Source organism: Rhododendron vialii, chromosome 11a, assembly GCF_030253575.1.
Source record: "Rhododendron vialii isolate Sample 1 chromosome 11a, ASM3025357v1".
In the NCBI taxonomy this organism is placed as follows: Eukaryota; Viridiplantae; Streptophyta; class Magnoliopsida; order Ericales; family Ericaceae; genus Rhododendron; species Rhododendron vialii.
In genome coordinates, this window is record NC_080567.1 from 3,284,122 (window position 1) to 3,340,908 (window position 56,787).

Below are 56,787 nucleotides of genomic sequence, written 5' to 3' on the forward strand. Positions count from 1 at the left end.
TTCTGAGTAGCTTTTGAGCTGCTGCTGTACGTTTGAGCTAGTTGATGAAAGATTTCATACTTGTCCTACCGGTAGGTGAAAAGTTCCTACCGGTAGGGGGAGTGTTTCTCAGGAGATTTCTGACAGTAAAATGTAAATTTTGATCCAAGCTCAAATTCAACATTACAAGCACGATTCCAAGCACGAAATCACTCATAAAACATATAAAGAGAGGTAAAATTCCCTACCTCGAGTCGAGAAGCGAAATCCACGCAAGTTGAGCAAGCCCTAGCTCTCTAAACTTCGAAATCAACCGAATACTCCTCCTCTGAACAAGACCCATGAGATTCAAAGTTGGAATCGCGTATAAAAGCCAAAATAGAGGTGGGTTTGTATGGGTTTTGTACCAATTTGGTGGGCTTTTGGTAGAGAGGTCGGGAGAGAGAAATGAGGGCCGGAGAGAGATGAGAGAATTAGAGAGAGAGACAGCCGAGAGAGAATGAGAAGGGGAAAGTGTTTCCTGGGAATAATAGAGGTGGGAGAAATAATCCCATGCCCTCATACCACACACTCACACATGCACCTCTCATCTATTTACTCTTATGCTCTCACATTAATTCGTTTTACCCCCAAAATAAACAACTACGACATTCTCTCGCGTGAAATCCGTATTCTAATATTTTACAAAATCCCTAAATAATTAAAAAAATTAATACGAGTCTCTACAATCCTTGAGATGTACTTGAAAATGATAGATTGAGCTACACTAGCCCAGTAAAGAATTCTATACTCAAGCTATATGTAAATGCGATGAAACATGCAAAGGGAATGAATGATTTTCAATAAATGAACAAGAGATACAAAGGGGCACCATAATGAACTGATGAACAACGGCTATGGAATTCAATACGTCTTAGAGATATCCCTAACCATTCGTACCGCAACTAGGAGTAGCTTTATGCATAAATCAATCTAATCAACCCAATACCGTTTCTCAAATCATTTTAAGATTTCTCGAATGACTGCCACCTTTATTTTCCTCATTTCTTACCATTTACCATCAAGCCTCTTTTATAAAAAGAAAACATTTCCTTTTGGTTGCCAAAATAACTTTGAGAAAACTCTCGACCTTCACGGGTCAAGCTTCGTTGATTCGATTGAATACTGGAATCCCTTGATTTGTGCCCAAATACCGAAACCGTTGATTCGCTTAGGAATACCAGAGGATTTTTCATAAAAATCCTTTTTCCAAAACCAAATTCCTTTCTTTTCAAAACTTTGATAAAATCGATCTTTTATTCCTTTGTTCGATAGTTACCATCTCAAGCAATAAACAACTCAAACAACAACACGAACTTCTATAACCAATCATAACTTCCTTCATCATGCGAGACATTCAACCGTATAACCACACCTTGCGTTACAGTGAATTTTCTCCACCTAGGTTTCCGCATTACCATACCTTACGTTGCAGGCTCTCTAGAGTCTCTGCATTACCACACCTTGCGTTGCAGGACCCTCAATTCAAAATTATCAACTTACACATACGCGCACACATTACCAATCCACATACAAGAAGACAACGTTCCTAAGGTCACATTCTTTCATTCATCATCACACAAGGTATGACAAACTCATAAACACGTCCCCTTATACATAAATAAATACCTTAAGCTCACGTTATTCCTCTAAGTCTATCACGATATCCCACGTCATGCATTGAACCCACTAATGACTTTACAATGCACCACCCATTAGGTTCTATCCTAAAATTTCGTAGAACGAGCACCAAAGGAAGTTTGAAAGATCAACAAGATGAATGAGGAGGATACAAATTACTCTATTACCGTTTAGACTATTTGACAGGCCCTTATCAACCAACTATGCACCCTACGATATACTTTACGGCCTACGATATTCAATAATGATTCCATAGTACGTTTCTCAATTTACCAATCATTCGTCATGTTATAACGCTTAACAAGACTATATCGATCATTAAGATATGCCACAACATCTACTTCAATCAACTAAAAGCGTAAATAATATATGAGTATCCTAATCATTTAATTTTACACTTTTTCTAAGTTACGACGAGAGCTCAAAGAGATCGATCAGTCAATGAAACTTTCGAGGTACAAACAATTGAGTTTAGAAGCGATTCAAAGGTGTTTAGAGAGTGTTAAAAGTGATCGGGATTCAAATGAGCATGAGAAGAGCAAAACGTGTCACAACTGTCCAAAAAACAAGGGGGTATCAATACCCCAAAATGAGGTATCGATACCTGGACTGTTGCTGTCCAGAAAAGGCTGGGGCATCAATACCTCGGAATATTTCAGCGAATTTTCAGACTTCGAAAGGTAATGCCCCAACAACAACAATGAATCAGGGCACAATCTAAGCACACAATCAACTCATAAACATATAGAGAGAGTAAGAAATCCCAACCTCAAGCTTACAAGGCCGAAACCCAAGATCTACTAGCGAGCCCTAGCTTTAAAACTCGAAATCCTCCATGAATACTCCTCTCCAAGTGCTATCCAACAAATCACGAGCTTGAAATCACGTTTAGGAGGTGGAACAAAGGTTGATAACCATGGGTTTTGAGTTTTGGGGTGAAGTTTTGTGTGATGGAGCAAGAGAGAGAGAGAGAGAGAGAGAGAGAGAGAGAGAGAGAGGGCCGAAGGAGAGAGAGAGAGACAGCTGGAGAGAGAGAGATGAGGGAGATTTTTGATCTCCTACAACACACACCCCATTTATACTAGCACCCAACTCAATTACACTTACACTCCCTCAAACGACAATCCTATCATTTAAGCCCCAAATTAAATAAACTCACAATTTTCCCATTTATTTGGTATTCTAGCATTTATAAAACCTTTAAACCATTTTCGAATAATACGGGTCTCTACATATGCATTCAGTGAATTCTTCCTTTTCTTATGTAGCTCGATGGTGACTTGCAGAAAATGTAAGAACTGTTTACTCAATTGCATTGCTTAATTTGAATTTATATATTTGATTCATATTTGCTTTGTTTTATTTTTTCAGTACAAAGGTTACGTGTCTTCGAGAAAAAAAATGTAATTGTGTTGATTCATGATGAGCAAGAAGTTAATCGTAATTTTATGCATGGGGTATGCCTACTAATGCCATTATTACTTTACTCCCTATGTACTGTAAGGGGTCAACGAATTGATAAAATGGATGTGGTGCCATACAATACATAACTTTCGAGAAAATATAATTCTCAAATCAATGTGGAAGTTTGTCCTGGAATAAGATCTTTAAAGTATTGAGAGACGAATAAACGAGATCTAGAATTAAGGTAACTATTATTAGTCACCAAGTTGTACAAGGGATTCTTGCTCATTAATTATTTTTTAGGTTGTTATTTATGTTTCTAATTGTGCCTTTTGGATGAAGCAGATATGCGTTGGTACAAAAACTCTTGGGAGGCAGATGGTGTAAGACCCGTAATTTCATTTAATAAAGTTAAATTGTTTCGTAAATGATAATTGCGAATATTATTTGGATAATTGTTTGAAGGGTTCAATGTGTAAGAGTTTGAAAGATTTGGGTGAATGGGTAATATGCATTTGTGTGAATATATAAGGGAGGAGTGTGAGAAATACACTCACACCCCTCATTCTCCTCTCGGTTCTCTCTTTCTCTCTCTTACACTCTCACCAAATTTCACCCAAAACAACCCAAAAACCCACACAAACTAGCCTTCAATCCTTCATTCTTTCGCGTAGTAGAGCTCGCTTCTCGTTGGTTTGAGCTCGATGGAGGCGTATCCCATCCGGTTTCAAGATTTGGGCCTAGGGCTTGGAGGATTCTTTGGTTTTGTTCTTCAATCCTTGAGGTAGGGAGTTCTAACTTTCAATATATGTTTATGACTTGTTTCTATTGCTTGATTTGTGCCATTGATTGTGGTTATTGTTGTTGTTGTTGAGAAACCCAAGAAAATTTGCAGAAAATCTGCTCGAACAGCCTTCGTTATCGATACCTTAGCCTTTGTTATCGATACCTTTGTGTTCCAAAACCCAGAAAATCACTTGTTATCGATACCATTTGCCATTGTTATCGATACCATTGCGTCTGAAACCATTTTTGACCAAATGGTATCGATACCTTTGTGTTAAGTATCGATACCTGTTGCTTATCTCCAGCTTTTACTGTTTTGCTTCATTTTCACCGTTTTGGTTTCCATTCACTTCTAACCCATTCAAACACTTCCCGAATGATCCCTAACTTGATTACTTGTATTCGAAGACCTCGTCAAACATTTCCCATGACTCTAAAGCTCGTTTGGACATGATTTCACGAAAACCGCTTCATGTATCAAAGTTGGGTTTGAATGGTATAAACGTGATGGAAGAAGGATTTTGAAAAAAATAGGGACACATTGAGAACATTTCAGGACTCATCGACGGGTGAGTGCCTGACAGAGGACTTCGGGGTTCTTTAACAAGCCAGACAGGAGCTATATGCTCATAATGAACACTTCAGGACCCCCCCATTGGGTAAGGTGCCTGGCAGAGGACTTTGGGGTTCTTTAACAAGCCTGGCAAGAGCTTCGGCTCAGACACAAGACAATGCAAAATCAGATTTCACGATAAACAAGGGAAGGACACGATACGATTGGGCTTTATTGAGATTGAAACCTTATGGGAACTTTGAAATGCATTCGTTTGATATCATTCTCATACGTTGGCGTTGTTGCATATTGCCCCATCGTTTGATCATCTATACGTTTCATTTGCATACATTGCTATATTAGAGCTTTCTACTGGGCTATTGTAGCTCAAACCTTACATTATCTTTCAGGTACTAACCCCGGGCAGTAGCATCATGATTGGAGTGCATGGAAATGGATATTTTTTTGAAAGCTAACATTGAAGGGTTATTTAGCCATCTTTGTAAATCTATTTTTGGAAGATGTCTTTGTAACACTATTTGTAAATCTTTTGACTAAGGAATATTGTAAGTTCTTAACTCCCTTTTGACATTCGGTGATTATGACGATTTTGGCCTCGGAGCCAAAGAGGTAACCTCATGGAAACATTAACCTAATTTGGGGTATCGTACGGATAATTGTGAGGTTTTATTTATGAAAATCCTTTATCATTATGTTTAAAATCGAGGGTATGACAACTTGGTATCAGAGCATAGGTTTAGAACACCTAGAGACCGTGGGGAGGCATTCCATCTCATGGGTTCAAAAATGTCGCGCCTTCTAACATAACTTGTGCATGCTTGTGTGACTAACATTTATGTGACTACTTGGTATTGCATTTTTATAACTGTAGAGTGGCGTGGAGTTGTTAACCCGTGTTGGGAGGTGAGGCTTGACCTCATGGTAATAGTGTTGTGATTAATAGTCTTCTTTCTTATATCATGTAGTAAAATGCCTCCAAAGACGCGTGGTAGACGAAGTGGGGTCTGAAATCGGGGTGGTCGTGGCCATGGGGTGCCACCAGAGGATGAAGTTAGTCAGCATGGGGAGAACCCAGGTGGAAATTCGGGGGCTGGGGCCGGTCGAGGTGCGGGGATACCGCCCAATCAAACTCAGTTTGCTTGGGATCTCGTCGCAGCACTTACAGTTGCAAATCTTTTGAACCAAGCTCCTAGGGAGAACATCGAGGATTGCGCTATGGTAGCGATGAGGGAGTTTAGCCATAGGAACCCTCTGGTGTTTGAAGGGACTAGTAGCGACCCATTGGTAGCCGACCACTGGCTAGCTCAGATCCGTAAACTCTTTAAAGCTCTAAATATCACTGAGGATAACATCAGAGTAGGTATCGTGGTTGTTCAATTAGTTGGGGAAGCTGGTGAATGGTGGGAATCTGTCCTGGAAAGTAGGAAGGATGTAAGAAAGGCGGCAAGAACCGCGGCTCAAGTGAACGAACCAGACATTGAGACCTTGACATGGGCTGAGTTTGAAGCACTCTTTGAGGAGCAGTATTTTTCGGAAATGTCATGCGAGAATTTGAAGCTGGAACAAGGTAACATGACTGTCTCGGAATACGTGCAAAAATTTCAGTCTTTGTCTCGTTTCGCTCCAGAGTTGGTGGCGATGGAGGAGAGGAAGTGTCAACGGTTTGAGACGGGGTTGCATAACACCGTAAGAAGAATGGTGATGGTCCAACGCAAGATGAAATTTTTGGAAGTTGTGGAGTGTGCAAGGAGCATTGAGATTCCGAAGGAAGCTCAACGAAATACCAGGGCTTAGGAGCCAAGGCAACCAATGGGGAGTTTGAGTTCTTCCTCTGGCAGTTTTGGGAGCCAAGGGCGGAAAAGACAGAGGGAACCATCTCAGGAACCATCAAACCAACCTAGCTTTAAGGTGCCTTCTTCTTTGGGAACTTGGGGTGCTTCGTCTAGACCACCGGCCGTGTGCTACACGTGTAATCAACCTGGGCATATCCGTGCTTAGTGTCCGCAGCTTCTTAAGGCATGTTATAATTGTGGTAAGATAGATCACTTCGCTTGGAGTTGCCCTCAAGGGGCAGGAGCTCGTAGTGAGTCGGGCTCGGTGCAGCAACCAGGGGTAGGGCGTGGTGTTGGTCAGTAGTCTTTCAGGGGTACTCAGAGGCAACAGCAGCCTCATTTTCGCCAAACATCGTCAGTTCAGAGTTCTAGGGTTGACCGGGGGTGAGTTCGTCCGCACCTTCTTAAGGTTCCGGTCAAGGAGGAGGTTTTGTATAGGGTCAGGGTACCCAGGGGCATGTTTTCAACATCAACACCAATGCTTCGCCTTCTGTCTCCCAGGCTCCAGAAACATCGGTTGTAAGGGGTACTTTTCTTCTGTTCAACTCTTTTGCTAGAGTACTCTTTGATTCTGGAGCATCGCATTCTTTCATTGCTGCGTCATTTATGTGTGCATTGGAATTGGACACCGAAAATCTTGATTCGCCTTTGTTTGTTGAGACACCATTAGGGGGGAGGTCATCTCTAAGTCATATCTGTAAGGGGTGCGAGCTTGTTATTTGTGACCACCGCTTCGTCTTTGACTTTATTGTTCTGAATATGTTGGGGTTCGACCTCATTCTTGGAATGGATTGGTTGTCTACATTCCACGCTGCAATCGATTGTTTTAAGTGTCGTGTTCGCATATGTCCGCCTGAGGGTGTTTGTTTCGAATTCCATGGGGAGCGTCGAGAACCATTAGAACCGTATTTGTGTGGGTCTCGGGAAATGGAGTCGGTTTATGCTATGTTAGCAAGCTTGACGTTAGATGAGGATATGTCTATGCGTGGGGAGTTACCCATGGTTGTTCGCGAGTTTCCCGATGTATTTCCGAAAGAGTTACCCGGTTTGCCTCCCGAGAGAGAAATCGAGTTCACGGTAGACTTGCTTCCAAGCACCGCTCCTATTTCAATTCCTCCTTATCGCTTTGCACCCGCGGAACTTAGAGAGTTGAAAGTTCAGCTGCAGGAGTTAGAAATTTTGGGGTTTATTCGCCCTGGCACATCACCATGGGGAGCATCGGCTTTGTTTGCCCAAAAGAAGGATGGTTCACTTCGTTTGTGCATCGATTATCGTAAGCTCAATCGTGTGACCGTTAAGAATAAGTATCCCATGCCAAGAATCGATGACTTATTTGATCAACTCCGAGGTGCCACCTGCTTTTCCAAAATCGATTTGAGGTCCGGTTATTCCGTAGAGAGGATATTCCCAAAACCGCTTTCTGTACTCGCTATGGTCATTACGAAGTCGTTGTGATGCCATTCGATTTGACTAACGCTCTAGCTACTTTTATGGACCTAATGAACCGCATCTTTCGTGCCTACCTCGATCATTTTGTGGTTGTATTCGTTGACGACATTCTCGTTTATTCATCCACGGAAGAGGAACACCGAATTCATCTTACCATCGTTCTTGAACTCTAGAGGGAACATCGTTTATACGCCAGCTTAGTAAGTGCAAGTTTTGGTTACCCGAGGTTAAGTTTCTTGGTCATGTGGTTTCGAAAGGTGGGGTATCTGTTGATCCAGGGAAGATAGAGTCCATTATGAACTGGTAACGGCCGAAGAACGTGTTTGAAATCCGAAGCTTTTTGGGTTTGGCCGGATACTACCGTCGTTTTGTTCTTGACTTTTCTCGTCTAGCGGTGCCGATGACCAGACTAACGCGTAAGGGGACTCATTTCGTTTGGAGTGACTCATGTGAAACAGCTTTTGAAGAATTGAAGAAGCGATTGACTACCGCACCGATTTTGATCGTGCCTGAACGTGGAGTTGGCTACTCCATGTATTGCGATGCGTCAATAGAAGGATTGGGATGCGTATTGATGCAAACGGGGCAAGTGGTAGCATATGGTTCGAGGCAATTAAAGACTCATGAACGAAACTATCCAACCCATGACTTAGAACTCGTGGCCGTCATTTTTGCCTTGAAGAGTTGGCGTCATTATCTCTATGGTGAGAAATTTGAAGTTTTCTCTGACCATAAGAGTTTAAAGTATCTCTTTTCTCAAAAGGAGCTTAACTTGCGTCAACATCGTTGGATGGAACACTTAGGAGATTATGACTTTGAATTACACTATCATCCAGGTAAGGCGAATGTTGTGGCAGATGCATTGAGTAGAAAACCGACACATTTAGCGAGCCTAGCCATGCGTGAGTGGAAGATGGTGAACGATTTAGGTCATTATGCTTCGCACTTTGAGGAGGTTCAGGAAGGGGTCACGTTATGCAACTTGACTGTGCAATCAGCTTTATCGACTCGAGTAATTGAGGCTCAACAGTACGATGAAGAAGTGGAGGAACTTCGTACAAAATTCCTTAGCGGTGATGCTCAAGACAGGTGGATGATTCATGCCGACCAAAGTTTACGTTATCAAGGAAAGTTGTTCGTACCCATTTCGTGTCGGGAGGAAATCCTATGAGAATTCCATCATTCACCGTTAGCCGTCCATCCGGGAGGAATGAAAATGTACCATGACATGCGTAGGCAATTTTGGTGGTCAGGGATGAGGAGGGATGTTGTGATTTTTGTGTCCAAATGTCTTACGTGTCAACAAGTAAAGGCCGAACATCAACGACATGAGGGAGAACTACAACCGTTACCAGTGGCCGAGTGGAAATGGGAAAATGTAACGATGGATTTTGTTACGGGTTTGCCAAGATCGCCAAGGGGACATGATGCCATTTGGGTTATCGTGGACCGTTTTACCAAAACCGCCCACTTTTTATCTATCCATGTTACCGATTCCGTGGAGATGCTTAGTCATTTGTATATTCGAGAGATCATTCGACTCCATGGGATTCCCGTATCCATTGTGTCCGATTGAGATCCAAGATTTACTGCACGTTTTTGGCAAAGTTTACAGGTCGCTTTGGGCACGAATCTCTTGTTTAGCACCGCCTATCATCCGCAAACCGATGGTCAATCTGAACGAACGATTCAGATTCTGAAAGATATGCTTCGAGCTTGTGTCATGGATTTTCGGGGTAATTGGGAAAACCATTTACCATTAGTTGAATTCGCGTACAACAATAGCTATCAATCGAGTATCGAGATGGCTCCGTATGAAGCACTATATGGGAGATCGTGTCGCTCACCTGTATGTTGGACCGAATTGGGAGAAGCTACATTGGCGGGGCCGGACATGATCAAAGAGACTACCGAGAACATGAGAACGGTTCGCCAACGACTTTTAGAGGCTCAAAAGAGAACAACCGAACAGGTCAAGGTGATTCGCCAAAGGTTGCTAACTGCTCAAAGCCGACAAAAGAGCTATGTTGATCGTCGTCGTCGCCCATTATCATTCGAAGTGGGAGATCATGTGTTTCTCAAAGTATTGCCACGTCGAGGCTTATCACGTTTTGGAAAGAAGGGAAAGCTTTCACCACGTTATATCGGTCCATTTGACATTATCGAGAAAATTGGGGAGGTTGCATACCGTTTAGCTTTGCTGCCAAGATTATCGAATGTGCAAGATGTGTTTCACGTATCCATGTTGAGGAAGTATGAACCCGATCCGTCTCATGTGTTAGAATGGTCCGAACTCAAATTGGAAGCCGACGCATCATACGGGGAAGAACCGATACGTATCCTTGATACGCGTGATCAAGTGTTGAGGGGTAAGTCGATACCACTAGTGCGAGTGTTGTGGAAGAGTCAGGGTAGCGAGGAATCGACTTGGGAACGAGAAGACGAGGTTAGGGAGAAGTACCCACATTTATTTCTGGAATGAATTGATGTGAGTGTTTAATATCGAAGTTCTATGTTATTTGACTTATTGCATATCTATGTGGTGCATGATCTAGATAAGTATGGTTACTTAAATTTTGAGGGCGAAATTTCTTTAAGGATGGTAGGGTGTAAAGACCCGTAATTTCATTTAATAAAGTTAAATTGTTTCATAAATGATAATTACGAATATTATTTGGATAATTGTTTGAAGGGTTCAATGTGTAAGAGTTTGAAAGATTTGGGTGAATGGGTAATATGCATTTGTGTGAGTATATAAGGGAGGAGTGAGAAATACACTCACACCCCTCATTCTCCTCTCCCGATCTCCCTTCTCTCCTCTCGGTTCTCTCTCTCTCTAACACTCTCACCAAATTTCACCCAAAACAACCCAAAAACCCACACAAACTAGCCTTCAATCCTTCATTCTTTCGCGTAGTGGAGCTCGCTTCTCGTTGGTTTGAGTTCGGTGGAGGCGTATCCCATCCTGTTTCAAGATTTGGGCCTAGGGCTTGGAGGATTCTTTGGTTTTGTTCTTCAATCCTTGAGGTAGGGAGTTCTAACTTTCAATATATGTTTATGACTTGTTTCTATTGCTTGATTTGTGCCATTGATTGTGGTTATTGTTGTTGATGTTGTTGTTGTTGAGAAACCCAAGAAAATTTGCAGAAAATCTGCTCGAACGGCCTTCGTTATCGATACCTTAGCCTTTGTTATCGATACCTTTGTGTTCCAAAACCCAGAAAATCACTTGTTATCGATACCATTTGCCATTGTTATCGATACCCTTGCATTTGGAACTATTTTTGACCAAATGGTATCGATACTTTTGTGTTAGGTATCGATACCTATTGCTTATCTCTAGCTTTTACTGTTTTACTTTATTTTTTACCGTTTTGGTTTTCAGTCACTTCTAACCCATTCAAACACTTCCCGAATGATCCCTAACTTGATTACTTTTATTCGAAGACCTCGTCGAACATTTCCCATGACTCTAAAGCTCGTTTTGACATGATTTCACGAAAACCGCTTCATGTATCAAAGTTGGGTTTGAATGGTATAAACGTGATGGAAGAAGATTTTGAAAAAAATAGTCGACGGGTGAGTGCCTGACAGAGGACTTCGGGGTTCTTTAACAAGCCCGGCATGAGCTATATGCTCATAATGAACACTTCAGGACCCCCCCCCATTGGGTAAGGTGCCTAGCAGAGGACTTCGAGGTTCTTTAACGAGCCCGGCAAGAGCTTCGGCTCAGACACAAGACAATGTGAAATCAGATTTCACGAAAAACAAGGGAAGGACACGATACGATTGGGCTTTATTGAGATTGAAACCTTATGGGAACTTTGAAATGCATTCGTTTGATATCATTCTCATACGTTGGCGTTGTTGCATATTGCCCCATCGTTTGATCATCTATACGTTTCATTTGCATACATTGCTAGATTAGAGCTTTCTACTGGGCTAGTGTAGCTCAAACCTTACATTATCTTTCAGGTACTAACCCCGGGCAATAACATCATGATTGGAGTGCATGGAAGTGGATATTCTTTTGAAAGCTAACATTGAAGGGTTATTTAGCCATCTTTGTAAATCTATTTTTGGAAGATGTCTTTGTAACACTATTTGTAAAACTATTTGTAAATCTTTTGACTAAGGAATATTGTAAGTTCTTAACTCCATTTTGACATTCGGTGATTATGACGATTTGGGCCTCGGAGCCAAAGAGGTAACCTCATGGAAACATTAACCTATTTTGGGGTATCGTACGGATAATTGTGAGGTTTTATTTATGAAAATCCTTTATCATTATGTTTAAAATCGAGGGTGTGACAGATGGAGAGACAAATTTCAAGACAATAAGACCTATGTTGAACACCTTTTTTCCCCTACATTTGTTTATCCGATTTGACTTTATATAGATTTTTAGATTTTTTATGCATGTTAAAATTGGATTCTATGAATGCAACATGGTATTGGTTTTGAGTTTTATGGTTTGGAAAAATATAGTTCAGTGTGTATCCTATCAATGTGATTAACTCGATATATGTGATTGAGATTATCATTGGTAGTGATGTACACAAAGGTAGGGGCTTAACAACTTTTTGTTGCGGAGTGCTGTAGGCATAGGTAATTAGCATATCAAAGTTTTGCAATAACAAAAATATATTGCATCGAGACTAACATTTTACCTATAGTGTAGCATGTGGTTTGATGAGTTGTACTTGGGTTGTGACTGAGTGTTCAATTGATTTTAGGTTGAGTATTCATTTTATTTTTGGGCTAGGTGTTCCAAACTACTAGAATTGGGTGTTCATATATATTTTGGTTGGGTATTCAAAGAAAGGCTAATCAAAAAACATTTAAGCAAAAATATTTTTTTGGGTGTTTATGTGACCATTTTTCTTAAGCTATACAGCTGTCTCTATCAATGGATATGTTGCGTTATTGTTTGTCGCATAGTTGAATTTGTTGGACAGGGGTTGGTATATTGCATGCAAGTTTAGTATTAATTTGCGTGTGCTGACTGTTTGAGCTATATATTGCATGTGAGTTTAGTACTATTTGTTTTCGTGTGCTGATTGTTCAAACCGTGCCTTCAGGCACGACTCCAAATTGATGCCTGTGCCTGAACTGTGGTACACTTAAATTTTTGACCTGCTTAAATATTTTTTGCATCTCGATTTGACCTACGCATATACCATATTTTACTTTGTTCCTACCCATTTTTTTCAAAATGTCTTCCATTTGCTCATTGTTTGACCCGTAACTTTAGTTGTCTTCAAAATGTATTGTGCCGTACCTTTAGGCACGAGCATTTGCTAGTTGGTTTATAGTTTATACCTTCACCAATTATATTTTGTACTATATTCTAAGCACATCCCATGTGTTGTCTGTGCATTTACTTTAGTTGGTGATGTTAAACAATGGGTTCTCTAAAAAACAAAGAAAGGGTGCTCGTCTAAGTGAGATGGGCTGGTTATGTTTACTACAGAAATAAATGGAGAATAAACTGAAATTAAGTGAGAAAATCCACTTTTTAAATACTTTAGGTGGGTATCATACACTTTTTTATTTGCCACGTGAAGGTTAGTTCCATCGGATATCGTAAGTGCTTGATTGATTCATTTAATTTGTGGATCAAAATTCTCCCTCTGGAATTCGAAACGAAAGATTAGATGAATTGGCCGAGTATGTTTGTGCTAATTGCTCACGCTGAAAATTAAAAAAATACTCTTCTACAAAATAAATGTCTCTGAAATTTCATATACATGTGTCCTATGGTGGAATCCACGCATGGAATTTGAGTGCCCCGTAATTAGTATGATGGGCGCAATCAACCACTACATTCTTCTGCTCAAGGACAACGAATACTTTTGTTTTTTATATTTTGTCTTGAACATGCTTAGCAGCTTCTCAACACATCATTAAACCAAATGGAATTGCAGGCATATTGTATTAGGCATATGCACACCATTTGAACCTTCCTAATTTCAGCAAATCAGACCCTACTTATGGCATAGTCCTCTTATTGTTGCCTTCCAACTTGTCATAGGAATTTCTCCAATGATGCAAATGAAGAATCAGAATCAACCCTGGAGGGTTCTTCTATTCATCATCGGATTGCATATTGGAAGCCAAATGGTTAGAACACAAATACATGAAGAAGCCTGTCACTTTCACATAAAAGAAGATCATACCAAGTGCAAAGGCTCTCAGTTGCAGCCAAAGTTTATGTATAATTACACACCCTAGAGAACATCAGAAACTAAAATGTTTAGTAACAACAAGATTAGGATGCTACCTATTCAGGCTAAACATCATCAAAGTACTTCTCTTCAGCATCCTGACTAGCCTCCCTCTGCCAGTGGTCATCCAAAGTTTCATCCTCGTCAATTTTTGAGTAATCTAAATGCTGATGATCTTCCCCTACTTTTCCTACATGATGTAGGTGAATTGGTCCATTCGATCTTGCATCTCCTCTGCAGATAAAGTTGCACCCTCAGAGTGCCTCTCTGTGGTTGATTGGTCATTATCGGAGGCGTTGTGATTATCGGAAGGAATCTAAATAATTGAAATCAAGAAGATTAGAATACCAAGATAAATAACTAAAGTTACCGAACTATGCACATGTTATGACAAAGATAACAATACAAAAGTGATTAAATTCTACACATGTACAACGTAAAATTAGGTGTTTACGCTTATCTAATTAAGAAGTGACACATCACCGTTGATAGGGAAAATTAAGGAATCTATTACAACTACTATATTGAACTAAACCTACCTTCTAATTGGAATGGTTATGGTAACCTAGGTTAGTTTTATTCTATTACAATTACAATAAACTAACTGCTATTGGTTGGGATTAAACAAAAAGATAAAAAAGGAATTATAACATAATCTTGCAGAGCTTCTCTTCTCCAATGGAACACACAAGAAAATAAGATCAATTAAATGTAGATATCTAATTGAGGCAAACTTGGCATATGATTTCTGCCTTCGGAGATGGCAAAATTTGGAAAGAACATTATTTCTTGCACTTTTTTTTTTCTTTCAGTACTAATGATTTATATACAATGATTATGCACCCAATATTATGTTCGGTGGTGAGTTTTTGATGTCATCGAAGAAGACAAGCGTTGTGTTCATGTCTTCTCCGAATGTTCTTATTTTCCTTTTTAACTTTCTTTTTCTAGTAATCTTACCAATAACGAATATGGTAATCGGAAAGTAACAAAGCTAACCAAGGTTAAGTAATACTTATCAATTTCAAATGTAGATATAGTTAAAGATAGTTTCTAGAAATTTATTCCTTAATTTTCTCAATCTTTGGTGATGTATCACTTGTTTATTGGGTATGTGTAAACCACTATGTTTACATTGCATGCATACAGAGTTTTATCTCTGTAACACACAAATTCGTGTCCTGCAATAAAGATGGCGAAAAAGATGCACAAAATAATAATCTTATTAATTTGATTTGAAAGGGGTACAATTCTCTAATAAATGCTCTTTAAATAAAAAAAGAACAAAATCCCTTATTCGATCTCCGGAGATGAAGTTGCAATCCTACGGCTATTGAAGCTTATTGTAGAATTGAAACAGTAGGTGATTCCTTCAATTTTCGAGTTGAAAAGCTTGAAGATCAGAGTTTGATCGAGGGCTGAAGTGCTTTATCTCGAACAAACGATGAGTTTGAGGCGCAATCTTCACAGGATTCAACGCGTAGATTGTTGTTGTTGTAGATGAACCAACACGTAACTTGGGTGCTTCTTGATCCTCCACAAGAACTTGAGAGAGATTTAAGAACTTTGAGAGAGCCTTGAGAAATGCTTGAGAGTGCTTTGGAATTTCTCTTGGCCAAAAAGATCCCTTCTTCTTAATGAGAGCCTTTATTTATAGGCTCAAGAAGAGAGATCCTAATTTTGGAAAATCTTCATTGATTGATTTTCTTAGAATCAATTAGCCCCTCCTTATGGTAATGAAATTAGGTCAAGATATATATATATATATATATATATATATATATATATATATAGTCCGGATCTGCAGGACGTCCTGACCGGAGCTTAGATCCGGACCATGATCTCAGCCGTTGGATTGTGTTTTCAATGGCCCGGATGCACGGATAGTTTGTTCGCACAAACAAACTATCTGTGCATCCGGACCATCGTAAACACAATCCGACGGCTGTGGGAGAAGTCCGGACCTAAGCTCCGGTCAGGACATCCTGACCAGATCCGAACTATAGATATATATATATTTATATTATATTCTTTTGACCCAAGGAAAATTTGACTGGGCCATATATTTGGGTTGACCTAATTTCATAACACATTTGGCCAATCAAGTCCACCCATTTTATTTAATTTGGTCTTGCCCATCTCTTTTAAATAATTGAGCCCATACTTTGGTAAGCCCAATATTTGACTTTAATTAATTAAGATTATTTAGTCATCTCAATTAATCGGATGGTGATAAAGCCATACCGAAATTTTAGTGTCTACAAATTTGCCCCCACTTCAAGACTCAGTCAGATGCTTGCTTGCTAGCATTGAGTGCGAGACTTGAAGTTCTTTGGTGTCCTTGTAACTTAAGGCACTTGCTTGACCTTGCCGTTGTAGCACTTGAGCAGCTTGTAGCCTTTTTTTTTTTTTTTTTGGCAATGCCTCATGACGTGTTGAAGTGTTTGGTTTTTATGGTCTAGGAGAGTGAACTTTGATTTGCTATGACCCTCGAACAAGACCGTGGCCCAATAATTTTTTTCTTCTAATTATTTGTGCCCAAAACTAACTACACTTGGTGTGTTGGACTTTGAAATAGTGGACATACTTTATTATTTGCCAATTTCCCTTTGAGCAGCCAATCGTGGTTATGGAAATTTCCTCTTCGTCACCGTTCTGCTTGACCTTATAGGAGAGAAAGATTATTGAAAAAAAATTTCTTTCCAAACAGACCTGTGCTGTAACGACTCTAAATTTTAATGAATAAAAAATTCATTTGAATTTCGTCATTTCTTTTTAATTTCATAATATTGCTTTTAATATTTCTTTTTAATTCCTATAATCAGTCATAATTAGATTTTAGCCCTTTAAAATTCATTTTTTGATTAAAAGCCCCATTTGGCAAGTATAGTTAGCTTCTAACCAATTAGTTGAGGAAACCTAACTACCAATTCATCTAGTTACTTTCTCCTAACTCTATCTTTTAACCTTTACCCATTGGACAATAAAAGTTAGGAAAACTTTTATCCATTGGACACTAGAAAACCTATATTTTCCACCTAAGGTACCATTCTAGATTTATTGAAGTACATATATAAGATTATATATAGACTTATGTACTTCATAGATTTATATAAGCTTGCTTAAAGGACTTTAGTCCTTTCAAGGTATTATTCTAGAATATATTACCTCACCCCTTTAACCATTGGTCAATACATGCTAGGGTAAACTTTACCCCTTGGATAATAAGGTTAGTCTACCAACAAGTACTAGGATTTTATTAAAAAATCACTTCCTAGATTTTTCATGTGATTATATCCTTAAAAAAATATATGTATATGTACCTTATAAATCTATTGCCCTAGATTTTCTAAAGATATTATTATATATAGATATGTGTACTAAAGTACTCTAATATAATAATGTAATAGGAACAAGTGCTTATTAGATTAGTTTATTAGGAAATCTTGACCTTATAATTTTTTATTGGATACTTGGAAATCTTAGTAGATTACATAGTACATTATGTACTTTTTTATTTATATATATACTTGGTCATACATATATATACTCACACCTAGTACTAGAGAGAGAGAGAGAGAGAGAGTAGCCGAGAGAGGGAGAGAGAGAGAGAGAGAGAGAAGAGAGAGAGAGAAGAGAGAGAAAAGTAAGGGAGAGATTTGAAGTGTACCTTGTCTTGATCTTCCATAATCTTCTTACACCCTTACAATCTATGGTTATACACTTCTCCAAGCAAAATCTATCTCCCATTGTCCTTATATGTTATTTTAATCACTAAATCTTTGTACAAACCCTACCTTCTTCCACAAGATCTTTCCAAACCAACCCTAGAAGTACTAAATCTAGCCATACAAGCCTAGAACTAGGTGGGAGATGTACAAGCAACCCTTAACCTAACCTATCAAGCTTTCAATCAAGCTTGACAAGCGAAAAAAATCAAAGATATATATAGATAGATAGAGAGAGAGAGAGAGAGAGAGAGAGAGAGAGAGAGAGAGAGAGAGAGATTTCGGGTGGGAGAGAGGAGAGAGGAGAACCTTGGCCTATAAATAGCAAGCTCACCCAAGTCATTTCTCACACCTTCACTCCTTGCTCCAACTTCTCTCTAGAAATTCTAAGTTCCAAAGTTCAAGTTTCTTTAAGTTCTTGAGAGATACCACCAAACCACCTCCAAAAACCACCCCTAGATCTTTAAAGTAGCATAGTTTAGTTAGCAAAGTTGTTCTACGAACAGAAAATCCATCTCTCTTCCTTTCGAAGCACTTCGGAGCCGTTACGTCGCCGATTCGCAAAACCGATGACCTAGTCTCAAAACTGACCAACCTCCAAGAAGAAAGGTAGAGTCCCTTGTCCACTAAACCCACGTATAGCATAGAACCGTATGTTGCAAAGTAGAATGCCCTTACTCGCTAGTTCAAGGCCTAAAATAGAATATCCTTAACCGTTTTTCTCTAAGTAGATAAGGTTATCTGTCACTTATAATGTTTGGAATGCATGATAGTCAACAAACATATTTTTGCTAATGGAAGTATGAGCATGTATACATGAATTGTTTGTATTATTTGTTGAGTGATAAAGCATAAGTGATTTTCACTCCAAGGGCGTCCGTACATGTGGCGTTATGCTTTAAAGTTGTATTTGAGCATGATTAGTAATATAGAGTTGGATGATCTTGCTAGTTTAGTTTCAAGATTACAATGAATGATTTATGATTTTGTATGTGAAAAGTCCTAGCGCGGAGTCATTGCATGAGAACGTGACACGAAAATCGAGAAAGTTAGAGACATGACACCTAGGGTGTGGTTAATGAAAAGGCGTGTTTTGAAAAGGAGAAATGTTTTGGAAACCGCAAAATTCGGGGCGTTACAACTTGGTATCAAAGCTTTAGGTTCAAAACCTCGGCCATGGGTAGAATGGGTAGAACCATAAGATAGTTTGACCGTTGAACAAACGTGAATTGAGTTTAAGTTTAGCGTCCCAAATTGGGTGGAATTCTGACAAAACGATCTTCGGATTGAAGCAAGGTGTAGGAAATTGGCAGTACCACCGAGCTGGGAATTCTCGAACAATTGGATGATGACTTAAATCAAGGATCGAACGAGGAATTTAGAAACTCGAAAGTTTTCTTAGTGTTAGTAAACCTTTGTCTAAAAACGTTGCTAAAACTCTTTCCTTGTAGATGAGCCAACCAAATCTCTATCAAGCCAACCTGCTAGCTGAAGCTCACCATCTTGCAAGTACCTTAAGATCAATGACGAACCAACTAGTGGGAGATCCTTACTTCCATATGCCTTTCCCTACACTCATGACTACTACCAAGAACATGGCACCATCATACTTCCCGAGGAGGAGGATGATGCCGGAGCAGTACCAGTCTTAGTCCAATTGGCACCCCCTAATGATGTGGAATTTCTAATTGAAGAAAACATGCCGAAGTAGCCCCCGCCATAGCTCTAATAGCACCCCCTGATAACATGGTTGAGGAAATCGAGGAGGATCCCAAAGAAGATCTCGAAGAAGAAGATCCCGAAGAGTTTCCTGAGGAAGAACCAATGGGTTGGGATTCTGACAATGAGGGAATATTGATTTACGAAGTGGAACCACCAGAATGGGCTATGCCTGACTTCATGGACATACCGCCGACTCTGGAGATGTACCCCCACCACCCTTCGAGATCGACATAGGCGCATATAGGGTCGAATTCCCGGATATCTTTTAGACTAGTTAGGAAGGTTTAACAAGTGGTTGGATCTTTTGTTGTAATCGGAATGCAGTAGGAAGCTTAGGCTAGTAAACTATCTATGTTGTACTTGTTATTTGGCAATGAAAGACTTGCATTTTCATTTTTGCATATGATCACTGTTTATGTGTACTTGTATTTATTTATGTTCAGTCTACTCCGTACACCGTTAAGTCTAATATATAATTTTTCTTTATTGTAGATATGGATAGCCGTACCTTTGCTGCCCCGATCACAGTAGCAGATCTGTTATATTACAAGACCTTGCTAGCACCCAAGAGCCTCATTCCCATACCCCACCTGGGAGTCCGCGACCCCGAGACCAGTGACCAGTTATACGAGCTAGTTGTAATGACACCCTTTACCAATGAGGATCAAAACATGGCAGTCGACCCTCAGGACCCACAGCTTAGGAAGCTAGCCGAGAAGATTCGCCAAGAAGGAGAGCGTTGGCTCGAAATAAGAGAAAAGGAATGGATGGAGCAGTTGAGAGAGTTTTTCGAACTCATTCCACCTCGTCAGTAGAGTAGTAGTATTAGAATAAGATTCTGATAGCTTGAGTTGCCCTTGTGAGCACTAAGGCTAGAAGGACCATGTAGTAGGAATGTGTAGGATTGTTTCAACTTGTACTAGGAATCTTATCTTATTCGTCTTATAGTAGAACTCTATGCTTGTGATTGTAATATCTTGTTTATCTATGAGAAGCTTGCCTTGTTTTAAGAATACTGTTGCATATTATATGATAAATTGCGTTTAACTTCTAGAAAGATATACCATTTACAAAAGGAAAATTTTTAAGTAGACTAAAACCCCTTTTCAATTTCAAACGTAGATGGTGAATCGACGCATCAGATTAGGATACGAGAATTGAGAATCCTCTAACCCTCACCCCAATCTAACCCAAGTCATGCAAGCATTTGTAGCTGCTCTGAACGCCAACCGCCGAAACCAAAACCACGATGATGAACCTATTACCCAAACTCGAGCGATGAATGAATTTTGCAAACGCCGACCTCCGACCTTCAACGGGAGGCCACCGTGGCTGAAACATGGCTGAAAGAAGTCAAGGTGATCCTGGACACCTTGGAGATTACCCGAGATGGAGATCGTGTAGCCTTAGCCACATATCAGCTGAAAGGAGAAGCCTGCTACTGGTGGGATCTGATAGAGGCAACCCATGCCATAGCCACCATGACATTTGCCGAGTTTGAAACCCTGTTTCTCGATAAGTACTTTCCCATGCCTATTCGTTTGGCCAAGGAACAAGAGTTCCTAAACCTGAAACAAGGAACGATGACCGTTACCCAATACATGGCCAAATTCGAGGAATTGTCTCATTACGCCCAAACGGCCGTTGCAACTGAGGACAAGAAGGCGAGAAGGTTTGAGTGGGGGCTAACAACCGCTAGAAGAGCTGTGGAGGCTCAGGCTTTTCCCACCTATACCGGCATTGTGAAGTGTGCTCTTTGACTGGAGAGAGAGGAAAATGACTTCAAAACCCGATGGAGGAAAGCGACAGACAACACCGGCGGACCGATCCAAACTCAACCTTCCAACAACAACTGCGGACCCTACCCTACCAAACCCTTCACCCCGACCCAAGGCAATCAACCATGGAAAACGGCTGCATCAGGGCATGGTGGACCCCAGAGGGGCGGCCAAAACAAGGCATCAGTGCAATGCTTCAACTGTCAGTCCATGGGTCACTACAAGCGTAAATGCCCCCAACCCCAAAGAGAAAGGAATTGGAACTTTAGAGGCCAGAAAGCTCAACAGCCGAGACAAGCCGGATTTGGGAAGCAAAACCCCGGAGGCCCATCACAACAGCTGAATGGGCAGAACAAGGGGAAACAGCCCATGGGAGCACAGCAGAGCACTAGAGGGCGCATCTTCGCGCTACAATCAAAGGAGCAAGAGCAGGATCCCTCTGTGATCCAAGGTACGCTACTAGTATATAGTACCTGCGTGCAAGCATTATTTGACTCTGGAGCATCACATTCGTTTATATCTTCTGCTTGCGTAACTGCCCTAGCACTAGAAATAGAACCCTTAAGTACGAGTACGAAAGTTACATCGCCGTTGGGGGGGGAGTATAGCTGTCAATCTAGTGTGTAGCGGGTGCGAGATAGAAATAGCCAACCTACGTCTGACCTGCGACTCAGAGTGATCAACATAGCGGATTTCGACGTAATCCTTGGAATGGACTGGCTATCAGCTCACCGAGCGGTCATAGACTGCCATCAAAAGACAGTGATGGCTCATACCTCTGAAGGAACTCGTTTTCGATTTAAGGGGGATAGACAAATGGCAAGTTCAACGACGAAGAGATCCAGGTGGCAGAATCAACTGTTTGGATGGCTAGCTAGTCTCCAAATGGAAGAAACCGGCTGGATGGAATTGGGATTACCGCACATCGTTTGTGAGTATGCCGATGTTTTCCCTGAAGAACTTTCGGGTTTACCACCTCAAAGAGAGATAGACTTCTCTATAGAACTCTAACTGAGGATAGCACCAATCTCCATGGCACCGTACCGAATGGCCCTTGCAGAACTAAAGGAGCTCAAGACCCAATTGCAGGAGCTATTGGACAAAGGATTCATCAGACCAAGTACATCACCATGGGGAGCGCCGACATTGTTTGTGAAGAAGAAAGAAGGAACACTTCGACTATGTATCGACTATAGGAAGTTAAACCAAGTCACAGTTAAGAACCGATATCCATTGCTTAGGATTGATGACATGTTTGATCAATTAAGAAGAGCAACTTGCTTTTCTAAAATCGATCTCCGATTAGGCTACCATCAGTTAAGGATTCGGAACGAGGATATTGCCAAGATAGCATTTTGCACCAGATACGGACACTACGAGTTTGTAGTAATGCCGTTCAGATTGACCAATGCTCCCGGCAGTATTCATGTGTCTCATGAATAAGATTTTCCAACCCTACTTAGACAAATTTGTAGTGGTGTTCATTGATGACATCTTGATATACTCCGCCAACAAGAAGGAGCACGAGGAACACCTTCGGATAGTGCTACAAGTACTTCGAGATAGCCAACTCTTTGCCAAAGCGAGTAAATGCGAGTTTTGGCTAGAAGTGGTTAAGTTCTTAGGGCACGTAGTATCCAAGGATGGAATTGCAGTACGCGAGAGTAAGGTCGAAGCAGTGCTGAACTGGAAACAGCCAACCTCAGTGTTCGAGATTAGGAGTTTCCTAGGATTGGCTGGATATTACCGAAGATTCATACAGGATTTCTTAACCCTAGCCAAACCAATGACCAGGCTAACACAGAAAGGAGTGAAGCTGGATTGGAATGAAGCCTGTGGGAAGTCCTTCCAGGAACTGAAAAAGAGATTGACCAGTGCACCGATACTTATCATTCCCGAGCGGGGTGTAGATTATACGGTTTACTGCGATGCGTCAAGAGATGGCTTGGGATGCGTGCTCATGCAGAATGGAAAAGTTGTAGCCTACGGATCGCGACAACTTCGACCGCACAAGAGGAATTATCCTACTCACGACCTAGAATTGGCTGCAGTAGTATTCGCCCTCAAAACCTGGCGTTACTATCTGTGGGGAGAACAATTCGAAGTTTTTACCGACCACAAGAGCCTCAAATACCTTTTCACTCAGAAGGAGTTGAACCTGAGGCAGCATCGATGGATGGAATACTTGGAAGACTACAAGTTTACACTTCAGTATCACCCTGGCAAGGCCAATGTGGTAGCTGACGCTCTAAGCCGAAAGGATAGGGCACAGAAGGTCAAGACAGCTATTAAGGAATGGGAGATGGTGGATACTCTCAACGAGTTCAACTTGCGACCATCATCAAAAAATGGGAACGCTCGATTATACGCTCTAGTTGCGGAATTGGCACTTCACCGAGAAATCTTACTGGCCCAAACCTTTGAGCAGGATTGTGAGTTCATTCGGCATCGAATCCGAGAAGGAAAGGCGCTACCAGGATGGACAATCGAGAAGGATAAAAGCCTGAGATTCAAGGAAAAGGTGTTCGTACCTAATATTGGGACCTTTCGAGAAGCCATACTCCAAGAAGCTCACCATTCGAACTTCGCAGTACACCCTGGCGGTACAAAGATGTATCATGATTTGCGAATAACGTACTAGTGGGAAGGAATGAAGAAGGACGTAGCCCAATTTGTATCTACCTGCCTAGTGTGTCAACAAGTCAAGGCTGAGCATCAGAAACTGGGAGGAGATCTCCAACCTTTACCAATACCAACCTGGAAGTGGGAGCACATCTTAATGGACTTCGTGACTGGATTACCAAGATCCGCCAAGTCCAATACTGCTATATGGGTGATCGTGGATCGGCTTACCAAATCTGCGCATTTTCTGCCTGTTAAGATGACAGAGAACGTAGAACAACTGAGCCTACTGTACATTCGAGAGGTTGTACGTCTACATGGAGTATCTATCTCGATTGTATCTGATAGGGATCCATGTTTCGTATCACACTTTTGGAAAGGATTGCAGAAGGCATTGGGAACAGACGTAAGGCTTAGTACGACCTTCCACCCACAAACAGATGGACAAACAGAGAGGACTATTTAGACATTGGAAGACATGTTAAGAGCTTGTGCCTTAGATTTGTCAGGGAATTGGGAGCAGCACTTATCGTTGGTGGAGTTTGCCTACAACAACAGCTACCAAGCAAGTATCGAGATGGCACCGTACGAAGCTCTATACGGTCAACCCTATCGATCACCAGTATGCTAGATAGATGCTGGAGAGACGGGATTGATTGGACCTGACGTAGTACGGGATACCACGGAGAAAGTCAAGACCATAAGGCAAAGAATCCAGACTGCGCAAAGCTGACAGAAGAGTTATGCTGATAAAAAAGCCGACCATTAACCTTTGCAGTGGGAGATCATGTATTCTTGAAGATCAGACCGAAGAAAGGAGTTATCAGATTTGGGAAAAAGGGAAAGTTGTCCCCACGCTACATTGGACCTTTCGACATTGTGGAGAAAATCGGGAAGGTTGCGTATCGTCTAGTGCTGCCGCCACAGCTAGATAGAGTACATAACATGTTCCATGTTTCAATGCTCCGCAAGTATCTCGCATTGCCCACGCATGTCCTTAACTGGGAGGACCTCACCATCGAGGAGGATGCGACCTATGAGGAAGAACCAATAGAAATTCAGGACCAAAGTGAAAAGACAATCCGAAACAAGACCGTCAAGTTGGTACGAGTTTTGTGGAAGCACCGCGGTTCTGAAGAAACCACATGGGAAAGAGAAGAAACCATGAAGATGAATTACCCTCACCTGTTCAAATCCGAGCGTGCACCTAATTTCGAGGACGAAATTGTTTAAGGGGGATAGTTTGTAACGACTCTAAATTTTAATGAATAAAAAATTCATTTAAATTTCGTCATTTCTTTTTAATTTCATAATATTGCTTTTAATATTTCTTTTTAATTCCTATAATCCGTCATAATTAGATTTTAGCCTTTTAAAATTCGTTTCTTGATTAAAAGCCCTTGGCAAGTATAGTTAGCTTCTAACCAATTAGTTGAGAAAACCTAACTACCAATTCATCTAGTTACTTTCTCCTAACCTTATCTTTTAACCTTTACCCATTGGACAATAAAAGTTAGGGAAACTTTTATCCATTGGACACTACGAAACCTAGATTTTCCACCTAAGGTACCATTCTAGATTTATTGAAGTACATATATAAGATTATATATAGACTTATGTACTTCATAGATTTATATAAGCTTGCTTAAAGGACTTTAGTCCTTTCAAGATATTATTCTAGAATATATTACCTCACCCCTTTAACCATTGGTCAATACATGCTAGGGTAAACTTTACCCCTTGGATAATAAGGTTAGTTTACCAACAAGTACTAGAATTTTATTAAATAATCACTTTCTAGATTTTTCATGTGATTATATCCTTAAATATATATATATATATGTACCTTATAAATCTATTGCCCAAGATTTTCTAAAGATATTGTCATATATAGATATGTGTACTAAAGTACTCTAATATAATAATGTAATAGGAACATGTGCTTATTAGATTAGTTTATTAGGAAATATTGACCTTATAATTTTTTATTGGATACTTAGAAATCTTAGTTGATTACATATAATGTACTTCTTTATTTATATATATACTTGGTCATACATATATATACTCACACCTAGTACTAGAGAGAGAGAGAGTAGCCGAGAGAGGGAGAGAGAGAGAAGAGAGAGAAAAGTAAGGGAGAGATTTGAAGTGTACCTTGTCTTGATCTTCCATAATCTTCTTACACCCTTACAATCTATGGTTATACACTTCTCCAAGCAAAATCTATCTCCCATTATCCTTATATGTTATTTTAATCACTAAATCTATGTACAAACCCTACCTTCTTCCACAAGATCTTTCCAAACCAACCCTACAAGTACTAAATCTAGCCATACAAGCCTAGAACTAGGTGGGAGATGTACAAGCAACCCTTAACCTAACCTATCAAGCTTTCAATCAAGCTTGACAAGCGAAAAAAATCAAAGATATATATATATATATATATATATATATATATATATATATATATATATATATAGAGAGAGAGAGAGAGAGAGAGAGAGAGAGAGAGAGAGAGAGAGAGAGATATTTCGGGTGGGAGAGGGAGAGAGGAGAACCTTGGCCTATAAATAGCAAGCTCAGCCAAGTCATTTCTCACACCTTCACTCCTTGCTCCAACTTCTCTCTAGAAATTCTAAGTTCCAAAGTTCAAGTTTCTTTAAGTTCTTGAAGTTCTTGAGAGATACCACCAAACCACCTCCAAAAACCACCCCTAGAACTTTAAAGTAGCATAGTTTAGTTAGCAAAGTTGTTTATAGGAAGAGAAAATCCATCTCTCTTCCTTTTGAAGCACTTCAGAGCCGTTACGCCGCCGATTCGCAAAACCGACGACCTATTCTCAAAACCGACCAACCGCCAAGAAGAAAGGTAGAGTCCCTTGTCCACTAAACCCACGTATAGCATAGAACCGTATGTTGCAAAGTAGAATGCCCTTACTCCCTAGTTCAAGGCATAAAATAGAATATCCTTAACCGTTTTTCTCTAAGTAGATAAGGTTATCTGTCACTTATAATGTTTGGAATGCATGATAGTCAACAAACATATTTTTGCTAATGGAAGTATGAGCATGTATACGTGAATTGTTTGTATTATTTGTTGAATGATAAAGCATAAGTGATTTTCACTCCAAGGGCGTCCGTACATGTGGCGTTATGCTTTAAAGTTGTATTTGAGCATGATTAGTAATATAGAGTTGGATGATCTTGCTAGTTTAGTTTCAAGATTACAATGAATGATTTATGATTTTGTATGTGAAAAGTTCTACCACGGAGTCATTGCATGAAAACGTGACACGAAAATCGAGAAAGTTAGAGACATGACACCTAGGGTGTGGTTAATGAAAAGGCATGTTTTGGAAAGGAGAAATGTTTTGGAAACCGCAATATGGCCGGACATGGTAGCCCATTGTGTGGTGTGTGTTTTGTGTGCCAATGGGAACCTGGCGCGGCGGAACCATTGTGAGGATACTCGGGAGATCGGCGCGGCGGAACCGAGGTTGGGTGTGTAGCTTGGTTATCCGCGGAGAGGAGCCAATGCAAAGTTTTGTGTGCCAATGGAAACCCGACGCGGCGGAACCATTGCAAGGATACTCGGGAGACTGGCGCGGCGGAACCGAGGTTGGGTGTGTTAAAAACGATTTTGAAAATGTGATATGGTTATGAAATGTGGAAAATGGTGACACGGTCTGCGAGGAGTCGAGTAGGAGAAACTCGTAAAATAATGTACACCAATGTTAGTTTGGATAATGAATGTGGATGTGTCATTGTTGACTGTTTTGTCAAATATGTATGAACTATGAGGAAATCATTGAATTTATGATCATTTGTTCGTAAGTTTAAGGGCTATAGGTTATGGGTTATTCTATTGAGCTTTTGTAGCTCACGGTGTTACCTTTGGTGACCCTGACATATTATATTGGTGGCGACGCCGATATAATGTGTCAGATCTTATAGATGAACAGGGTGAACTCTACACCTTGGAAGTCTTTAGAGCCGAGGAGCTGACCAAGATGGAGGAACAGGCGGAGCAGTAGATAGGAACCCTAGTTCCCTCCCTTATTTGAATTAAAGTACTTGTTTTAGGATTATGATGTAATATTGAGCCAGACTCCATTTAATTTTCAATGAAGTTATCCTTTTAACGTTCCCAAAATTCGGGGCGTTACATGTGCATATTCTCCTTGATTTCCAAAACAAGAATAGTCAATCTTTAATGTATCTTTTATTGGCTAATTACTTTCAGCCAAAGACACATATTTGCTTCTTTCCCTTTACGTTTCTTTATGCAAGCCTTGGTAAAATTATCACCGTGAGAGATTTATATACTCCTTTCAGCATATCAAGAGTCCCCGAGCATTGAGATTCACAGCGGAAATTATCTGGTCATGACTCAAACAATGTGTTCACTCAATGGATTAACACCTGCCGACGTTCCCTCATCTCTCCTCCATTATGAGTCTGCAAATTGGAAATTCAATGATACTTATCCGGAAGAATGGCGCCAAAATATCCGCTATCTTTTGGAACAGCATTACTTGACTGACAGAACTGAAGACTCTTCTGGAAGCAGTAGATCAGATAATCCAGAGTGACAATCACGTGCTCATGCCAGCTGTCTCTTTTGTGTGGTGTTAAATAAAGTGTAATAGTGTTGTCCTTTTTTCCAGAGAGGGTGAAATTATTAGTGTTTACTATTGAGTACAGTGCTTGTAAATTATTAGTCTGTAATAATGATAGTACATAAACTAGGCTTATAAAGTCCATGATTGAATAGTGTTTTGTCAGATAATTGGCGTAGCACCAATTATATGTAGCACTATTCCTTGATGTCATGCATGATGTATCAGGTTGCCTCCTTACGCCTATAAAAGGAGAGCATCCCCTCTGTAAGAAACCAAGTCAGTTGAAGTTTGTTAGTGTTTGCAATAATATTCCAGTCTCTTGTGTTCTTATAATTCCTTGTTGTGTTCTCTCTACGATCCTAACCTACTTTGTGTTTGTACCCACTTCGTGTCTGTAAACTTACCAAATTATGTCTCAAAAAGGGTAGGAATTGTGTTGAGTTGAAATCCCAATATACTTCTTTCCTTTGAGCAAAACAATCAAATCTCAAGCTTTCTTTATTTCTTCCTTTCCTTGCTTACAGAGTAAAGAAAAAAAACCGGATTTCCTTTCTTACGAGCTCCACCAGCAGCATATAAATAAGTGCTTTGGGGTACGAAGGAACTCACCCTTTTTCTCAATCACACGTTCTCGTCTGTTATTGTCCAGAAGGCTATAGAGAAGTCAGAGGATTCGAGTCTTGTGCCTTAAAGGTGAGGCTCTTCCCTATTCTCATTGGTTTTGTTTCTTGCCCGTAGTAAACACGTATCTGCTCCCCTTCAAACACATGTATTATATACCCAGGTTAGAAAAAGGAGCTTCTGCATAGTAATTGTACATGTTTGTCTTTATCTTTATCTTTTTTTGTATGTTAATTGTGCATGTTTGTCTTTGTCTTTATCTTTTTTTGTATGTATAATGAGGATTGAATTCCAATTTGTGGGGACACCTTGACTTATGCAGGGAATCCTTCCATGCTAACACGAACCCTTGTCTTCTTATCATCATTAGGACTTCATGCATTGTTTTTCAAAATTGACCCGAGACCCCTTTTTTTTATTTGTTAACAAAGTAGTTCATGAAGCCGTCCCTACGCTCTTTGCTTCCAGTTCCTGCTACCAGCAAATCAGGTAAAAAAACTCCACATGCTCTTGGCCTATTTGACATCACCCCTTGTATTGTATTGTGTTTTTTTTTTTTTTTGGAATCTTGTTATATTATGATCACAGTGAGATGATGGGCGGGTTTCTCCACTTTGTATATGCTGCCTTCATGTTACTTTGATGCTACTCATGTCTTGGGAAGGACTTCGAACGGTGGGAGAGCCTCTATGCTTTGCGTATGCCGTCCCTGTGTTGCCTCGACACGCTCCTTTATGGGAAAGACTTCCAACTGTGAGAGGGCCTCTGCGTTTTGTGCATGCTGTCCCTATGTTTTTTTTTTTTTTTTGTGGGTAAAATAGCTTGAAATTAAAAAGAGGCTAACCGAATATACAGCCTATAAGGGGCATACCCCAGGAGGAAAAGAAAAGAAAAGAAAAAAACAGTGATAACCTACGCCAAATGGCTACATAGGACTAGGAGCAATACAAACATCTGTTTCCTATCCAACTAACAGAGGGAGACAAAACATATGGCAAAAGAATTACACATGGTGTAACCTGATTGATAGGAAAGGAGCCAACATGACAATAAATGCAGGCATCAGACATATTACTATTGAGATCCAATTAAATATACTTCTTGAACATTTGAAAGCATCAATTGATTTCTGAAATCTGTCCAAAATACATAATCACGTGGGACAATGGGAGACTTCCACCTCTTGACGACGATGCAATTCTCCTTTGCTGGACAGTAGTTTGTTGACAGCAGCAGCAGAAGCCGTAGTAGCATCAACATATCAGTTGCATTAACAACAGTTTGCTGGACACCAGCATAGGAAACAGAGTACAGTAGTAGCCGTAACCCAAGAAAACTGCAGTAGCAGTTGCAGAAGCAGCCATAGACAGACCATCTTAGCTTGAACATCTACCAAAATAGAAAATTAAAACAGAACAGGTTGCTGATAGCAGAATCAGTAGCTTGAACTCCATGATCTTAAGAGTTAACTCAAACTGATCTCAAAATAGAAAACCATCTGGAAAGCCTCAAACAGGACTTCCAATTCCAGAACAGAACAAAACAGGAGCTGAAACCTTAACAAACAGAACATAAAGGTAGCAGCAACATCCATTCAATTCCACATGAGAGGTCATCTGCTCAAGAGCTTCATCTACAGATCTTATCACTTCACTGAATGTCCATGGTGATACCAACAATGTCCATTCCGGCCATTTCACCACTCCGGTCTTAGCCGAATGGTGATACCCGATGTATCATATTATCGTTGTATCCATAATTTCAAACAATCATTCATTTCCCATATCATTATAAACAATCAAACATATCATATCTCAACTAATATGCAAGCTCACACCTCTTTCTCAGGTACATCACTACATCCTATACGGCGTTCCAACCCATAAGTAACTCTATAACATTCTACCTTCTAGTACCGATACTTAAATCACAGATGATAAACGCCATTGAAAACTCATAGCTTAACAAATCAAGAGGACAAGAGATCTTACTAGACATGCTCACATCCACCCATAATACTCACCATGACACTCCAAATAGCCTACGGTATTCCTGTTTAACCTTACGGTACATTTTCCATCTACAACAATGCTAAAACTACATCCTATAAGTGTCTCGGGATCGGAAACATCAATGAGTCAGTAGAGATCGAGCAATCGAGTTTAGAGATGGTTTAAAGACATTTAAGGGATGTTAGAAGTGACCGGGGGTCAAAACAATTGAAGTGGGATCAGTAGGAGCAAAACTGTCCCATAAGCTCCTGGTATCGATACAGCAACCAAATCAAGAATTCTGATGCTACTGGATTCAAAATAAGGAAATGGTATCGATACAGCAAAAAGCTTGTATCGAAACGGTAATGTTATGAGCAGCGATTTCTGCAGATTTTCAAGAATGAAACCCCAACAACAACCAACAATCTAAAGCACGATCAAGGTGCAATTTCAATACATAAACACATAACAAGTGCAAGAAATCCCTACCTCGATTATCAAGCCGGAACCAAGGAGATTGAACAAGCCCTAGCTTCCAAAATCGGCACCGAGAGCAATACACCTCCACCGAGCTATAACCAACGAAGCACAAGCCCAAAAACACACGTAGATGATGGATTGAAGGTTGAAATGTGAAGGTTTAGAGGTTGATTGGTGAGTTTTGAGCTCAAAGGAGAGAGAGAGAGAGAGGTTTTCTATCCTCTACACACAGACACACACACCCTAAATATGCTAGGACATACACGAATCACACTTACACTCCCTCAATTTCCAATTCCATCATTCAAGCCCCAAATCATATAAACTCAAAAGATTCCCCATTTATTCGATATTCTAACATTAATAAAAACATTAAACAAATTCCAAAAATACGGGTCTCTACATTTTATCTACCAAGTTCTTATGACAATTCCCATCAGGGCATGCGTGGTCTCCAAATTTTTCTTCATCTTTACTCTAGCTAATCAAATCTTTTTTTTTGTTGTTGTAACAATATACTCAATTTATGAGAACCCTTGCTTCCTTGATATAATATTTCCCCAACTATATACTGTTGAAGTCATTTTTTTTCTTACTTTTCTTTTCTTTTTTTTTACCAGAACTAAATATATACCTATATCAAAAAGCGATTGGCCGACGTAGTTCAAAATAAACACATGGTTCGATTTTATTTATTTCTATCATTTTGATTTTATTTATTTCTATCATTTCTAGAAATTTGTCACGATACATCGGTTCCTTTCATGAGAACCATTGTTGTGTTATGTGAGCCAATGTATCTAACCATTCCGTTCGTAGGTAGAATCTTGAAACATCATTATTATAGTGTTGTCAACCTTCAATTTTGATAACTAAAGAGTCTTCAATTAACTTGATAGTAGCTACTTCTGCTACCCAAACTCAAAGCTACTTGCAGATCCATTCGCATTTATATGAACACCTTAACCACCAAAGCATTAGACTTAGGCCCCTCGAGATATAGAGATACTGACTTTGATGCCATTTTTAATAATGGGTTGACCATCCTCCAAGTGTTTCTGTAATAACTCCGATTTTTAGTAAATAAAAATTCGTTAAATATTTGAATTCCTTTAATTAATTCTTGGATTGCTTTATAAATTCCGTTTTACCTTCTAATAGTCCGTCACAATTAATTTCATTCTTTGTAAAAAAAAAAAAATGAATTACTACACATCGGGCTATCTAGCAATTTTCTAAAGACAAGTGAGCTTATATATATACACTTGTATATTTACTTAGTGACAAAAAAACTAATTTGTAAAATTACATTTCTTGGCAAGAAATCCTACTTGCAAGTCTAATTAATTCCTAACTAACTAGTTGGGCCAATCCAATTACTTTTCAAGGCTAGTTTCATCTAGTTGAACCTTATGAACCCTCCTAATTCCTAGGTGAACCTTTTCACCCACCCTTGAACCTTATGAACCTTTCTACACCCTAGTTGAACATTTTCAACCCTAGACTAGGAAATCATTGCACTTTCATGACTAGTCATTTCAAAACTTTATTACTCATCATTACTTCTGCCAAGAATATCTTTTCTGATCGTTACCTCTTTACCCATTGAATAATAGTTCTTAGGGTAATTTTTATCCTTTGAGAAAAAGAAATAAGACTTCCTATTGTCTACAAAATAGTGCTACCATGTACTTGTCTAATCAAGACCAAGACCAAGACCAAATTTGTTCTTCCAAACAACCATGATTATGTATTATCACATCAAGAAGGCCATGATTCATCTTCATATCTTTTTCTTGGTAGAGACCCATAATTATTTTCTCAAATTTTAAATGTTTAATATGTATTTGGATTGTCAAAGTATGGATAATGATGTAGATATGAGTTGGGTCAATGTGAGATGACTTGTAAGTTGTGGGAGTTGACGTAAAACAATAGGAGTGGAAGGGTGTAAGTGTTATATGTGCTATATAAGTCAAAAAATTGGGCTGGGAAATCACTTTCCCTTTTATTTTTTTTCTTCCACGCTGTCTTCTTCTCTCTCTCTCTTGGCTCTCACCTCTCTCACCTTCTTTCTTTCATTTCGTCTACTCCGAATGAGATTTTGAAAAAATCCCAAGTACTAAAGTTGTTCTGCGCGACGAGAGCTTCCTATCCATCCAAGAAAATTCATGATCGGAACACTTCGAAGTTTCCTTCATGTTTGAGCATGCTTCTAACCTTCGAGGTAGGGATCTCCTGCCTTCTTTACATTTTTAAGTGTTAGTTTTATGTACAAGAATCAAGTTTGATCATCTATTTTGAGTCGTGAATAAATCTAGTGATATATGCTGAAAATTTTGTGGGTTCTGGTAATCTATCTTTTTGGGGCCCTTCTGCTAGGGATAAATTTTTGGTGTCTCATAACTATTAAAGTATGTTTCAATATGAAGATTTCGGTACCAAGATCAAGGAAAACCGATAATCACACAATTAGTTATGGATTTTTGAATATCGACTGTCACTTGGGTGTATGAGCCTGTGCGTGGCTGTCTTCTTTTAACCTTCTAGATATGATGAACAATTTGAGAGGCTTTGGGTCTTTTACAGGAGTTGCATATTAAAGTTAAGAATAGATTGGCGTTGGAATCAAGTAATACGGTTAAGTATACATTTCTTGGTGAATTTCTAAAGCAGGGTTGGTTAACTAGTGCGAAAATGGTTGCGAACATGTCTTTCTCTTGATGATTGGGTAAATTTCCTCCCGTTTCTGAACCTGGGATTTTTACCGAGTTTAGTGCTTGTAGTGGTGAAATGTTTGGCGTTGCTTTCAATATTTTTGGGTTTAAGATGAAAGAGTTATGATTTTTTCTAAGAGAGTATGGCAAATTTGCACAAAGAAATATGTGGTACATTGTGTGCCGGGACTTTTGGGGGGTTTTGGAATAACTAAGTTTTAATCTAGGGATTTCTCTCTCTCTCTCTCTCTCTCTCTCTCTCTCTCTCTCTCTCTCTCTCTCTCTCTGCTTGTTTATGTGGTAGTTTAGCAGATTATTGAGTGTCTAAACCCTATGCTTGAAATGAGTGTGATTTGGGAAAACTTGAAACAAATTTTACAAAAAAAGCCATAGAAAGAGTTTGAGCTTGTCTATCTTCGAATACTCTTGTTTTGATGTTGGGCTAGTATGTGGGTTTAATTTAAGAGATGTGAAAAGTTGATTTTGTTAAAAGGGTATGTTCTAGTAAGTGAATTGGTAGAGAGAAAGTGGTCGTTCAAGAACCCAAGGTGTATCCAAGCCTTTAAAAATATAAATGTGATAACAGAAAATGATATTGGCAATGGTAAGCCTAGAATCTACGAAAAAGGTGTGTGAATAAGTGTGTGTGTGTGAGCTTTTCGATGTCCGGCATGATTAAAGTTTCACGTGTATTGATGTGTCGATATGCAAGCAAATGCTTTGATGTTAATGTTATTTGATTGATGAAGGTATGTTGTGGATTTCCTACATGAAAGAGTTGGACTTAGGTGTTCTTATTGTTATAATCGTGAAGATTGTATTATTTATGCATAGTTAATCTTTGAGTTGGTTTGATTGGTGTGTTTTGTCATACATCGAGACTGGGAAAAAGTGAAACGCCCCAATTTTTTGGACACGTTAATTAAATCATTTTAATTGATTTAATAATTCATAAAACTGATTTAAGAAGTAAAATTTTATTAAACAGAGTTTAGTAGCAAAAATCTCAAATACTAAATTCAAAACTACGTAATTGTTTTACAACTCAATACAAATAAAACATGGTTTGACAAAAGTGATAACACTTTTGGAAATTTAAATAACGTTACTCCAAATTAACAGAGCTTCTAAGGGTAAGGCATCCAAGGCTCGACAAACTCCCCTTCCTCAGTTGGTCACACTAGTACTAATCATCTTGTAGAGGATTCTGTTCTTCGGTCTCCTGATTACCTGGCATGAAATGCCAGCCCAATGGCACTATAATGAGTTTTGAAACTCAGTAGATAAATCTTACCCATTAACCCTTACATTACAAGTAACTGCGTTTATAATAAAAAAACGTAAGAATTGAATAGCACAGAACTTGTTTCATTATATAACCATCAATTTAAATAAATATCATATTCTCAACTTTGATAAAAAAATTCCAACACCTCAGTGATCAACAGATTCCAAAATCATAATTTCACCAATCACACTATGCATGTCCTACTAGGCTACCCTCCATAACGCGAGGTCCTAGTAGGCTACTCTCACAATTCTAGGACCTTCAGGCTGCCTTTACAATTTTAGGTCCATCAGGCTGCACTCAAGGTTCCGCTAGGCTACCCTCAATACCTGAGGTCCTGCCAGGCTACCCCTGAGGTCCTGCTTGGCCACCCTCACAATTCTAGGTCCATCAGGCTACCCTCAAGGTCCTGCTAGGCTACCCTCAATACCTGAGGTCCTGCTTGGCCACCCTCACAATTCTAGGTCCATCAGCCTGCCCTCAAGGTCCTGCTAGGCTACCCTCAATACCTGAGGTCCTACCAGGCTACCCCTGAGGTCCTGCTTGGCCACCCTAGCTACACTGGGTCTTTTAGGCTGCCCTCAAGGTCCTATCAGGCTACCCCCGATCACACGAGGTCCTGCCAGGCTACCCCTGAGGTCCTGCTAAGCCCACAACCTTTCATCTGTTACCTTTTTCCTTTAACCATGATAACATCTCTCTAAGTCCATAATTCATCCAATGCCCCTAATGTCCTTTCTATGTTCTCAATTCAATCGACAAAACAATCATTCAAATGACGAGTAAACATATCATAATATCATCGCCTACACAGGATAATTGAACCACCGCGCACTCATTTCCAGTGAGTTTAAGTTCAACCTAATCTCACAATAATCTTGATACATTTTCATAACAAAGTAATTGCAGGTGGATAAATAATAACAATTCAGGGCGAATCAATGAAACATAACATTATTGATAATTCAAAAAACAAAAGAATTTCACAAAGTATTTGAATTTGTCCTTGTGATTTTTGGGTTTTATTAAGACATAAAAATATTATACTTTGTATTTTCCTTTTAAACAAAAAAATTGTATATATACAATTCTTTCTTTTCTTTTTCTTTTTTTTAAAAGGTTTTTATAGTGTAAACTAATCCATTAAGGCCAAACTCATTCTCATAGCCCTTCATCAGTTCATCGCCAAAACTTTGACATGCCACTTAAATTTGGTACTTAATAAACTATCGTATTTTCTCATGTAATTTATTTGTTGCATGTATGTATCATAACACTTGATTAATTAAGTAACTCTAGATTTCAAGACTTCATTCTTGTTAATCCACTACTAACTGAAATTCAAACATGCAAAACAATGAGAATTGGAACAAAACAGATCATAACCGAGAAAGTACAAAGAAAGGCCAAAATGAATTTGTGGGAGCGGACCAACAGTGGCATCCGTGAGGTAGGAACGTGGTGGCTGTAGGGCCCAGGCACGATGTGTTCGACTTGTTCGAACAATATTTGTTAGTTTCGATTTCACTTTGCATGGGATTGATCCAAGTCACGATTTTATGTCGAAACTATTTTAATATACTTAGAGTTAATGGGTAAAGAAAAATCTACCTTGGTCCTTTGTGTTCTAGCTACGATGGATGAAACCGGTAATTTCGAAAGCGAAACTTGGTGGCCACAATGCAGGAATTTTAGTGGTCCTCCTTTTTCTTCCTTCTTCTTCTTTCTTTTGCTTTCTTCGTCTTCTTTTTCTTCTTCTTGTTCTTCTTTTTTTTTTTTTCCTTTGTTCCTTTCTAGCACTTCACTCTCGAGAAAAATAAATAAAAATAAATAGAAGAGGAAGGTGTTTGTGTTCCTTTGATCTCTCTCTAGCTCCTTTTTCTTTTCTATCAAAAATAAGGATGGAAAATAATATTTTGAGGAGTAGTGGCCGGAGAGAGGTAGGAGAGTAATTGTTTTCCTCTTTCCTCCTTATCAGCTGAATAATGGGGATTAAGGTGTGGGTTTCGTTTTTTATTTATTTATGAAAAGCAGCAATGGAATTTAATTGTGGAGTAATAATAGGGAGGGATAAGAAGTTGTTTTCCTCTCTCCTCTCTCTCAGCCGAATCAGATGGAAATGGGGAGATGGGTTTATCCAGGGGAGTAGGTTAGAGGGGAAGTGTGGTGTGCAAGTTTGGAGGATTAAGATGGAGGTGATGGAGTGTGAGAGGGAAATGGAGGTTTAGTTTCAATAGGATTCTAGTTAGGGTTTAGATAGGAAGCGTAAGGGATGAATGTATATCTCTAAAGTATAATATATTTAGAATACGATTTTCTAAGTAATATCAATTATACACATAATAATGTATTTTAATTAATTAATCTAACTAATTATTGAATTAGTATTTAACATTTCATCAAATTTGTATTTAAAAAAAAAATAGGGCCAAAAAAAATAATAATAATTCCGGGTCGTTACAAAAAGTGTTTGATGTTGATGTTATTGATTGATGAGATTAATCGATTGTAGTCCAAGGGTTATAATGGGGAAGTACTGCAACGCAAGGGGTGATAATGTAGAAACTCAACTAATGAGTTATATTTTACCGCAACGCAAGGGGTGGTAATGCAGACGGAAGTGCAAGGGGTAGAAATGCCGAAACACAACCATTAGGTGATGTTTATTGTAACGCAAGGGGTGGTAATATAGAAGGTTGTGAGTATTGATATGTTGATTTAGAATGTGAAGTTTACACAGAACGAAGCACTCATGTGAAAAACTATGAACTTTTAACCTGAGTTGGTGTCTTCGATGGTTTGAAGTGTCGTAGCTTGCTTTCTTCCTTCTTATAGACTTCCTAATGTGGTAATTTATTTGGTATGGAAACATATTAATTTGATGCCGTAGATATGATAGTATCTATTGTGAAAGAGTTACACTGGTATTGTAATTTAAACTTATAATGGTAAACTGGAAATTTGATTGAACGGTATTCATGTGCGTATAGGTGGATAATTCACACATGTTGATGATGAGAGGAAAACAAATAGACAGAATAAAAGGGGACATAAGGGAGGACACCATAAAACTTAATTGAAGTTTGAAAAGATTAAATTAGGTGGACGTGTGAGTTCTTTGATGACACATTGAGGTTAATGTCCTTGTCCAAATTGTATTTCACTTCTTTGTGTAGTAGTGTGTCGATTTAGATGCAAGTGTGACCAGTAAAGTGGGGTAACAAAGATAAATTGGTTTGTTAAAGAATTCGGAGTTGTCTCTTAGTCATTGGAATGAAAACGTAGGAGTATGTTTTGAGTTTGGTAATGACAACCTGAGTTTATTTAAGATAGAAGTGGGTGCGTGTGCGTGTGCAGCTGAGAGTGTTAGTATTGGAGAAATGGAGTTAAATATTTTTTTCCAACATGAGTATGGTATTTTGTGTTTCACTTTTTGACAAAACAAATCTACTTTTGGAAAATATTTTTCCTTGATATTTGTCTTCATTTCTGCATATAATTTAGGTATGGATATCTCTACGAGCTAGTATAGCTCACCCTATCCTTTTAGGTACTCGCCATGGTACTTAGCTTGGATTGCATGGAGTTCACATTGAGACGTCTCTTGAGAGCTTCATTGGAATCATTAAGGAGTTGTTTATCATATAGTCTAATTCACGTTGTGTACTTTACCCGCAATTGAAGGTTGTACCTTTTGGTTTGAATATATGTAAAGCTATGTATAAACTCCTTTCCTTAATTATTGTGAAGCCCTTTTAATGGAAGATGTTTGGGAGACTTTATGTAAAAATAAATAAAAAATTTAGAGAGAAGAAGAAGAAGAGACTTTGATTCTTTGTTTGGATTGGCATGACATTTAAGGGTAAATATAGTTGAGAGAAAGACTTTTGTTGGTAGAAAATGTATTATTATTTTATTGAAAATCGAGGACGTGACAACTTGGTATCAAAGCATTTAGGTTAAAATACTTTGAGACCATGGGGAGACACTTAGTCTCATGGGTCTAGCGTTTGCATTTGAGACATGAGTTGTGTGTGCTTATGTGAATATCTTTCACCCATGTACATGGCATTGCATATGCATTCGTGTAGAGCTATATAGTGTCGTTGACCTGGGAAAAATTGGAGGCTTAACCTCATAGTGATGTGGTGGTTGATGGTAGTTTCTCTTCTCCAACTATTGTATTAACTTGAAATTGCATGCCTTGCGTATTGTAGGAAGTTACATATTTGTGTGATTGATGCTACATGGTTATGCTATGTGATTGTTACGTATTGATGAGTGTTATGTGCATTCCGTGTGTTCATTTATATTTTACACTATTATGTTTGATGTTTGATTTGGTGTTACTCTAAGTGGTGAAGTTGAAACTTACGGTGTATCCAATATGTGCATGCTAGGTAAAATGTCGATTGCTAAAGGTGACTGTATTTCTTGTGTGAAACTCATTTTTCTAAAACTTTGAGGATCTACTTTCGGATATTCAGTTTGAAGTACATTTGGCCACCGTGACTTCAAGATTGAATATCTAGAATAGAAGCTCTTTGAACAAGATAAAAGAAAAGGATTTACCTGCTGCTATTGAGTTGGATACCGACAGATGATGTGACGTGATAGTTAAACATTTGTTCTTGCTTTTTGACTTCATGTATTTGGAATATGGGAGTACTTTTGAAGAAAAAAAATTTGTGGTTTTAGAAGAATAAAGAAGAAAACATATCAAATCAGACCTTATTCTTAAATAGTGTACTAATAAGCAAGATGATATTCAAATTTTCTTTTTACCATAAAAAGATAAGTTTAATTGAAAAACTTTCTGTATATGCTTATCAACTAGTTTGAAGAGGTTGTGACAAGCATGTATGTTTAAGTGACTTCACTTACTTTGTCTTCTGTGAATACGTGACAGTGAAGTAAAGTGGTCAAACATATTAAGAATTAAAATGCTTTCTATTACTTTCATGAAATTAAGTTGGTACATATATCCTTGTTATTAAGTGATGTTAGAGTGTGATTTGATGATATTATTTAATTAACTAGAACTCTAGTGTGAATTAGTGGTTGATTTTAGTCTCACGTTGACTCTACACTGAAGAAAATGTTGAAATAAAAAGTTAAGCCTTGAAAAAAAGATTGGATATATAGGGACGTGATGAGGTTATCCTAATTCGAGAATTTTAATTGCAAAAGAAATGAAACGAGGAAAAGATGAAATAGAAAGAAATATTTGGACTTATTGTCATTGTGATTGATGTAAGTTTCTTGAATCGGGATTTCGAGGTGGTAGACTCGTTGTGTTCTCTTGCTTGGTGTGTTGTTACATATCTAAATTGTTGCATAAATTAGTTGATTTGGTTTATCAAATTTCGAGGACGAATTTTCTTTAAGGAGGGTAGAATGTAGAGACCCAAAATTATTTTCTCAAATTTTAAATGTTTAATATGTATTTGGATTATCAAAGTATGGATAATGATGTAGATATGATTTGGGTCAATGTGAGATGACTTGTAAGTTGTGGGAGTTGACGTAACGCTATAGGAGTGGAAGGGTGTAAGTATTATATATGCTATATAAGTCAAAAAATTAGGGCAGGAAAATCACTTTCCCTTTTATTTTTCTTCTTCAACGTTGTCTTCTTCTCTCTCTCTCGTCTCTCACCTCTATCACCTTCTCTCTTCGATTTCCTCTACTACGAATGAGATTTTAAAAAAATCCCATGTACAAAAGTTGTTTTTCGCGACGAGAGCTTCCTATCCATCCAAGAAAATTCATGATCGGAGCACTTCGAAGTTTCCTCCATGTTCGAGCATGCTTCTAACCTTCGAGGTAGGGATCTCTTGCCTTCTTTACATGTTTAAGTGTTAGTTTTATGTACAAGAATCAAGTTTGATCATCTATTTTGAGTCTTGAATAAATCTAGTGTTATATGCAGAAAATTTCATGGGTTCTGGTAATCTATCTTTTTGGGGCCCTTCTGCTAGGGATAAATTTTTGGTGTCTCATAACTACTAAAGTACGTTTCAATACGAAGATTTTGGTACCAAGATCAAGGAAAACCGATAATCACACAATTAGTTATGGATTTTTGAATATCGACTGTCACTTGGGTGTACGAGCCTGTGCGTGGCTGTCTTCTTTTAACCTTCTAGATATGATGAACAATTTTGGTGGCTTTGGGTCTTTTACAGGAGTTGCATATTTAAGTTAAGAAGAGATTGGCACTGAAATCAAGTAATACGGTTAAGTATACATTTCTTGGTGAATTTCTAAAGCAGGGTTGGTTAACTAGTGCGAAAATGGTTGCGAACATGTCTTTCTCTTGATGATTGGGTTAATTTCCTCTCATTTCTGAACGTGGGATTTTTATCGAGTGTAGTGCTTGTATTGCTGTAACGTTTGGCGTTGGTTTCAATATTTTTGGGTTTAAGATGAAAGAGTTATGATTTTTTCTAAGAGAGGTAAATTTGCACAAAGAAATATGTGGTACCTTGTGTGCCGGGACTTTTGGGGATTTTGGAAGAACTGAGTTTTAATCTAGGGATTTCTCTCTCTATGTGCTTGTTTATGTGGTAGTTTAGCACATTATTGAGTGTCTAAACCCTATGCTTGAAATGGGTGTGATTTGGAAAAACATGAATATTTTAAAAAAAAAAGCCATAGAAAGAGTTTGAGCTTGTCTATCTTTGAGTACTCTTGTTTTGATGTTCGGCTAGTATGTGGGTTTAATTTAAGAGATGTGAAAAGTTGATTTTGTTAAAAGGGTATGTTCTAGTAAATGAATTGGTAAAGAGAAAGTGGTCGTTCGAGAACCTAAGGTGTATCCAAGCACTTAAAAATAGAAACGTGATACACCACAACAAAAAACACATTCGGTGACATGAAAAAATGCCACCAAATGTCCAAATTTTGTCACCTATTATCTTTGGTGACACAAGAAGAGGTGTTATTGTATCCATGACACTGAAAGTCAATGGTGACAAAATTATAAAGTTGTCACAGAATGTTGTCAACAGTGACAAGAATTTGGTGTCACCGAAGACAAATTTTCCGTGACACAGCTGTCACCGAAAGTAACAGTGACAACAATATGGTGTCACAAAAGAGAGATTTTCTGTGACAAATGTGATTATGTCACAGATAGTAACAATGACAGCACTATGTTGTCATGGAAGAGAGATTATTCTGTGACAAAGATTGTCACTAAAAGTACTAACCATGACAAACGATTGTGTGTCACCAATAACTTTTTGTAGTAATAGACACACAACAGTGACAATCTCTTTTGTCACCAAAAAGAGGACTTTAGCAGCAATACAATTTATTTCATATATTGTTTTCAATTTATTTCATATATTGTTTTCACCTGCTTACAAATTAAATTTCAGATTTTTATGTATCTTATAATTCAACTTAGCAAAACTTAAATTGCGAAGAAGCAAAATATCATTCAAATCAAATATCCATTAAGTCAACATTGATCATCCAACTTCAAAACATTTCAAAACATTCATCCTCTAACAATAACCACTTCAAATTTAACATTACCAAAACTACAAAACATCCATATCCAAGAAGAACTCAAAACATGTGTTCCATTTACTCCATCTTGGTTAGTTTCCAAAAATAACTACCAAAAAGTCTTCAACTCCATCTTGGTTGGCTTCCAAAAAGCAACTTCATCTCCTTACTTACCTTTACAAAATTGCAAAAAAAAAAAAAAAATTATATATGTAACAAAGTCCAACACATGGACACGCTCCGGACACACTTCAGACACGTGTCCGACACATGAACAACATTAATTCAAGTTTCATCACACTTTTAAAGCTTGATTCCAAAAAGCACGATAATTAGATTGTACGTAAAAAACAAATTCAATTAAACCATGTAAATCACTTCTTTTTCAGGCACAAATGTTATGTTTTTCACAACAGACCGCGTTGGTGAATGTTTATGAAGACATGACATTCAATGTTTTTAGATTGATTGAGACGTGAAAGAGACCAAATATGTTGATTATATCCAAATTGGAAGGCACCAATAATTTTAATCCATCATACGAAATGCTGTCATGAATAGAAAAAGAGTAGTTCAAGTAGATGGACTAACTGTATGACACCTCAATGTAATTTTTCCTTAACCTACAGTGTTTGTTTAGCAGAATTTTGCTTCTAGATATGTTCAACAATGGAAAGGGAAAACTAAACAACAAGAAGTGGATGCTTCATTAGACACATGGATTTTAAAACTCCACTGATGTCAGACATGCCAAAGAATGCCCATGTTTCACATATGTACATAACTGATATTCCAGTGATATCAACCTGACAGAGGACAAAAAACTTGGGAGTGTATATACATTTATACAGTTCATAATGCTTAGTATAGCTGATTATACCTACTATGTCATGCAATTGACTATGGAGACGCAGATAAGTTGACAAAAGCTCATTTGTCCTGGAAATAGAGTTTGTGTATGTTAATCGTCAATTGTCTTGACAGTGTAAGAGCATCTCCAATGGGTTGCTATATAATTGCAAGTCGCCAAGGACAAATTATACCAATTCGTCTCACAAATTCTCCTCTATTTGTGAGCTAATAAATCCTGCCAAAAAGTAGCATTGCCAAGTCTTGGCAATCCCATTGTTGCCACCTCATCATCAGTGGCTATGATTAAGCAAGATGTGATCCAAATGGGGGAAGGAAGAATGGAATAGCACTTGTGCCAAAATGGCATCTCATGTGACCATTGTAGTGACGAAGGCAAAAAAAGGGTGACTTTTGGCACGTGCAAGAACTGGCAATTAGCATTGCTATCTTGCACAAACCAATGGAGATGCTCTAAATGATGTAATATAGTTCAGGTCATGTCACATGTGAATATCGGTGGTTCCATGTCTCTGTCAATGCTATATATTGTAATTGAACACATTTGCACAAAATGGTTTGCTACTGAAGAATCTTGGCCATTCTTAATCAAGGTTTAAACTTCAAACAATGCTATCTTTAGTCATAACAGAACTGGAAACATTTCCAGACAAGTAGGAAACAAACGACTTAAAAATGCTACCTTCAATTCCCATTGAATCCCAAGTTCATCAATTTGTGCATGTTATTGCAGCAAATACCTTTAACCAAGACAGATTAAAAAATTGTTCCAAGTAGAAGCGTCAAACTGTTGAGTTTAGCATATATACTGACATACTACTGTTATCTTATGCTTTATAGTTTGCAGTGAACCCAAGAAACATATACTTCGTTGTTGTGGATGCATGAGTAAGATCAAAAATCAATCCGTCATGTACGTTTTCAGCTAGTGTGGATAACAGACGACATAAGGTTGACTCTTTTGGGAACGAACAAAGGCAGCAATCGAAAGGATCTAGAAAATCATTCTCTTTAACAGTCTATTGCTAATATGTGTATTACCATTCTCTTAACAGTCTAATGCTAATAAGGTTGACTCTTATCAGAAATTATTTTGGGCTGACGAAACTTCCAGGATAAACTATAATTACTTTGGAGATACTGTTAAGTTGGACATGTTCTACATGATGAACTACAAAGTACCATTTGTAGCATTCACAGGCCTAAGTCATCACAAGCAACCGGTCTTGTTTGGCTGTGCTTTACTTCTAAATGAGTCTGATTCCACTTTTGTTCGGCTAATCCAGACTTGGCTTTATGTAATGTTTGGACACTTCCCCATCTCCATTACAGTACCCTGATTGGCTCATTCAGATGGCTCATGGTTGTTGCACAAATATTGCCTAGAACTACTCACCATTTTTGTAAGCGAAGCATATTCCTAGAAACTCAAGAGAAACTGGCTCATATATATATCAGACACATCCCATTCGAAATGGAGTTCAACAAGTGCATTATGAGACCGAGACAGTCGGTGAATTTGAGTCATGCTAGGAATCACTCCTAGAGAGATACTACCTCTTGGATAATGAATGGCTTCAGTCACTCTACAAGGCTCGTAGTGGGTCCCAGTTTACATGCGAGATACATTTTTTGGAGAGTTGTATAGAACGAACACTGGAATTGACTCTGTAAACTTGTTTTTTGATGGCTATGTGAATGCAACAACCACTCTACAGTTCCTAATTAAACAGTATGAGAAAGCTGTAGCAGGTTGGCATGAAAAGGAATTGAAGGCTGACTACGTACGCCTATTTTGAAGACACCATCACCCATGGAAAACAAGCCGCAGACATTTACACGAAGAGAGTATTCATGAAATTCCAAGAGAAACTAGTTCAGACCCTAGCTAATCCTGCTATACAAAAATTGAAGAATCTGGAACAAATTACTTCATATTAAGGCATTGATATACTCACAGTGGTTGCTAGAATTTATATGCGTTTCGGCTTGTGGGTAAGCTTTCACGGCCTCAATTCAAGCCCTATGAATTTACCAAGATACAAACAACCGTCAACAAGCTATATCTAGTATCACCGTGCTCTATCAATAAACATAATTTCAAGCAACTGCAGTCATCAAGAAATAGAATTTCAAGCAACTCTTGTCAATATTTTTTCACCTAAAAAGTCAAGAATAATACAACCTCCCCTTTATAAAAACATTTAGACCAAAATCATGATTTTCAAAGCATTAAAATCAATCCTAAAGAAGATAAAATGAAACAATTAGGTGCAGAAAGTGACTGACTGTTACACATCATAAAACAGCTGTTTGCTCAACACTACAGAAAACAGCAGAGCATTGAAAGTAGTAGCAGACACATCCAAAGCAGCATAATATTCAAAGCAGCTCAATAGCAGTCATAGCAATTTCAGAACCAGCAGTATACAAGTTACAAAATACTGCAGAAACAGAAAACAGCAATGCAAACACAGCACACAGAACCAATGCTGCTCATAGCTTCCAAAAAACCAAAACAACTGAACTAGAAACATAACTAAAATCAAATACTGTTCTGGTTACCCAAAGACCAGCATGTCTAAATCAAGGATTCAGAACCAAATTATAAATAGCTGGACAGTATGAAACAAATGATATGCCCACAGAAGAGCTGGACAGTATGGATCAAATACCGTTCTGATTATGACTGTTTTGCCTCTGCATTGTACCTTTCAGCAGTAAAAGCTAATGCACTGGAAAAGGTTGAATCTGAGCTTCTTGACCTTGTTGAGGCTTCAAAGAGAGGTCCTTCATTTGCTCAGTTCATGAAATTTTGAGGCATTCCAGTGCAACTGTCTTTCATTATTGCTCTCTCATAAATTTTGAGTCAAGGGAACCAGTTCTGGAAGAAACTCATCTACTTCGTGTAGATAGATTAGTCTATTCTCAACATGGTTCACTGCTTTCTTTGTTGACACTTTTGTTTATATTATTGCTCTACTTGTTCAATTTTGCCTTCTAATTATTAAATTATTTGCTTGGAGCTACTGGCAGTTCATGTTAACTCCTAAAACTACCATGAATCAAGAGTTTCTAGTATAAGTTACCATACAGGAAGAATATTTTTTCTGTTTCCATAAAGAAGGTTCATGTCACATGTCTCCCTCATTTGACAAAAGAAAATGCCAGAAGCTGGTGAACCCAGGCATCCAAAATGCTCATAAGGCACAATCTAAAGTTGTGGATAAGAAAGCAAACGACAAACAAGCACAATTCAAAGAAATAGTCTAAATTACAATGTACCACGACATACCAACAAAGAAAATTTTAAGTCATTAACAAAGTACCATTTACTGAAGGATGAGAATTATTTTATAATTCCTCTAGCATGCTTAGAACACTTCTCGACAAACAAGAATCTGGAACCAAGACTCAAGACTGGGAAACATAGTTGTAAAACTCTAACATGAGGAACTTTTGAAGTTCTGAGCAGTAACAGGGCCAAAAAAAAAGGTCGACACGGAATCAGCAAATGAAGTTTGAACACACCCTTCTAGGTTTTACCCCTAAAATCTACAAGTTGGATCTCGAGTAGGTGTTCATAATCCGTAACCATAATTTGCTCCACTTCGAACCAAGAGGGAACAACAAGTCTTTGGCTATGGAAGGCCATAACCAATGTCACCAACATAGGATTTTTGACATGGTAAAGTACATTTCTGACTATGTATGAAGTGGTTCCCCTTTCTTTGGACGCCGCATACAACTCATCATAACTCACATGAAGAAGAACAATACACTTCTTAATATAGAAAAGCAAGTCCAAGCAACCACTCACTCCCATAGGCACAACTCGATACACCGATAGTAAGGTCCATGCACCACTTACTCTCTCATAGGCACACAAACAGTGGTACCATAATAAAATCCACACATTCATGGTAATTGCCTCCAAAAAATATACTTAAAGAACTATCCAACAATTACATGTCACACAAACTAACTCTTGATGAACATAGTAAGATACTGATCTTTCACTGGAATACATGACTCAGCCTTCGACGCGAAGTAATGTTTGCAAATCGTTTCCATCCATGGCCTTTGGACTTTCTTAAAACCCACTTGCATTTATTAACAACAAAACAAAGCAATTGATTGACCCAAATATGACTTAGACAACCACTACATTAGGAAAAAAGTTACCTTTTCCCTAAGATAAAAGCAGGAATAAAACAAGAAAACAAGACAATAAAACGAATGTTGGTTACTGACTATATACTCAATAACCTGTCATAAACATGTACCGAACAAACAAAACTTGCAATGAAATTAAAACTGAAAGAAAGCATAATCAAATAGCAACAACAATTTATATAACATACAGCACCATATTAAAGAAACTGACACAATATATCTTACATAAAGCTGATCAATCTCTCAAGTGAGAGTGAACTCAGATACAGATGGTAAAATTTTCATTCATTACTCTGTCTTTAACTTTTCTCTTCCTGAGGCATCATAACTCAAAGGTTTTAAAGCATATATATTCCAATTTGGAACTTTTCTGATCCCAAAATTACAAGTTTCCCACTTCACCCCAAATTGGAAAGATTTGAAGATAAACCTTTCGATGTTATGACTGGTTCACCAACTCTTTCCAAATTGTAGAAAGACAGCTGACTTTGCATCCGCATTAACAAATTAAGTCCATTCTATTTGCAGATTCTGACTTCAAAATTTCCAAATTTCACCACATTCAAACTTTTTCTGAACTTTTCATCTAGCTTTGAACCAATTAAGGTTGGTCATCCCAATAGGAGTTCTGTAATTTTTATCTCAAACAGGACAGTGCTGGTGTAGCAGCACTACTCTAAAATCAAGCAGACCTGTCTGCTTTGTATGAAGTAATACAAGAAAAAATAAGTTTTTGAGTGTTGCAAAGCATAGGAACAAGATTTTTTTATTTTTCATAAGGAACTCAAACGGAACCAACTTGGCACCATTTTTTCTCAAATGGTGGTTGAATTTGAGCCTTTATGCGCCTTTTAACATACCATCTTGCCACCATAATTTTCAATGTCTTCTATATTTTAAGACAAGAATGATAAGAAATATGCCAGATAGATGCGAAGCAAGATAACCAGAAATGGGCAAAACAGATATTGCACAAGGGCACTAGCGACCTTATGTACTCAACTTTTGATTCCTCTCTCAATTATATTTTCGAGTAGTGTGAATGATTAGTTATATAGATTCCATATCAATATTTCATAATTCTAAATGCTAGTGATATAAATAGATACCCATGTGGATTCACACATTTCGATTAGATAGCAGAAAACTAAAAAACTATTCTAACATTATTTTAAAAAGGGGAATCATAATATTAAACTCCCTCTAAATTTCAGCTTTCAGCACTTAGTAGTAAAATACAGGGAAAAAAATTTTGAAAGTGAGGAAAGTACAAAAGATTGGTGTAGGTATAGATTTTTTTATAACATCTTGCTATCACCATTGACAATAGGGTTAAACAACAACCAATCACGTTTCTGTTTGCAGATTAAAAAAAACAACCCTAGGACCAAAGCCTATTAGAACATCGCCACACTAAAAAATCAACCAAAGACCAGATTTCGATCCCTCTACAGAAACTGACAAGATTTGGAAGCTTCCGATTCGAACTTTAATCAACAAATTTGAATTAAAAACTCACATGCAAAACAAAAAATCTAAGAAATCAGAAGATTGGAGAGTGGAGGAATACCAGAACTCACAGAGTGTGGTGGTGGTGTTGGCGAGTTTAGGCTGGTGAGGAACGGGGTGGAGATGAGGTGTGCTGCCTTCTCAGTGAAGATAGAATCAAAAAAAAAACATGTTACACGAAGTAAGAGAGAGATCGAGCGAGATAGAGACATTTTGTGATGGAGAGAGAGAATGACGAGGCAAGATATTGAGAGGGACAGCAAAATACCTGGGTTGATCGGAGCGACGGCCGCAGGTTTGTGGTCGGGGTCGCCATCGCCGTTGCTGCTGAAAGTCTTCGTTTTGGAATGGGGCTGTGTGGCTGCGGGAGTGGAGAGACGGGAGTGGAGAGAGGCAGAGTAAGTGGAGAGAGTAAAGTTGGAGTAAAATTAGGTCTGGTTTTTCAATAATGATTCCACACAAATGTTTTTTCACATATCATTGCACATATTTTTGTGGGGATCATATCGGCATCCCACAAAATAATTCAAATTGCTCATTTTTTTAAAAATATTTTTTGGAAGATTCTTGTAAAAAATCAATTCCAACAGATATTAGTAAGGACTTCCACAGAAATCGTAGGGATAAACAAAATGATTCGTCCTACTAGTTCTGAGAAAACCCTCACCGATATCTGTTGGAGCTGATTTCTTATACAAACCCTCTCACAAATATTTTAAAAAAGATTAGCGGTTCAGATCATTTTGCGCGATTCCGATATGGACCCCACAAAAATATATGGGCGTAATGTGTGAAAAACATCTGTACAAGTAGCATGGTTGCTTGTTTTTGGTGACAAGAAAAATTCACGTCGTTTTGAATGAAAAAAAATTTATTTAACTTTTTATAAGCGCGCCAAGTTATTACCAGCCTGGGAGGGGCGAAAATTCGGACCTTTCAGTGACAACCTTGCGATTGTCACCGAAACTTGTCTTCGGTGACAAATTTTTAGACCTTTTAGTGACAACTTTACGCTTGTCACTGAAACTTGTCTTCAATGACAAATTTTCTGTCACCAAATCCCCTCATTATTTGGCGCCCTATGACCTGGTTACCCAAAGGGTTTCAATGACAAGCAGTCAAATTTTTTGTCACCATTGAGTATATTCTGTGTCAACACCATTTTTTTGTCACCAAATGGTGTCAAAGGGTGTCACCATTGGTGTTTTTTGTTGTAGTTATAACAGAAAATGATATTGGCAATGGTAAGCCTAGAATCTAAGTAAAAGGTGTGTGAATAAGTGTGTGTGTGAGCTTCTCGATGTCCGGTGTGATTAAAGTGTCACGTGTATTGATGTGTCGATATGCAAGCGAACGCTTTGATGTTAATGTTAGTTGATTGATGAAGATATGTGGTGGATTTCCTATATGAAAGAGTTGGACTTGGGTGTTCTTATTGTTATAATCGTGAAGATGGTATTATTTATGCATAGTTAATCTTTGAGTTGGTTTGATCGGTGTGTTTTGTCATACATCGAGATTGGGAAAAAGTGTTTGATGTTGATGTTATCGGATAGATGAGATTAATCTATTGCAGTCCAAGGGTTGTAATGGGGAAGTACTGCAACGCAAGGAGTGGTATTGTAGAAACCCAACTAATGAGTTATATTTTGCTGCAACGCATGGGGTGGTAATGTAGACGGCAGCACAAGGGGTGAAAATCTTGAAACCCAACCATTAGGTGATGTTTATTGTAATGCAAGGGGTGGTAATATAGAAGGTTATGAATATTGATATGTTGATTTAGAATGTGAAGTTTAGACAGAACGAAGCACTCATGTCAGAAACTATGAACTTTTAACATGAGTTGGTGTCTTGGATGGTTTAAAGTGTCGATGCTTGCTTTCTTCCTTCTTATAGACTTCCTAAATTATAGTGGCTTGATAAGTTGGGATTGGTGTGGTAATTTATTTGGTATGGAAACATGTTAATTTGATGTCGTAGATGTGATAGTATCTATTGTGAAATTGTTAAATTGGTATTGTAGTTTAAACTTATAATGGTAAACTGGAGATTTGATTGAACGGTATGCATGTGCGTATAGGTGGATAATTCACACTTGTTGATGACGAGAGTAAAACAAAAAGACAAAATAAAAGGGGACACGAGGAAGGACACAATAAAACTTAACTGAAGTTTGAAAAGATTCAATTAGGTGGACGTGTGAGTTCTTTGATGACACATTGAGGTTAATGTCCTTGTGCACAGTGTATTTCACTGTAGTAATGTGTCGACTTAGATGCAAGTGTTACCAGTGAAGTGGGGTAAGAAAAATAAATTGGTTGGTTAAAGAATTCGGAGTTGTCTCTTAGACACTGGAATGAAAACGTAGGAGTATGTTTTGAGTTTGGTAATGACAGCTTGAGTTTATTTAAGATAGAAGTGGGTGCATGTGCGTATGTAGCTAAGAGTGTTAGTATTTGAGAAATGGAGTTAAATATTTTTTTCCAACATGAGTATGGTATTTTGTGTTCCACTTTTTGACAAAACAAATCTGCTTTTGGAAAATATTTTTCCTTGATATCTGTCTTCACTTCTGCATATAATTTAGGTATGGATATCTCTATGAGCCAGTGTAGCTCACCCTATCCTTTCAAGTACTCGCCATGACACTTAGCTTGGATTACATGGAGTGCACATTGAGGCATCTCTTGAGAGCTTCATTGGAATCATTAAGGAGTTGTTTATCATCTAGTCTAATTCACATTGTGTACTTTACCTACAATTGAAGGTTGTACCTTTTGGTTTGAACATATGTAAAGCTATGTATAAATTCCTCTCCTTGATTATTGTGAAGCCCTTTTAATGGAAGACGTTAGGGAGACTTTATGTAAAAAAAAAAATATAGAGAGAGAAGAAGAAGAGACTTTGATTCTTTGTTTGGATTGGCATGACATTTAAGGGTAAATATAGTTGAGAGAAAGACTTTTGTTGTAAAGACCCATATTTATTTTATCAAATGTTAATATTTTATAAATGCATGATTTTTGAGAAAGAAAGTGAAATAATAGTGATTACGTGATTTGGGGCTAAAGTGATAGAATTGGTTGTGAAAGGGTGCAAGTGGAATTTGTGGATTTGTGTGTATATATAGGAGGGTGTGAGAGTATCACCCCCCCCCCCCCCCCCCCCCCCCCCCCCTCCCACCTTCTTTCTCTCTCCAACGTCTCTCTCTTTCTCTCACTCTCATCCAAAATCTCACCCAAACACCTCAAAACCATCCCAAACTAACCTTCATTCCTCGTTCTACGTGTGATTTTGGGCTTACTCTTCGTCGATTAGAGCTCGATGTGGTGTATCTCGGTCGAATCAAGGTTTTCGGAAGCTAGGGCTTGTAGATTTCGTGGGTTTTGTACTTAGAGGTAGGGATTCTACCTCTCAATATATGTAAAAAAAGTGTTTTCTAGTGTTGAAATCATGCCTATGGTTGTTGTTGTTGTTGTTGTCGTAGTTGAATCCTCGAAAATCTGCAGAAAATTTGCTCGTAACATCACTGTTGCCGTATCGATACCCCCGATCACTTCTAACTCATTCTAAGCACTTCCAAATCACCCCATAACATGATTAATCATATTCGTTGAGTCCATGGAGTATCCTTGCATATCTCACCTTGGTTTGGTGGAAATGTTACATTGTTTACTTTTTAGACTTCGGTTGAATTGAAATGATACAATACAAGGATATGTGATTCTCGAACACCTTGGGACACAACGAGAACATTCGGGACCCATCGACGGGTGGGTACCTGACAGGGGGTATTAGGATCTTTAAATTGGCCAGGCAAGGGCAAAAGCTCATATTGGTTACATTCAAGACCTACTGATGGGTATGGTGTCTGGCAGGCGGTATGTAGAGACCCGTATATTCTTATTTTAAGCGATATTTTTTTTTCTTTTGTTAATGTACTGCCCTTCAAGATAGACGGTACGGATATTCGGTGTGACGCCTTCGTTGGAGGATATAAGGGTAATTGTGTGAAGGGTGCACGTGTGAGTGTGGTGTGAGAAGCGGGGGATTGCTCCCCACTTCTATAATTTCCCCAGGAGAATCATTTCTCCCATTTCCTCCCTTTCTCACTCTCTCGGCAGTCTCTCTCTCCTCTTCTCCTCCGAAAACTCTCTCCTCGATTTCATCTACTTAGAACGTGATTCCGAACAAAGTTCAAGAATTAAAATTGTTATACGGCGCATGGGCTTTCCGAATATCCAAGAAAAATCATGATCGGACCACGTGGGAGCTTGGTTGACTTGGTCAAAGGTTCGGGTTTTGCTCAAAATCCATGAGGTAGGGATCTCTTACTCTTGTTATGCGTTTATACGGTGTTTATGTGCCTAGATCGTGCTTTGTTTCATTGTTTGAGGTTGTTTGTTCCATTTCCGAAATTCTGCAGAACATGGTCTTTGTTTTTGGGGTTTTACGCCTTCTTAAACTCATGATTGAATTTTGGTTTCTTCATATGAAATAGAGTAGACTTAGAGCCCGTTCTAATGCCCACTTGAATCACCTAAAACCGTTGAGAATTGAATTAATGGTGGATTTTTGAAATCTGGTCTGTAATCTGTCTTGTTTTCTGGGTTTCAGCCCACTTCGAATGGCCATAACTTTCTCATCCGATGTCCGTTTTACGTAAACTTTATCTTGTTTGAAGGTCTTGAAGTTAGCTTTCATTTGCCACCAGAATCGTCTTAAAACTCTAAGTACACGAAAAGTTATGATCGTTTGAGTGGAGGTGTGTCAATCTGTCATGCTGTGAAAAATCGCCAAAATTCTGGATTCCTACCGGTAGGATGTTTTCTCTACCGGTAGAACTTTGTTGTCGTGATAATGAGTACTCACTGCCTTGTGTTTGTACCGGTAGGACTTATTCTCTACTGGTAGGACTTATTCTCTACCGGTAGGATTATAAATTTTCCCTTACCAACCGGTACTGTTCCTCTCTCTACCGGTAGAGTTCTTATAAGATAAAATTTCGTTCCTTCTGTTTCGGGTTTCTACCGGTAGGTTCCAAATTCCTACCGCTAGGCCACCAGCCAAATACCAAAATCTTCTATGTTGTTTCAAGTCCATTTCTTCCTGAAGCCTTAAACCAATTAAGGGGTTTATATGATTGTTTATGTATAATGGGAAATCAGGTAGTGTAGTTTGTTTCCATGTGCACGTGGTATGTATTTGAATTGTTCAAAATGGTAGAATTATGGAATTTGGAATGTAAGTTCCTTACACGACATTTGTAAAAAAAAAATACACTTGAGCTTGTGAATGACGCGCGAACTATCAAGGCCCAACCTTCTAGGTGGGTGCTTGGCAGGGGATATCAGGGTCCCATAATTAGCCTGGCAGGAGCTAATGCTCATATTGAACACTCAAGGCCCAACCTTCTAGGTGGGTGCTTGGCAGGGGATATCAGGGTCCCATAATTAGCCTGGCAGGAGCTAATGCTCATATTGAACACTCAAGGCCCAACCTTCTAGGTGGGTGCTTGGCAGGGGATATCGGGGTCCCATAATTAGCCCGGCAGGAGCTTCGGCTCAAGACATATACGATGAGATGGCGTTGGACACATGAAAAGTGGGAATGGTTCTAGTGTGAGTCAACGGATTCCAGTATTCGAGCTCGGATTCCGGAGCTCGACCCGTATTGGTTTGGTTTTGGTTTTCACAAGTCATTTGAAGTAAAAATGAAAGTTTTAAGGGAAAGAGAGTTGATATTCCGTAATGTGAAATTGTGATGGATTGTGGTGTTTGCGCATGTAGTAAATGAGGTGGTTGAGAACCTATTGTAAGTTTGTTCGGTTTGATGTGAACTTAGTATAGCTTGAGTTCGACATGAGTCTGACAGGAATCACGATAAGATGCTTAGAACATAGAAGTCGATATCCATTTGTCTATTGTGGTAAATCCCTGTTGTTCGTGTTGTTCATTGAAACTTATTCATCTCTGGTACATATTTCATCTCATTTTCGTATAGCTTGTGTAAAGATTTCTCTACTGGGCGCGTGTTTGCTCAAACCTATTATCATTTCAGGTACAACACAGGGGTAGTGATATGAAGTGCATGGAGTGCATCTTTGCATTAAAAGGGGTTTTCTGGCGCTACCTATATATTTGTAAATCAAATTGTATTGTAATGTACTGGGATGTCTTAATTTGAAACATTATATTTGTGGACAAAACTGAGGATTTGGGAGCAGTATTGTACTTTGGGGTATTGGCTGTACTATTGTGAGGATTTATACTTCAAATGGTATTGTTATTTATGTTTAAAAAGTAGGGCGTGACAGGGTATCGGGATCCCTTAATTGGCCCGGCAGGAGCTTCGGCTCATGACACATTCGACGAAAGGATTTTGGACACATGATAGATGGGAATGGTTCTAGTTTGAGTTGTATGATGATCGTGTAGTGGCTGTTTGAGCTTATTGATCTAAGATTATTGATTATCCTGTGGATTTTGTTCATGTTCCTTCCTTGAGATCATCCAAGCATTTCTCTTGCATTTAAAGTTAGAGTAGAATTTCCTACTGGGCTAGTGTAACTCAAACCTTATATCATTTCAAATACTAACTCGGGGCAATAGCTTGCATGCCTGGAATGCTTGGAGTGTGGACATACCTTTTTGAAAGCTAATCAAAGAAGTTACTTGTCCATCTTTGTAAATCTCTTTTGGAAGATGTATTTCTAACTTTAAATTTGTTAATTTTTTACAATGACAAATTGTAATCCTTAACTCTTACTATACTCTGTACTTATGTAAATTTGGGCCATTATGCCGTTGATGTAATCTTTTGGAACTAATGGATGTTGAAGTGTAATTATGGAAATGGGAATGCTATATTATTTTGGGTGTCGTATGGATTACTGTGAGGTTTTATTTATGGAAATCCTTTATTATTATGTTGAAAATCGAGGGCGTGACATTTGTTGGTAGAAAATAATTATTATTTTGTTGAAAATCAAGGACGTGACATTCTTCCATAAGTTAAGCATTGCATAGTATTGTCTTGTCCAAAGTCCATAATTCATCATCATTCCTTCTTGCATGGTGTTGTCAAATCGCATGCAAGCTTTGACCAGAGAGAGAGAGAGAGAGAGAGAATTCAGATGGAGAGAAAGGCCGAGAGAGGGAGATAGATGGGAGGGAGAGTTGTGCTAGCAACCCATCATTCCTAGTT

General features: G+C 38.5%; 1 protein-coding gene and 3 long non-coding RNA genes across 7 annotated transcripts; 3 read left to right on the forward strand and 1 right to left on the reverse strand.

The window, feature by feature from the left end:
• Window positions 1-24,259: 24,259 nt before the first annotated feature.
• On the forward strand, window positions 24,260-28,673 carry LOC131306769 (uncharacterized). The gene is made up of 3 exons (XM_058333193.1): window positions 24,260-24,350; window positions 24,560-24,881; window positions 28,631-28,673. The coding sequence occupies exons 1-3, from the start codon at window positions 24,260-24,262 to the stop codon at window positions 28,671-28,673; spliced, it is 456 nt and encodes a 151-aa protein (XP_058189176.1).
• A 4,633-nt stretch (window positions 28,674-33,306) lies between these two features.
• LOC131308152 (uncharacterized) lies at window positions 33,307-39,282 on the forward strand. Its single transcript, XR_009194345.1, has 2 exons — window positions 33,307-33,727; window positions 39,056-39,282. It is a non-coding gene; the product is annotated as an uncharacterized LOC131308152 (long non-coding RNA).
• A 3,581-nt stretch (window positions 39,283-42,863) lies between these two features.
• LOC131308150 (uncharacterized) lies at window positions 42,864-50,031 on the reverse strand. 4 transcript variants are annotated; one of them, XR_009194340.1, is made up of 5 exons: window positions 49,847-50,031; window positions 49,640-49,715; window positions 46,569-46,668; window positions 45,852-45,916; window positions 42,864-43,197 (listed from the first exon to the last, which is right to left on the reverse strand). It is a non-coding gene; the product is annotated as an uncharacterized LOC131308150 (long non-coding RNA). The 4 variants fall into 4 exon arrangements; XR_009194341.1 differs by lacking the exon at window positions 46,569-46,668 and having other exon boundaries at window positions 49,847-50,026; XR_009194342.1 differs by lacking the exons at window positions 45,852-45,916; window positions 46,569-46,668 and having other exon boundaries at window positions 49,847-50,020.
• A 3,479-nt stretch (window positions 50,032-53,510) lies between these two features.
• Window positions 53,511-55,803, forward strand: LOC131308151 (uncharacterized). Its single transcript, XR_009194344.1, has 2 exons — window positions 53,511-53,901; window positions 55,642-55,803. It is a non-coding gene; the product is annotated as an uncharacterized LOC131308151 (long non-coding RNA).
• Window positions 55,804-56,787: the final 984 nt, after the last annotated feature.

Coding starts and splice junctions, on each gene's coding strand:
- LOC131306769 (XM_058333193.1), top strand. CDS start 24,260: ATGTTAAGAGCTTGTGCCTTAGATTTGTCAGGGAATTGGGAGCAGCAC. Junction 24,351..24,559: donor CAACAACAGCTACCAAGCAA/GTATCGAGATGG, acceptor TAACCTTTGCAG/TGGGAGATCATGTATTCTTG. Junction 24,882..28,630: donor ATCCGAAACAAGACCGTCAA/GTTGGTACGAGT, acceptor ATGATGTATCAG/GTTGCCTCCTTACGCCTATA.